This window comes from Pelodiscus sinensis, chromosome 7, assembly GCF_049634645.1.
Source record: "Pelodiscus sinensis isolate JC-2024 chromosome 7, ASM4963464v1, whole genome shotgun sequence".
Taxonomy (NCBI): Eukaryota; Metazoa; Chordata; order Testudines; family Trionychidae; genus Pelodiscus; species Pelodiscus sinensis.
In genome coordinates, this window is record NC_134717.1 from 68,432,559 (window position 1) to 68,504,647 (window position 72,089).

General features: G+C 40.7%; 1 long non-coding RNA gene across 1 annotated transcript; it reads right to left on the reverse strand.

Annotated features, from left to right (window-relative positions):
- Positions 1-1,468: 1,468 nt before the first annotated feature.
- Positions 1,469-30,371, reverse strand: LOC142830319 (uncharacterized). The gene is made up of 3 exons (XR_012905487.1): positions 30,266-30,371; positions 3,193-3,259; positions 1,469-3,032 (listed from the first exon to the last, which is right to left on the reverse strand). It is a non-coding gene; the product is annotated as an uncharacterized LOC142830319 (long non-coding RNA).
- Between the last annotated feature and the right edge of the window lie 41,718 nt (positions 30,372-72,089).

Consider the following 72,089-nt stretch of genomic DNA (forward strand, 5'->3'; position numbering starts at 1 on the left):
GGTTGTATGTTCACTTGCAATAATAATAATAGTTCCTATTCAAACTGGGAAAACTAACAATGATGGGTGTGTCTAGACCAGTGTTTCTCAACCTTTTTTTGCTCATGGCCTCCTTCTGAGTCTCATTCATCATACGCCTGGCAGTTAAGTTTGGGTGGCTCCCTCAGAAACTTACTGTAGCCCCCTAATGTTCTGGTTTTTCCCCTAGAAGTAAGACGTGGCCCTTCGAAAGATCCTGTAAACCTGAGGCTTAGAAAAAGGCTTCTGTTTTCTAAAGAACCACGTCTAGACTGCAGTTTCACTTTCAAAACAGCATTTTTTCGAAAAAGCACCATGACGTGATTATGCAAATGAAGCACGGGAAATTCTAATCCTGGCTTCATTTGCAATTTTGAAGTGTCTAATTTACATCCCTCTGTCAAAAGAGGGATGTAGTCTCGACGTACCTGATGAGAACGGCTGTGTTTTAGTTAATGAACTGTCTGAACATGAATAGTACCTTGTTCCATCTTCTCTACTTCATGCTTAGTAGAGAAGATGGGAGCAAGACATCAAGGTTAGATAGACATCTGTCAGGGATGGTGTAGACGGAGCTTGATCCTGCCTTGAGGGCGGGGGGCTGGACTCGATGACCTCTCGAGGTCCCTTCCAGTCCTATTATTCTATGATTCTATGATTCTATGATCCTCTGGCTCTGGCCCATTAGCTCTGAGCTATGCCAGCTGGCAATTCTTTCCAGGGCAAAGTCCATCAGCTGAAAACCAACAGAGCACAGCAGCACTGTGGCTATGTCTTTTTCCACCCATTCACGTGCTGCAATGGCAGAGCTGGAGAAGGGGAGTGGGATACAGCAGATGGGGAGAATTCTCATGTAAGCCAGGTGCACCCCGTATTCCTCCCCTTTGTGCATCCTGAAAAGCACAATGGTGTTAGGGTGGGGGAGAGAATTTTCTCCAAGGTATGAAGAAAGCAGGGGTAGAATTATGAGAATCGCTGAGTGAGTGCAGGTCTGGGTAGCTCAAACACCCATAGAGAGGGGAAGGGAGAATGAAACCATGCCAAGAAACCCCAAACAAACCTCCACAAATCAAAAAGTCTTTAGCACAGACACGCTGAAAAAGCCCTGAAGGGGGGAAAGGCAGCAATTATGAGAATAGTTCTTTTGTTATAAATTTGCAGTAGAATGCCATGGTGAATATTCAGAATGCAAGGCATTGTGCTCAGTTCTAAGGATCAGAACATGAACCCATATAGTTAACTGACTGAGCCTTCAAATGACAAACCTGCTATTACAGAAATGTCATTTCTTTCCTTATAAGGGCAGTGAAAATGTGAGTGGAAATGGCATGCTTTCCCTAGATGAGAAACTTTCCCAGAACTTCTCATCCAAAATATATTGTGTATTATGATGATTAAAGACTGATTTGAAAAAAGACAAAGACAAGTGGAAACATATGTTTAAATATGCCAGACAAGTATATAATACTCCCTGAGAATCCTGTTTTTCACATACATCATATATGCTGTTTCATTTTAAGAAAAGATAATTAACATACTAATGCTCCCAAAACACTAGTCACACAGGATGAAACAGTATCAAACTCAACACTAGCATAACACAACTTACTTCAGAGAAAGGTGAATTTGGCTCCTCATAAGCTAAAAACATCTATGCAAGGAATGGCCGACTGAGAATTGAAAGGGAAATTGCCCAGTAAAAACAAGTGAAGGTTCTGTCTGCCCCATGCCATACATCCTGCCTCCCCAGGAAACCAAGTTTGTGTGTCCCTGGCTACCTAGATGTTTTAAGCTAAGAACCTGAATGGAGTCCAGCCACTTCCCTAGCCTTGGACTCCTTCAGCACATGCTCGGGGTTCAGACCTTCTATATGGCAATTCCTTCTGAAAGCTAGAATCCACTATCCTAGCTGCAGGACTGACCCTTCAAAACACACTCCTCTCACAAAATACCCATCCCAAAAGTGTGAAGCTTCTTGTTTAACTCCAGTAGTTACACTTCAGTTGACATGCATAGAGTGTTCAGCATAGTTGCTCTTTTACTTAATTACATAGAGCACAAAAAAGTACAGAACACACAAATCAGTAAACACCAAACTGCCTTGTCCTACATTAGCTCAACCTTGTCAGGCCTTGGATGAACATTTGTGTTGCTCTGCCTACTTCGCCCTGCCTTGCGTGCAGGGGACTGGACTAGAAGACTTCTTGAGGCCCCTTGCAATCTTATGATTCTATGCTATAGTCCTTCAATACTGAATGAAGAAGAAGACTATCTCACCTTCCTGTCCCAGGAGGTCCGCTACTTGAGCTTTAAATAAATAGTCCAGAAAGTCCAAGGTCAAGCTCTCAGTTTCTGATCCTCAAGGAAATATTTTCCCTTTTCCGCTTCTATTGCTAATTTCCCCAGTAATTATGAGAGGCGCCATTTTAAATGGGGCCACTATTCTCCCCTTTTTGATGCTGAAGGTCAAAGGAAGCCAGAGCTGCAGGTTCCAGTCTTTAGCCCAAGAACATTTCAGGAAGGAAAATTATGGGGTTGCTTAGAATTAAAGATTCCTTCCTTTCACAAAGGCTGCTTCCTCTCCCATGAAGGCAGCAATACCTTAGTGCTATCTGTCAGAATAAGGTACCTTATAGATGCATTGAAGCAACATCACATTAGGAGGTTACTCACTGAAACAAGCGACTAAAAAATGTAACATTGAAGAATAAACTAATCACACACCTGTGTCACAAGCAGAGATGTGCTCAAGAGATTTGAACCTGTATCAAATACTCAGACTCAGGGAAAGGAGGCTGATTCAGATTTATCTGCAACAACAACATAGACTGGATTTCCAAAATATAAGCACTTACATTCTGAAGATATGGTTTTTCAGAAAGGTATAATTTCCTTCCACAACTGCTTTGTCTTATGTTTTGCATATTTCCAGTGAATCGATGGAATCAGATCATTATGACCAAAGCTCTCTTCAGTTGCCGCTCACATCTGTCAGATCAATCCATGTCTTTTCTCTGAAATTCATGTTGTCTTTAAATCAATACAGCAAGATAAAGAGCCTTTTTCTCCCAGCCAGCATTAGATACTAAACTCGATTTACATATTTTTTCCAATTGAATAAAATTAGGTCTTGACATTTTTCTCTACTCAGTAGGTCTTGAACATCATACAGACCTGGAGAACGCCAACAGAAGGTGCTGTAGTGTAGCTGAGGGTGAATGCAGGTAAATCCACTTCTGATCTGGGGAATATTGAGATTAATTTGGTTAGTTTACCCAAGGCTTTTTTTTATCAATACACAAGTGATGCAGTCTCCATATTGGAAAGCAATTCCAAGGCAAAGTAATATAGAGCTTTAACTGGGAAAAATAGCTCTCTATTGAAATTGCTCTAGACAATAGACTAGCTCCTATCCAAGGGAACTGGATTGTCAGGGGAGAGGCTGGATTTGTAATGAAGTAATCTGCAAGGAGTATGGGCTCACATAAGAAATTTCCAAAGGTACCAGCTGACAAAGGGAGATAAAAATTATAGATAGGGAGAAGCAGATTTTTCTGGATCTTTGGAAATTTCCTTCGGTCTATGAGAGCGAAGCAATGTATCATGTAGCACCTCCTGAGGCAAGGGAGCCTTTCTTCCCAGCTCATGCACACTCTAAACCAGTGGCTTGCAACTTTTCCGGAGTACTGTACCCTTTCAGGAATTTGATCTCATCTGTGTACAGAGTTTCACCTCACATTAACAAACAAGCTTGCATACACAGTCATAAAAATACAGCACACTATTACTGCACATTGCTAACTTTCTCATTTTATTACATAACTAGGGGACTGTGTGCTATACTTACATGCTATACTTACCAACCACCCTGCATGCTATACTTACCAACCACCCTCCTATTTGGGCATAGGTGTCTGACCAGAAGGGAGGAGGAAGGAGTGGGCTAGGGGTAGGTGTCTGGCAAGGGGGAAGATGCAGGAGTAAGCTGGAGGTGTGAGGTCTCAGTGGAAGGGGTAAGTCAGGGGGCTGGGGGTGCAGGGTTTTAGTGGAAGGTGTGTGTGTGGGAGAGTGAGGGTGCAGGGTCTTGGCAGGAGAGTCAGTAAGTGGGCAGGGGGGTGGGGTCAAAGTGGAGGAGGTGTGTGGGGTCTCAGCAAGATGGCAATTGAGGGGGTGGAGGTGTGGGGTCTCAGCAGAGAAGTGAGTGAGTGGGCTGGAGGTACAGAGTCTCGGAGGGCACTCCAACCTCACTCCCCAAGATGAGACCCTGGAGCCCCACCACCCTCACTCACTGCCTTGCTGAGACCCCTCACCCCCAGCCCTTTCACTCATCAGCTCCAGCTTAGCCTCTCTGCTCCTGGCACAGCCAGGAGCCCGCACTAGCACTCCAGCCTTGTCCCCGCCCTTCCTCCCCTGTGAGGTTGAAGCACCAGCACTGGTTTCCTGTGGGGGGGGGGGAGGAGGGAAAAAGCCCCGTGGCTCCCTGATTACTGTCACTTCCCTTCCCCCTTCCTAGACTGGGGGAACAGTGGGACAAAGCACCCTTGAAGCATATCCCTGCACTGCTGAACCCCAGCCAGGGGAGGAGGAAGGGCAGCAGCAGTGTACAGGGAGACTTAGAACTTTCTCCAACCTCCCACCCCGCAGGAAGCCTGTGCTGGCACTTCAAACTTGTGGGGGGATGAGGCAGGAGCTGTTGGTGGCAGCAGGAAACCTTTTTTATGTATATATAGAGCGATTATAAAATAAATCAATTGGAATATAAATAATGTACAAATTGAAGCTCTTTAATTCAGCACCTTCCAGGACCTGACTGGTCCCAAACCTGAGAATTTGCTAAACCACACAAGGTCCATATTGTCTAGCAGCATTCCAACACTTCCATGGCTTACTGGGCTCTTACAAGTCATTTAGAGGTAAATTTGAGTTAAATAACAACACAGAACTGAGAGCCAGCACTGGGGACTGTAAATGAACTTTTGGGGACCATGGAAAGTTTGGCTAGTCCCATAAGTGGACATCTCACCAACTAAGGGTATGTCTACACAGCAAAGTTACTTCAAAATAACTTTTCTAGCATCTCCACAGCCAAACTGCTATTTTGAAATAAATTTGAAATAGCACATCACTTATTTCGAATTTTGTAAACCTTATTCTACGAGGAATAACAGCAAATTTGAAATAGCTATATTGAAATAAGTGCTGCGTAGACACTTATTTTGAAATAGGGGGCCTCCAGCCTTCCCAGGATGCCCTAGTGTCCACTCCAGCCTCAACCAAGAACACTCCTCTCCCTCCCCCACTCCACGGAGCCCTTAAAGGGGTAGACTCTGGCCACATGCTTGTGCCAGCTCCAAGCCTGCCAGCCCAGAGCCAGCAGTCACTGCCCCTGACCCAGTGGCCTCAAAACATGAGTCAGCAAGCCACTGGCAGCCAGCCCTCCACCGCTCCCCAAGAGCAGTCTGCCAGCTCCCAGTAGCCTGTCAGGGCCCGGAGAAGGTCCATGCCTTCCTAGTGCAGGGTGGAGATCATGGACCTTATTCAGGTTTGGGGGGGATGCCCCCAACATCCATGATCTCCACACTAGACAGAGGAACACAGCCGTGTATGGCAGGATATCTGCCAGCCTGGCCACCGAAGGCTACAAGTGAACCCAGGAGCAGGTTTGCATGACAATCAAGTTGGTCCGGCGAGACCCCCAACCCCTTTTTTCCCCCTTGCTTCCCCCTTCCAGCTTCCTCCTCCCAGTTCCCCCCCCCCTCTCCCACCCTTTCTTTTCCCCAGTCTCGCCAGAGTTTCATTCCCTCCCACCCCCGGTTTTGTTAAATAAAGAGAGTTTGTGTTCATGAAAATACGTCTATTTTATTTGACATTAGGAAGTGGGGTTAGGGAGGGTTAAGTGGTAGGACGTTAGGGAGGAATGAGGCACAAGCCCCCAGTGGGGCAGACCAGAGAGGCTCTTAGTGCTCCTCAGGGTGGAAGCTCTAACGCAGGGCCTCCTGGATATTGACAGCCCCTTGATGGGCCTCCAGGATGGCAGCCTGCAGAAAGTGCAGCCAGGATCACAGCAACACATCCAAGAGAAGCACTAGAGTGGCCAGGACTTGCTCTGACTCCATGTTGCAGAGTGCTGTGGTGTCCTGAGCGAGGGCAATCAGAGCACGCAGAGACAAAATGCTTTGCTGTCCCTCATCGAGGTAGGCAAGCAAGCAAGGAAACCTGAGAACTGGCTGTCCAGGGGGGTCCCTTTAAGCACAGGCCTCAGATAGCCTCAGGCAGCAGCCCCACACAGTAAGTCCTGACCTGGTGCCCTTCTGGAACTGGTTCTGGCCAGCCTTAAATGCGATTCAGAGTCCACTCAGTGTGGATGCACTATTTTGAAATAGCAAAAGGGACAGTTTAGACAGCTGAGATTTGTTTTCTGCAAAAAAGCCACGTTCGCGAAAATGGCGATCGGGGCTTTTTTGCGCAAAAGCGCATCGAGATTGGCCATGGACGCTTTTCTGCAAAAAGTGCTTTTGCGGAAAAACATCTGTGCCAATCTAGATGCGCTTTTCAGAAAATGCTTTCAACAGAAAACTTTTCCGTTAAAAGCATTTTCAGAAAATCCTGCCAGTCTAGACGTAGCCTATTTGTTTTAGGATTGTCTTGGTTACTTTTGTAGGAATCAAACTCTGTACAGCATGCTATGTGCTTGCACTGTCCATGTTTCACGTATTCTTTACCTCATATGTATGTACCCAGCTTGTTTTGCCTGTTGTTATCTTGTTTATAAATGGTTCCCTCCTCTTATCTGAGGAAGTTCAGATATTTGGTCATTTAGTTCACTGATCCTAGTGCCTATCTTAGAATCATAGGGTTGTAAGAGACCTCAGGAGGTCATCAAGTTCAGCCCCCTGCCCAAAGCAGGACCAACCCCAACTAAATCATCCCAGCCAGGGGTTTGTCAAGCTGGGATGTAAAAACCTCTAGGGATGGAGATTCCACCACCTCCCTAGGTAACCCATTCCAGTGCTTCACCCTCCTAATGAAATACTTTTTGCTAATATCCAACCTAGACCTCCTCCTCTGCAACTTGAGACCATTGCTCCTTGTTCTATCATTTGTCACCACCGAGAACAGCCTCTCTCCATCTTCTTTAGAACCCCTCTTCAAGTAGTTAAATGCTGCTATCAAAGCCCCCCACTCTTCTCTTCTGGAGAAAAAATATGCCCCAAATCGCTCAGCCTTGCCTCGTAAGTCATATGCTCTAACCCCATAATCATTTTCATTGCCCTCTGCTGGACTTTTTCTAATTCATCCACATCCTTTCTGTAATGGGGGTCCCAGAATTGTATGCAATAGTCCAGATGTGGCCTCACCACTGCCAAATAAAGGGGAATAATCACTTCTCTAGATCTTCTTGGCTACAAGGGCACCCTGTTGACTCATATCCAGCTTCTCATCTACTGTAATCCCCAGATCTCTACATTGTATATTCATGTTTTAAGGATACTTTTGTTTATTAATGGATAGCAATCATAATTGGCACTGACTTGCACATGCTTCAGCAGCCTGCATTACAGTGGACCACTTTGTGGTATACTGAAAACTCTTAAAATTGTGATCAATTACTTCACATGCTGAGGGAATTTCCTGTTTCTGCTTGCAGTCGGGGGCTCTGTAGAGAAGTGCGCATGCAGAATCAGTCTGCAGCCAGCTCTGGTTCTGGGACTCACCCTGTGTTCTCTGTGTACGTTTGGGTTCTTCTCTGTTGTTTATTCTCATAGTGCAATGTACCGTGAGTTACATCACAATGAACACAGTACATGGGAGGAATCTTTCCCTTTTTTGTGGTGTTCACATAGCCTAGAGAAGCATGCCCCACCACATTCAGTTCAGATGCATCACTGAAATGCACAAGCTCCTAACCCTAGCAGTTGGGGCTCGTATTTGCAAAACTCATTTCAACACTCTTGTTCTGCTTATCTGCCACAATCGCCCCACAAGCTCAAGTTCTCCTCCTCCAATCATCTGGATGGTATCGAGTATCACTCTGATTATGTTGAAAATTGGGGTGAATACCTCATTTTTAGTAATGTGCAAGGTATAGCTAAACACAGCAATTGGCCAGCTCATTTCAATTAAAAGGCAGAAATCCTCTTGAGGGATATTATTCTTAATAGGAAGAAATAAAGTATTATTATGTTGCAACGTTCTCGAAAGAATATTTTAGTTTTTATCTAACTTCTGTGGTGCTGTGAAGCATCAAACAAGAGGATTTTTTGTCATTTCTAAAAAGTCTATAGAAGTCTTTGTTAGTTTGCAATGTATTCCACTATTTACTGGAGGATATAAATACATTTAAGTTCAAGGAAGTTCTCTGTATCTGGAAACTTTAGTTCTTTTCGGTCTTACTTTGCCAAGGAACCAGGATTTCAAACATGGTTGATGCAATGTCACGACTTAAAGAAAAAAATTGAAACTTCAGGTCCAAAGCCAAATCCCCCTTTTCTGCTATAGATTGAATTGAAATCTAAATGAGCAACCTCTGATGGAGATATTAACAATAAATGTAACTGCACCAAGTTGTTCATCAGAGATTCAGATTCCCATAGAGCAGAAAATCACTCTCTCACTGCACCATCCATTCATTAGCCTCTCTTTCGATTTGTTATACATTACTATTATTCTGCACTGCACTGGCTCTCTCCCTGACACTGCAACTAGCCTTAGATCCCACATCAATGCTGTGCTGAATGATTTTGCTTTCTTCGAAAACAGATTCAGAGACTTAGATGAACATGCTCAGCCTGAATCGAGTGCTGCTTAATACATTCTCCATGTTCTTCCTCTTTATAAACTACTGTATAAAGCAACTTAGATTAGCTAATTCCTTTGATTCAGGTGGTAGCAGTGCTGTAAAACTGATCCAAGTTCAGATTGGGATTTGTACCCATAGGAATTGGCATAAGAAGATCCAAGATTTTGTTTGATCCCACTTCTGTGAACCTGATCCAAAGCACGCTGAAAGACTCCCATTGTATTCACTGGGCTTTGGGTTAAATCCTTAAAACTGACACTCTCAAAAATAATTTAACATATTTAAGGGCCCGATTCACATCCCATTAACATCTCTAGGCTCTGGATTAGTCCCTTCATTCTGGAGAGCAATTTCAGAGAGCATATTAGTTACTACCTTTGCGTGTATCATCCTCCTAATGTCAGCATCACCCAAATGACTTTATAAACTGCTTTGCAAGTCCACAAGGATGAAAGCTGATCTACAAAACCAAATTATGTTCCAAATGTCCAGCCAGAAAATCATTCAGATAAAACATATGAATGATAATCTGAGCATTTCATCTGTTTATTTTTTTTACAAAGCCGCTCAATTTAGCTGATGGCAATTTAAAATCTGGTTCAGTACGCAAGATTCTACACACATACTTGCCATTTTTATTATACCCATCAAGGCTGCGAACATACATAGACATAAATATGGTGGTAGAAAAAAATCTGCTGATACAAATAAGGTATATTTCTAAAAAGATATGTATCTATGACTTGAAAAGATTTGATTTCTCCCTTCCCCTTCACCTCCAAAAGGGACAAAAAATTATGCTAGAACACTAGCTAGTGCTTAACGTATCTGATTAGATTAAATATAGTGTACTATTCCAAGGCTGAAAGAATCAGAAATCAATTTAATAATTTCTAATTTTACAAATCTTTTCAACTAAACTTGTTTTTTTTTCAGAGTGCAATCTGCTATCCTAATTAATGGACATCTGAGGTAAACAATAATTCTGTCCTTTAACTAACTTGCTCTTACAGATTGTGATGACAAAGTAATACTTCTGTCGGAGAGCCAAGTAACTAGTGAGGCTGGCAACTCCATTATAATGCATTTGATTTGAATCACCTGTATGAAGACAGTACATCTAGCATATGGAGGCAATACATTTTATTGAAGTATGGCTGAATATGAAACAGATTGAATGCTTTTCTTGCATCATTGTTTTCCTGTGCACTTTAGAATAGAATGTTTTTCTTTTACCCTGCACATTATGTGCGGTATTTATATATAATTCAATTAGCAGCTGTAAACCTACTTCATCCTAACTGTTACAGTGACTAAATACAAATAATGAAATAAAATGAGATCCAGATTTAATCTTTCTGTTGAATTTTAATCTGTGCTGGCACATATCACTGGCATATTAGAAAATTCTCTGGTATATTAGAAAAACTCATGTCTGTGTTTATGATTAATATAAGCAAAATATCTGATAGTCCTTGCCATACTGACACGGGAATCCTCACACCTAAAATTAAACCTTCTTGCTAGAAGGCAACTGCTATTCCCACCACTGTTCAGAGTTGTACACAGTTTGAATGTACAGCTGACGTTTCAAAGCATTCAATTATTATTACACAGTTAGTAGCACAATAATCTAACAACTGATCTTAGATTGGATTAACTGGATTTGTGCTAAAATTTGGTCAATTATATTTTGCTTTAAAATACGTCTGCTCTAGGTCTTTTGTTTTCATTTGTAATCTTTAATATTTCATCTCAATGCTTTCCACTCTCCAAACTTGGGTCTGCATTAAGACATTTGAGCTTTCTGAAATGTGCTTGTGGCAAGTAAATGTGATACATCTAGAGAACAATGTTTCAGATTTAAGAATAAAATACCGTAAGAACAGCCATACTGGGCCATAGCAAAGGTCCATCTAGCCTTGTATCCTGTCGTCCAATGTCAGATGCCCAGAAGGAGGAAACACAACAGGTAATCATCACATGATCCCTCTCCTGGCATCCATTTCCAGCCTCTGACAAACAGAGGCTAGGGACATCATTCCTACAGATCCTGGCTAATAGCCATTGATGGACTTAACCTCCAAGAATTTATCTAGTTCTTTTTTAACCCTGTTAAAGTCCTGGTCTTCACAACATCCTCTGGCAAGGAGTTCTAGAGGTTGATTGCGCTGCGTGAAGAAAAACTTCCTTTCATTTATTTTAAACCTGTTGCCTATTCATTTCATTTGGTGACCCCGAGTTCTTATACTGTGGGAATAAGTAAATAACTTTTCCTTATTTACTTTTTCCACATCAGTCATGATTTTAAGGACCTCTATCATATCTCCTCCTTTAGTCTCCTCTTTTCTAAGCTGAAAAGTCCAAGTCTTTTCAGTCTTTTTTTATTTGGAACCCTCTCTAAACCCCTAATAATTTTTGTTGCCCGTTTCTGAACCTTTTCAGAAAAGGGCCAATGTATCTTTTTCGAGAGAAGGCAACCACATCTGTACGCATGAACAAGAAAGGAAATGGAAAAGTCAGACAAATTTTACCATTTTAGTTTTACAGATCATTGATGTGATGTTTCTTAAGACTAATGTTATGTTGTTCTATAGCTCTTTGCATAAATGAAAAGGTCTGATTTCCAAAGGCACTAAAGTACCTTCTATACCATTGGCTTTACTGGGAATGAGGAGTGCTAAGAAACTCTGTTCATCAGGCCTCGTTCATTTTCTTGCCTAGAAATAGATTTAGATGCCTGTTTTCAATCCCCTGGATGGGATTTTGAAAGTCACTTTTCATTGCCTTAATTCTGCTCCTGAGGAATACAAAGGGAATTTTACTATTTATGTCAATAGGACCAGTTAGGCAAACAAATAGTGCTATTAAGAACATAAGAACAGCCATACTGGGTCAGACCAACGGTCCATCTAGCCTTGTATCCTGCCTTCTGACAGTGGCCAATCCCAGATGCCCTAGAGGGAGGGAACACAACAGGTAATCCTCACATGATCCCTTCCTTGTCACCCACCTCCAGAAAAACAGAAGCTAGGGACACCATTCCTACCCATCCTGGCTAATAGCCACTGATGGACCTAACCTCTATAAATCTAGCTAGCTCCTTTTTTTAACCCTGTTAAAGTCCTACTATTCACATCATCCTCTGGCAAGGAGTTCCAGAGGTTGACTATGCTCTGAGTTTAAACCTGCTGCCTATTAATTTCATTTGGTGACCCCTAGTTCTTATATTGTGGGAATAAGTGAATAACTTTTCCTTATTCACTTTTTTCCTACACCAGTTATGATTTCATAGACCTCTATCATATCCCCCCCCCCCCTGAATCTCCTCTTTTCTAAGGTGAGAAGTCCAAATCTTTTTCATCTCTCTTCCTATGGGACCTGTTCCAAACCCCTAGTCATTTTTGTTGCCCTTTTCTGAACCTTTTTGAGATGAGGCAACCACATCTCGATGCAGTGTTCAAGACGTGGGCGTACCATGGTTTTATATAGAGGGAATAAGATATTCTCAGTCTTGTTTTCTATCCCCTTTTTAATGATTCCTAACATTCTATTTGCTTTTTTGACCGCTGCTGCACACTGAGGCTATGTCTAGACTGCAGGCTTCTTTCGAAAGAGAAATCCGCTTTTTCGAAAGAGAGCACCCAGCGAGTCTGGATGCTCTCTTTCGAAGACGGCCTCTTTACATTGAAGAACACCTTCTTTCGAAAGAGGAACTTTCGAAAGAAGGCATTCTTCCTCGTGAAATGAGGTTTACCGCCATCGAAAGAAAAGCCGCGTTCTTTCGAAATAATTTTGAAAAAACGCGGCTTGAGTCTGGACGCAGGGGAAGATTTTTCGGGAAAAGGCTACTTTTCCCAAAAAAACCCCTGAGTCTGGACACGGCCTGAGTGGATGTTTTCAGAGAACTATTCACAGAAACTCCAAGATCTCTCTCTTGAGTAGTTGTAGCCAAATTAGTCCCCATCATATTATATATTTAGTTGGGATTATTTTTTTCCAATGTGCATTACTTTACCTTTATCAACATTAAATTTTATTTGCCACTTGGTTGCCCAATCACTTAGTTTGGCGAGATCTTTTTGAAGCTCTCCACAGGCTGCTTTGGTCTTAACTATCTTGAGCAGTTTGGGATCATCTGCAAATTTTGATACCTCACTACTTACCCCTATCTCTCAATCATTCATAAATAAGTTGAAGGGCTGGTCCCAGGACAGACCCTTGGGGGACCCTGCTAGTTAACCTTCTCCATTCTGAAAACTTACTATTTATTCCTACCCTTTGTGTCCTGTCTTTTAACCAGTTATCAATCCATGCAAGGACCTTCCCTCTTATCCCATGACAACTTACTTTACTTAAGAGCCTTTGGTGAGAGACCTTGTCAAAAGCTTTTTGGAAATCAAAGTATACTATATCCACTGGATCCCGCTTGTCCACATGTTTGTTTCCTCCTCAAAGGAAACTCTGATTAGCAAATTATGATTTCCCTTTACAGAAACCATGTTCACTTTCCCCCAACAAATTATGTTATCTGTGTGTCTGACAATTTTATTCTTTATTATAGTTTCAACGAATATGCCTGGTATTGATGTTAGACTTACCGGTCTGTAAATGCCAGCATCACCTCTACAGCCCTTTTTAAATATTGGTGTTACGTTAGCTATCTACCAGTCATTAGGTATGGCTGATTTAAAGGATAGGTTATAAACCACAGTTTATAGTTTCACAATTTCACATTTGCCTTTTCAGAACTCTTGAGTGAGAACCATCTGGTTCTGGCGACTTGTTACTGTTAAGTTTATCAATTTGTTCCAAAACCTCCTCTAAAGACAGCTGAATCTGGGACAATTCCTCAAATTTGTCACCTAAAAAGAACGGCTCAGATTTGAGAATCTCCCCTATATCCTCAGCCATGAAGACTGAAGCAAAGAATTCATTTAGCTTCTCTGCAATGACTATAGTTTTTGAGTGCTTCTTTAGCATCTTGATCATCCAAGGGCCCCACTGGTTGTTTAGCCAGCTTCCTGCTTCTGGTGTACTTAAAAATTTTTTGCTATTACTTTTGGAGGTTTTGGCTAGTTGTTCTTCAGGCTCCTTTTTGGCTTTTCTTATATTTTTACACTTACTTTTATGCTCCTTTCTATTTTCCTCACTAGGATTCAACTTCCACTTTTTAAAAGATGTCTTTCTATCTGTCTCTGCTTCTTTTACTTGGTGAAGCCACGAGGGAACTTTTTTGTTCTCTTACTGTATTTTTAATTTGGGATATACATTTAAGTTGGGCCTCTATTAAAGAAGATTCAACTCATAAACCTGAGCATTTTGGGCTAAGTTAATTGTCTAAAATCCAGATCCTCGAAGGTATTTAAGTGCCTAGCTGTCAGACTTTTATGAGCATTAGTCATCTAAATGTCTTTGCATATCTGAGCCTGGTATCTGATCTAAGGAGATCCAGGAATAACTTAAATCTCTTGACTCTATGTCCTATGCTTTATCTAACTACGGCTGTGTCCAGACTCAGGGTTTTTTTCCGAAAAAGTAGCCTTTTTCCGAAAAAACTTCACCTGCGTCTAGACTGCAGCCGCGTTCTTTCGAAATTAAATCGAAAGAACACGGATTTTCTTTCGACGGTGGTAAACCTCATTTTACGAGGAAGAACGACTTTTTTCGAAAGTCCTCTTTCGAAAAAAGGCGTTCTTGAATGCAAACAGGGGTTTTTCAAAAGAGAGCATCCAGACTGCCTTTCGAAAAAGCGGCTTGCTTTTTCGAAAGTTCCGCTTGCAGTCTAGACGCTCTTTTTCGAAAGAGGCTTTTTCAAAAGTATCTTTCGAAAAAGCCTCTTTCGAAAGAGGCTTGCAGTCTAGACATAGCCTACATCATCATCCTTTGTCTCCTTGACTTGATTATTTATTGCCAAATCTGTCCATTGAAGTTGACTGGCTAAAATAATCACTACCAACTTTGGTGGATTTGCACAAAGAGTAAATTTAGGCTAATGATCTCAGTTGGCTAGTTCCAGTGGAATAGAGGGCATAATTTGGCTCATCGGCTGTGATCGTTTGAGAAACAAAAGTTTCTGAACATAAACTATTGCCCTTTTGTATAATTGTATATAAATGTTTTATGTTAGCGAAAAAAGGGATTAAAAAAAAATCTCTTCCCGGAAGTCTATACGTTGTTCAGCCAAATTTTAAAGAGAAGATGAATGAGACAGATGATGTGAAATCTATAAGAGCAAATGAGATATCACCTGGAAAACATTAAGCTATTTGATACTGCAGAGCCAAAGCAAACACTTTGTATATTTTTTATTTTGACAGAGAGAATTGGCCAGGATTACAAAGTCTAATGAAAATAACAGAAAGGATAGTGGATAAGCCTACTTATTTCCCCTAGACAGCTGGAAAATTTCTGAGTACTTACTAGGTAAAAACAGCTGTATTAAAGCTTGAATTAAAATTTGTATCAAACATAAAATGTAATGACAATACTAAATATTACAATCTGATGACATTTGGGGTCAGCTAATTGTAATATTCATGGTAGTCTATACTGAAAGGAATTCAATGAGAGTTTTGACATTGACTTCAGTGGGACCCAGATTTTACCCCGAAACTCTAAAAATGAAAATTACTGTAACATTATAAAACCTTTGATAAGTTTCCCTGGGTCAGCAGGGATGGGTGTTTATCCATAGTAGGCAGTATTGAGCTTCTCATTCAATTTCATCCATTCTTGAGAGCTATTAAGATGTATTCTACCCATGTTTATGAAAAACAATATTTTCTCCATTTAAGGTTTGATTAAAAGGACAAAGTCTGATCCAGAATTCTCATAAGTTTAATGGAAATATCACTGTCGACTTCAGTTGACGTTGGATTAGGCCCACTATACACAATTAGAAAAAAAAATTGCCGTTGCAGTAGGCAATTCAACTCATTATATTCAGATACCAGACACCCAGACACATTTAGTACCAGAAAGGGGTGTGGGTACAATATTCTCTGGGGCTACGTCGACATTAGCCCCTTTTCCGGAAGGGGCATGTTAATTTCAGAGGTCGTAATAGGGAAATCCGCGGGGGATTTAAATATCCCCCGCGGCATTTAAATAAAAATGTCCGCCATTTTTTTCCAGCTTTTAGAAAAGCCGGAAAAGAGCGTCTACACTGGCCCCGATCCTCCGGAAAAAAAGCCCTTTTCCTTCAAAGTAGGAATAAGATCCTCCGTAAAAGGGCTTTTTTTCCGGAGGATCGGGGCCAGTGTAGACGCTCTTTTCTAAAAGCCGGAAAAAGGCGGCAGACATTTTTATTTAAATGCCGCGGGGGATATTTAAATCCCCCGCGGATTTCCCTATTACGACCTCTGAAATTAACATGCCCCTTCCGGAAAAGGGGCCAATGTAGACGAGCCCTGGCTGTGTCTAGACTGGCCAGTTTTTCCAGAAAATCAGCCGCTTTTCCGGAAAAACTTGCCAGCTGTCTATACTGGCCGCTTGAATTTCCACAAAAGCACTGACTTCCTACTGTAAGAAATCAGTGCTTCTTGTGGAAATACTATTCTGCTTAGGTTCAGGCAAAAGTCCCTTTTGTGCAAAGCTTTTGTGCAAAAGGGCCAGTGTAGACAGCTCAGATTTGTTTTCCGCAAAAAAGCCCCGATCGCGAAAATGGCGATCGGGACTTTTTTGCAGAAAAGCGCATGTAGATTGGCACGGATGCAATTCCGCAAAAAGTGCTTTTGCGGAAAAGCGTCCGTGCCAATCTAGACGCTTTGTTCTGAAAATGCTTTTAATGGAAAACTTTTCCGTTTAAAGCATTTCCGGAAAATCATGCCAATCTAGACGCAGCCTCTGTTTCCAAATGGCTGCTGTATGCAATAGCACACCTTGGGAATGATTCTCGTCTCACAGATAAAACACCCCTGTATCTCCTTTGATTTCAGTGAATGGCACCTGGTGTAAAGCAGCATCAGTAAGAGAAGGAACAGACTTCTGTTAGTATTATTCTTAATATTATTGCTGCCATGATATAAAAAAAAACACCCACAGTAAAGCGATGGATATGAGATGCTATTAATGAGAGGTAAAATAATAACAGTCCTATTTTCTATGTTGTTTTTCATTTCCTACCTTCTGTCTTTTACTTGATTAAATCCAATCAGCTTATTAATATGGCTAGTCACACACATATCAGCAAAGCACATTTTGTAAACAGGAAATACAGGAAAAGCAGCGAGGCAATTTATTCTCTGCTGCAAGCTTTTGGTGCTAGAGTTAGATAGAGCATTTCTGGGCCATTATTTGTGCACATGTTGTATGGGGTAAGTTTTCATCTAGGTCACATATGACTACACCTTCCAGTGTTGTGGCCTCTCTTTTTCTGGTCTTTTTCCTGAAATAAATAATAGCTATTTCAAGGAAGGATGAGGTTTGTAGAGTATTTGTGTAGACTCAAAATTTGACTTGACTATAGAATGCAACTGATATGTTTGGGTGCTTACACCCAATTTCTGGCTGGTTATCCTAGCTGTTCCTCTGAACGAGGAATGATTGAATATTGCCAAATAGTGTTTGTAAACGTTCTTTTGCATTTTGAACAGCTGTTCAGTTCATTCATGTTTTGCTGCTTCTTTTTATTTACTATTCGTGCACATCTGGACTATCATCATTCTGTTTGCATGACTGTTTGGGGTATTGCTGTAGTATATCCAAATCCCTATATGCACTTGCTAAAGAGATGTACATTTGTAAACAAAATTTGTTATTTGTTCTCTGGTTTGAAATGTTTTATTTATCCAATCAGAAATAACATGTAATTCGGATAAAGAACACACAATTTTCTTTCAAATTACAGGCAGTCCCCGGGTTACGTACAAGATAGGGACTGAAGGTTTGTTATTAAGTTGAATTTGTATGTAAGTCAGAACTGGTACATATTGTACCCCAGGTGTCCCCGATTCAGCCGCTGCTGAAACTGACCAGCGGCTGACTACAGGAAGCCCGAGGCAGAGCTGCTTTGCCCCAGGCTTCCTGGAATCAGCCGCTGATCAGTTTCAACAGCAGCTGACTTGGGGACACCTGAGGTAGAGCAGCCGGGGTGCTGCCAGGTTGGTCCCCGCAGCGCCGAGGTGCGGCGCTGAGGGGACCAACCCAGCAGTGCCCCAGCTGCTCTGTCCCAGGCATCCAGATTCAGCCGCTGTTGAAACTGACCAGCAGCGGCTGAATCAGACATACCTGGGGCAGAGCAGCTGGAGTGCTGCTGGGTTGGTCTGGTAGTGCCGACCCTTGGTGCGTTGGGACCAACCCAGCAGCACCCCAGCTGCTCTTGGGGATGCCTGGGGCAGAGCAGCTAGGGTGCTGCTGGGTTGGTCCCGCAGCGCCGCTCCTCGGCGCTACTGGACCAACCCGGCAGCACACCAGCTGCTCTTCCCCAGGTGTCCCCAAGTCAGCTGCTGCTGAAACTGACCAGCGGCTGACTACAGGAAGCCCGAGGCAGAGCTGCTCTGTCCCGGGCTTCCTGGAATCAGCCGCTGATCAGTTTCAACAGCGGCTGAATCTGGACGCCTGGGACAGAACAGCTGGGGCACTGCCGGGTAGGTCCCCGCAGCGCCGCACCTCAGCGCTGCAGGGACCAACCCGGCAGCACCCCAGCTGCTCTGCCCCAGGTGTCCCCAAGTCAGCCGCTGCTGAAACTGACCAGCTATGCCCCCCCCAGCAGACCAGGCTTTTCTCACCGCGGGCGGCAGGACCACCGAGACGCATCTCGGTGGTCTGCTGGGGGGGCACAGCTAGTTCGGGGTTCCCTCACCCCGTTCTTAAGTAGGGATCCGATGTAAGTCAGATCCACGTAACCCGGAGACTGCCTGTAAAAGGCTCAGGAGTGACTCACAGGCTAAATATATTTGCATAAATCTTTCACCAAAATATATTTTTACAAATGTATTCTCTGACAGAAAAGAATGGGACTAAATTATTGGATAATTATTCTCACAAAATAATTCTAATATTTCTACTCTGAAACTTATGAAGGGCTGCCTTCCACTATCTAAAAATATGAACTTTGGGTCTCTTTGAAGTGCTGGGTATCTTCTCCCAGGATTTATTTAATTTTATTTTAAATGTCTTGCCAAGGTTTATGTCCTGGCTGGTGGCAGATGACAAACTCCTCCGCATATGGTAGGTACTTTGAGAATCTGTTGTCTCTTACTACGTCCTCCTTTATTTTCTATTCCAATCATCATTTTTCATCCCTAGTTCTAAGCAGCTGTCACATTTCGCAAATAGTAAGCTTGAATGTGGGTGATTTTATCATAACGTTCAGGTTCTCCCACTAACACCTGCAATTTCCTAGTACTTTTTAAACTTTCCTTTGACAACAGCTTTTGCACTTTCTCCAGGTTGTAGGAAGAAGAGGAACAAAAATAGATTTTAGGTGTAGGACTTTCAGTTTGAAATTATGCATGCTCTATGTCGGAAACTCCTACTATATTCAGTGCAAGCTTATCTAGGTTTCAAGGAAAAAAGGTGGTCGGACTCCAAGTACTGAAAAAGAGTACCAAAAGGAAACCTACATCAAGTTCAGTTATTTCCCCACTGAAATTTGTTTGCCTGGTCCATGGTCTACATGGGGCCCTTTGCTTCCATCTTGCTGCTGCAACTAACTGAGTCAGACATTGATACTTTCAGTGTTTCCATCTTTGATGCTTTTATCATGAATAACATAGTATTTGGTATTGTACTTTAATGATCGGCTGCCGGAATTCTGTGATTATAGGAGAATTTCAAATTTTATTTTGAGTTTTGTGATTGCAAAGAAAAACTTGAGAGTGTGAACCTGAAAGGCTAAAACCCCAGAAGATACAGAAAAATAACCCAACTATTATTAAAGATAACTTTTTAGGTCAACATTATTTTCTTGTGCTTGGAGTTAACAATATTGCCATATCATAGGACAAAGAGTTACAACCATAGGCCTTTCTGTGGTAGGAGTGGGCACATGGAATTCTCCCCTCACACACGAACACACTTAACCCCACTGGCCTGAATAAAGCTGCCCCCGTCCTCCTAAATATAGGAGTCAAATACAGTGCAGGGTCTTGATCTGTAGAATAACTGAGTGAATTTGACGGATCTCTAGGGGTATGTCTATACAGCAAAGTTATTTGCAAATAACAGCCCTTATTTTGAAATAACTTTCCTAGGGTCTACGCAGCCAAACGTCTATTTTGAAATAGCGGAACACTTATTTTGAATTTGGTAAACCTCATTCTACGAGGAATAACACCAAATTTGAAATAGCTATTTCGAAATAAGTGCTGTGTAGACACTTATTTCAAAATAGGGGGCCTCCAGCCTTCCCAGAGTGCCCTGGTGACCACTCCAGCCTCAACCAAGAACACTCCTCTCCCTCCCCATTCCCCGGAGCCCTTAAAGGGGTAAACTCTGGCCACAGTGCCTGTGCCAGCTCCAAGCCTGCCAGCCCAGAACCAGCAGTCACTACCCCTGACCCAGTGACCCCAAAACATGGGCCAGCAAACCACTGGCAGCCAGTCCTCCACTGCTCCCCAGGCGCAGTCTGCCAGCTCCCAGGAGCCTGCCAGGGCCCCGAGAAGGCAGGCACCTTTCTGGTCCAGGGTGGAGATCATGGACCTTATTAAGGTTTGGGGGGGATGCCCTCAATGTCCATGATCTCCACACTAGAAGGAGGAACGTGGCCATCTATAGCAGGATAGCTGGCAGCCTGGCCACTGAAGGCCACATGCGAACCCAGGAGCAGCTTTGCATGACATTCAAGTTGGTCCAGAGATACCCCCAACCCTGAGCCCTGAGATTCCCCTCCCCCTTCTTCCCCATGCTTCCCCCTTCCAGATCCCTCCTCCCAGGTTTCCCCCTCTCTTCTCCCACCCTCTCTCCTCCCCTCTTCCACTTCTTTCCCCAGTCTTACCAGAGTTTCATTTCCTCCCCCCCAGTTTTGTTAAATAGAGAGAGTTTGTGTTCATGAAAATACGTGTATTTTATTTGACATCAGGAAGGGGGGTTAGGGAGGGGTAAGTGGAAGGACGTGAGGGAGGAATGAGGCACAAGTCCCCAGTGGGGCAGACCAGGGAGGCTCTTAGTGCTCCTCAGGGTAGAAGCTCTCCTGCAGGGCCTCCTGGATACTGACAGCCCCCCGATGGACCTCCCAGATTGCAGGTGCAGAAAGTGCAGCCAGGCTTGCAGCAACGCGTCCAAGAGAAGCACCAGAGTGTCCAGGGGCAGCTCTGATTCCATGCTGCAGAGTGCTATGGTGTCCTGAGTGAGGGCAACCAGAGCATGCAGAGACAAAATGTTTTGCTATCCCTCATCAAGGTAGGCAAGCAAGCAGGGAAACCTGAGAACTGACTTTCCCTTTAAGCACAGACCTCAGTTAGCTTCAGGCAGCAGCCCCACACAGTAAGTCCTGCTGGAACTGGTTCCAGACAGCCTTAAATGTGATTCAGAGTCCATTCAGTGTGGACGTGCTATTTCAAAATAGCAAAATGCTATTTTGAAATGTATTGCGTGTAGATGCGTTATTTCAAAATAAGCTATTTTGAAATAACCATTTCAAAATAAGATATTTTTAAATAACACTGTAGTGTAGACATACCCTAGGAGATCACAATAGGACCTTCCGTTGAACTGTCACATATTGGCTACATCTAAATTACAGGCTTTTTGTGCAAGAACTGTTTTACATAAGAGTTCTTATGCAAAAGGTCTTGCACAAGGGCGTGTCCACACTGCCATGTGCTTTTCCACAAGAGATGTGCTTTTGTGCAAGAGCGTCCATGGCAGTGTGGACACTCTCTTGCGCTAAAAAGCTCTGATGGCCATTTTAGCCATAGGGGTTTCTTGTGCAAGAAACTCCTGTTGCCTGTCCACACTATCTTCTTGCGCAAGAGCTCTTATTCCTCATGGGGAAAGGAATAACTCTTGCACAAGAAGCCCCTATTCCGATGCCTTGCTATAAATATACTTGCATAAGAATGCACGCGCAGTGTAGATGATCCGCAAGTTTTTGCGCAACAGCCGTTCTTGAGCAAAAAGCCTGCAGTGTAGATGTAGCCTTAGGGTGCATCTATACAACGGCGCTATTTTGGGAGACTTCCAGTATCCCGAAATATCATTTTCCACATCTTGACAGTGCACTGTTATTTTGAAATAGCTTTAAAAATAAGGGGTGCACTATTCCAATGTCCTTGTAAACCTCTTTCCATGAGGATGAAGGGATGTTTCGGAATAGCGCTCTATTTTGAAGTACACTCACAGCTCAAATACATGCGTAGTTCAAATTGCATAGCTTAGTTCAAGCTACAGGTGCAGTGTAGATGCATCCTTATTGTCTCATATGCTGAAGTTGTACTTGGGTATCCAGGGAGGCTCAACCAAAACTGGTGTTTGTACAGTCTGCCAATTCCACATATAGGATACCTTCTGATAAGTCACATTCTCTTGCAGAAATAGATCCAGGAGGCACTTACAGCTCCAGAACTTCCTGATAATATCTGCACATACAGACCATCCAGGCTTACAAGCAGCAGCGGGTCCACAAGAAATTAGGGCTAGTGTTTCTTGCTGTTGTGTTAGTTACCAAGGTTAAAAATTTAATGAAGATATTGCTAGAATCATTTCCAATATAATACATAGCATTAGAGCTGGTTGTATCGGTAGAGACTGATGCTATTTTTGCAGTTTGGATTCTGTCTGGAGCTCAGTGATGTGCCATATCATTTGAACTAATTACTCTGAAAAACATGTAGGTGCTGAGCTGTAGATAATAATAGTAATGATAAAAATAAAGAAATGTTAAATATGTATTTTAATACTCTAATCTTCTAAGAGCCTGGTAAATTATAAGTTTTTTACGCCAAAAAATGCAAAGTCCTTAGAACTTTTTAAACCTTCTTTTGACATTTTATCTGAGCTGAAATTATTAACACATTGTGTTGGCTTATATATTTATTTTATCTGGTTACTGTATTGCAATCTCTACAAGAAATTAACACATATTTACATAGGTGAGATACTGTAGAAAAACACTGAGTCAAAGCATTCAGTATAGATTGGGGCTAAATAGCTAATATTCAGTTGTTTTGAGACTTATTTTCAGTAGAATATATATCTTAGAAGGAAGAGCTGAGAGTTATCATCGATAAAAAGTAATTGGTGGTGTGATAAAACTTAAATAGTTGCCACAATGCAAGCTAAAACATCTTCATTTCAAAAATCTAACAAGTCACTTTTAAAACCTATTAATTACATCATTATACTTATTTGTCACTTCACTTGCAGCATTTGCTTTGAAATGAGTTGTAGGTATGTGACAGAGGCTAGATAATATCTTACTGATCTGTTTTATTCCACCTGTCTGCTAAATAAATATATATTAATTGCCTAACATGACATTTCTTACACTTTCCTTATACTTAAATATAGTTCTTTCAAGACTGTTCAATGTGTTTCAAAAGGCTCTAACAAGATGTTATCGTGTTGTCTAATTAGTCCTGTTTTGTTACTGAGAAACATGAAATAGGCCAAAGAGACAGAAATAACTAATACTTTTATTTTCATCTAATGTGTGTCAGCTCTTTTGTAATTAAAATGCTTCTTGTTATTTTTACTATGTTAGCTTGCAAGATAAAGTTTAAACTCATTGTTGGCATTATTTTGCTGTCTATTCAAAGCTAATGAAATTGCTAATCAAATCCATTTCTAAACATGCATCATTAATATTTATAATGCTCGTGAGTTTAGAAAGCAAATACTGTCTTCAGAAGTGGGCCTACCTGCAAAGCACAACAATAAAAACAAAGATGAAAGAAACTTGTAATCCAGGATATCATTTTTAAAAGTACGGTGCACATTTTACATGCTTAGTGTACTGTGTACACTGAAATACAAGTTGAATTCAGCAACTGAGCACTGTGGGGGGAAAAAAACACTAAGGGTACGTCTAGACTACCGCGTTTTGTCGACGGAAGTTTTGTCGACAGATACTGTCGACAAAACTTCAGTCGATAATTTGCGTCCAGACACATGGAGTTCTGTCGACAAAGCAAGCCGCTTTGTCAACAGAACTCCGTAGTCTGGACGCAGTGTTACAGGCAATAACACCTTCTGTCGACAGAGTTCTGTCGACAGAAAGTGTTATGCCTCGTAAAATGAGGTATACCAGCGTCGACAAAACCGCGGAGTTCTGTCGACGTTATGTCGACAGAACTCCGCGGTAGTGTAGACGCTGGTATTGTTTTGTCGACAAAAGTCCACTTTTGTCGACAAAACTAGGTAGTCTAGACACACCCTAAGACAGAGAACCCTGGTCTACACTAGGGAGTTATTTCAAAACAATAAGAAAAGCATCCACATTGCCAAGCCTGTTATTTTGAAATAAAGGGCTGGTGATTTCGATATAACCTCTGATTTTCATGAAGAAAAATGCTTATTTCAAAATTGGTATTTTGAAATAGCATGAGTGTGGACATTTGGCTGCTGCTATTTCAAATTAATTGGCCTCCAGAGGCCTCTTACAGTTACACTTGTGGCCACTCTGACCACACTCCATCAACTCCACTGCTCCCTTCTCCCTGTTCTGCCTCCTTCCACATTTCAGTTTCTTCCCTCAGTCACTCCCCTGTTGTATATCCCCCAAATTAAAAATCAGAGTGGTTTGTACAAACAGAAAGGCTTCTGTAGGGAGATGGTGGGCCGTGTGTGGGTGTCCTGTCACCTGAAGGCAGGGGCAAGCCATTCACAGAGCTCCAGGAAGGTGTCCTTCCACATGCAGAATTCTGGAGCCACTTCTGGTCATTCTATCACTACAGGAAAATGTGCTCCCACCAGTCGGAATTGGTCTCCCTCCACTAGAACTGGTGTTCCATAGCGTGCAGGGGATTGAGGGTCATTTGCTGCAGCAGGAGCACCAGGGCCTAGGAGAAGATGTCCCCCAGTCCAGGCTGGTCATTATCATCCTGAAGCAGCATGTGGGCAGTGTGGATAAACTACACTATGAGGAGCAGCATGAGGCCCATGAGCCTGGCACTGCTTTGCAGAAGCTCTGGCTCCATGTCGGAAGTGCTGTGGTGGCTGCCAGGGCAACCACAGCATATGGTGGGAGCTTGGTATCCCGCAAGGGGGGAGCCAGTGGAGAAGTGACGTGTGAGACGTAGCTGTAGAGAGGAGCCCCTTGAAGCACATGTCCAAGCTAGCTTCAGCAAGCAGCCACAGGAAATCTCTGCATTCTTATCACCCTTCCCAGAGTGCTTCTGGGGACTTTAAATGCGATTCAGGCTCCAATCAGTGTGGACACGGTATTTTAAAATAATTCTGTGCTATTTTGATGCTGCCTTGTGGAGAGGGCATGCTATTCCAAAATAGTTATTTGTGGAGTTAGTATTTTGAAATAAGTTATTTCAAAAGAATTTCCTAGTGTAGATGTGCCTTAAGTGACCAAATAGAGAAGACTCATGGGATTATGAGAACCGGGGAGCTGCATCACACTAGATGAAGAAACAGTTTGAAACCCCTTTGTCTGAGCATAGTATATTTTCCAGTTTTGTTAAAGCTCAAAACTTCTGCCACATAAGTCAATGGCAAAATTCCCATTGACCTGATGAGGGAAAAATCTTTCTACAGCATTAGAACGGCATTCTTCATTAAGGCTATGTCCCAAGGCTCTTACTCAGGTTGTTCATTCTCTACTCAGGCAACTCCCATTAAAGCCATTAGAGCAAAAATGTCTGCAGATGTAAGGCAGTTCTGTTTAATTTCATTTCTGAAGTAGTGGAAGAAACATTCTGTAATACTATCCATGTGCCATAATTTGCGACTCCATTAGCTTCAATGTGATTTCACAAGAATAAGCGAGGAGAAAATCTGGTTTCATGCCTTTCCTTTTATCCCCAGTATCTTCTAACGTTATCAAGTCTAAAATCAAAAGTGTGTGTGTGTATGTGTGTGTGTGTGTGTGTGTGTGTGTGTGTGTGTGTGTGGGTGGAGGGGCGATACTCCTCTAACTAGAAATATTTCTCTTAAGAACATTTGTGTTTTGAATTATTTGTTTTTGGCCATGCAATGCTATGCTATGATCCCACACATTAAACATACATTTACAGAAACTAGAGATGGAAAAGAGCTATCATGTGTCACATATCCATCTGCCCCCTAATGCAGGATTATTCCTTGTAATGCACTTGCTATGACTTTAGCCAGACTATTTTTAAAGAGGAAAACAGCCATTTAAATATCTTCTGTTACTTGATTTGCAAGATTCTTTCAGAGTCTAATAGCTTCCATGGTTAGAAAGTTTTTTCTGCTACCCACACTAGATTTCACTTTCTTAATTCCATCCAATTCACCATCAGCAGCATTTCAAATCTCAAAGAGGTGCAGATGAAACACCACCTACATCATATTCTCCATTTGCGTTCTTAAGAGGGTCAGGTAATTTTGGGTGCATTTACACTGCACTGTTATTTCAAGATAACTAGCATTATTTCGAAATAACCATGCAAGTGTCTACACAGCTTTGAATTAGGGTTGAATTTGAAATAATTTTGACATAACAGATGGCTTATTCCAAAATCTGTAAACCTCATTCTATGAGGAATAACATCTATTCTGAAATAGCTATTTTGAAATAAGGCATATGTCGATGCTCCATTGCTGCTATTTCGAAATATCCCCTCACCAAGGCCATTCTAAGTGCCTCCTCTCCAGTGCCTCTTGGGGCTCTAAATTGAGATAGCACATCTGCATTAGGGAAACCTGCCTCGGACTAATTTGAGGCTTCCCTGCAGTGTAGAGGCCACATCTGGAGTATTGTGTCCAGTTCTGGGCTCCTCACTACAAAAAGGATGCGGACGCATTGGAGAGGGTCCAGCGGAGGGCAACCAAAATGATTAGGGGGCTGGAGCATATGACCTACGAGGAGAGGCTGAGGGACTTGGGTCTGTTTAGTCTGCAGAAGCGAAGAGTGAGGGGGGATTTGATAGCAGCCTTCAACTTCCTGAAGGGAGGTTCCAAAGAGGATGGGGAAAGGCTGTTCTCAGTAGTGACAGATGGCAGAACAAGGAGCAATGGTCTCAAGTTGTGGTGGAAGAGGTCCAGATTGGATATTAGGAAAAACTATTTTACTAGGAGGGTAGTGAAGCACTGGAATGGGTTACCTGGGGAAGTAGTGGAGTCTCCATCCCTAGAGGTATTTAAATCTCAGCTTGACAAAGCCCTGGCCGGGTTGATTTAGATGGGATTGGTCCTGCCTAGAGCGGGGGGCTGGACTTGATGACCTTCTGGGGTCTCTTCCAGTTCTATGATTCTATGATAAGGGGATGGTTGGATGAAATAACATGATCTTGGTAACTAATTGACCATTCATTATCAGTTGGAAATAGGTCAATGGAGGGATGATAGGAGTTGCTATAGGGAACTTTCTGGGTGTCTGGCTGGTGAGTCTTGCCCACATGCTCAGGGTTTAGCTGATCGCCATATTTGGGGTTGGGAAGGAATTTTCCTCCAGGGTAGATTGGCAGAGGCCCTGGAGGTTTTTCGCCTTCCTCTGTAGCATTGGGCACAGATCACAGCTAGAGGACTCTCTGCATGTTGGGGCCTTCGAAGTATTTGAAGGCTTCAATATCTGAGATATAGGTGAGAGGATTATTCTAGGAGGGGTGGGTGAGATTCTGTGGCCTGCACTGTGCAGGGGGTCAGACTAGATGATCATAATTGTCCCTTCTGACCTTAAAAGTCTATGAGTCTATGAGTAGACATGCTATTTCGAACTAATCATGCAGTGTAGATGTATCTTCTGTGTCATAAGTGATTACATCACACCATGAAACTTCTGGTCACACCACATAGTCACTGACCATGTAATAGCATTCTTTAGTAAGTACAATTTGTAATTTGTTTGTTATCTTTTATGCCGTTCAGGCTTTATTTTAGCATGAACCTCAGAATTTGGCCCACTGCCTTTTTTAGAAATGACCAAGAAGAAAAAATGTGAGTGCAGTTAAAATGTCCATATAAACAGAATTTCATTCAGAGTAAGATTTGGTTAGAGTTTAGAATTATTCTTTGTTCCTATCTGTGTCTTACCTGAATATAGCATGTTTGATTCACAGGTATATCTATATTTCAAATATATCCAAACCATATGTGTTTATTAGAAGCCCTGTTTTACCCTAATAAAGGTAGATAACGGGGGGGGGGGGGGAGGATTCTGAAATTTGCAAATTCCTTCTTCAACTGAGTTGAATTTGGATAACAAAATCAGATTAAATTTCTCTTACCCCTCATTCATTAAATACTTCTCTACTGTTGGTTAATAAAACTAGAGCTTGGCAAGGACCAGGTGACTAATTGGTTCTACAGTCTCATTGGCTTAAAAACAGAAGAAAACTAATGATGCACTCAGTAGACACTTCTCAGTTTGCACATGTTCACCCAAGGCAGTGGACATCTGTTTATGACAGATCATGCTGAGAAATAGCCTAGATAGTGTCATCTTTCATCTTAACAAGTATTGGAAATAGTCATTAACAATCTTGATTTATGAATTTTGTCCTTGCTTTTCTTTGAATATTTTGTCAGCTATTATTTACTTTATTTGTTAAATAGAATTAATGTCATTTATCTGTTTATTATTGTGCTTTTAAGACATATCCATTTTCCACAGAAAAAGCAATGAGTAGGGAATGTAACAATCACTTTAGTAGGTCCTTTTGCAGGGCTGGCTGAAACTGATGAACACTTTTCTGCACAATTTTCCTGTAACATTCTTCTCTTTGGTTCTCTCTCACACTTCCACTTTAAAAGCCTTAATATTTCTCCAGAAATTGGCTTGTGGAATCCACTAATGTTTGAGTTTCACAAATGTGAAATTTCTTTGGTAATTATAGCTGGACGTGAGAGAATAGGAGTGATAGAGCAAAACGCTGAGGCTACGTCTAAACTGCAGGCTGCTTGTGCAGGAAGCTTTTTGCAGAAGAGATCCTCCATAAAAACTTCTTGCGCAAGAGCACGTCCGCACTGCAAAAGTACATTAGATGCTCTCTTGCAAGAAAGCTCTACTTGCTATTAACAGAATGGGCACCAGGACACTTGTGCTTCTTCCGATAGGCTGTAATGTAGATGTAGCCTGAGAGTTCTATTGTTGGAAACTGTGTGTTCTATTGTTGGGAATTGTGTGTTTGTTGAAGTAGAAGCAGTAACACTTTTCAAGCTGCTAGGAAGCCCTCATTGGCATTTTCTTGATGATTCATTGACCAGCATCATTCCTCCTTTTAAAGATGGACAAACAATTGTCATTAAACAACATATATAGGTATCCTGCCCTGGTCCAGTCCTGGAATCAGCCATGATCAAACTGCAATTGTCATGAATGTGTTCAATTTGTAAGATGTTATTTTGGTGAAGATATTTCAGACTGAGTGGCTCATGAACTGTTTACTGCTTTTCCTTTGAACACACGATATCAGATCTGTGTGACCAGTCACCTAAGCAACAAGGGATTGCTTCTATTCCTTGAAGTGATAGAATCACATTTATAAACTACACAATTCTGAAGGGACTTGTTTCCTTCACAAAGGAAACTTTGGAGATTAAAGTAACTATATCAATGGGACCCAAATTCACCATCCACCATCGTTATAATACAAAGTTTGCTGTCATGTATGTTCATAAAAATTAATAAAAGGGGGTGTGAATACATTCAAAATGGCTAAAAATTTTATTTTTGTACTATTCTTCTTGCTTGAGCTCTCCCTAACTTTCTGCAGCTTCCCTTATTTCCATGAGCTTTCCCTTAGGAGTAAATAGCACATGACTTTAATGGCTAAAGTAACGATGAAAAAAATCATGTTTTGTGTCAAAAGTCATCCTAACTATCCTGGATATATGACATTGCTATCAAACATTTTTGGTGAATGAAAAGAAAATGATCGTTTTAGTATGAAATGTTATGTACGACTAAACTGAAGATGCATTATTTGTTTTGATTTCCTTTTTATACATGAGTATAGCCAAGTAGAAGACAGTCTGTATGCAAAATGCCACACACTGTGTACTGAGGATTTGACTCTATACAACTGTAGTAGCTCAATTACTTCAGTAGAAAACTAAGTTATTAATGTTATTCACTAAACTTAGTTCAAGAGCCAAAATTTATTATTATTATTATTGATATCCTGTCTTCTTTTTTGGAATTAGTGAATGAAAAACTTTCTATTTACTCTCAAGAGTCTTTGGTTAATCACTATGAAATCTCACAAGAAGTGACATTAAGAACAGGAACTGAAGTACCTATGGAAGCCTAGTATACTTGCAAATTGACATAATGAAGAAAACTCATAGAATTAGGTCTATATGTTCATAGGGAAGGTACTCTGGGTGAAATCCTAGCCGCATTCAATTTAACAGCAAAACTGTCACTACCTTGAATAGATCCAGGATTCCACCTTTTGTTTGCTTAGTTGCATCACAATTCATCTTTTTTGTTCACTCTTCTTTATATTGTCAATGAAGATGTACAACAGAATTGAAAATAATTTAAATAATAAAAATCAGATGCTGCAAGTGCTAGAGTTTCAACAACATCAACAAACAGATCCCATTTTCATTAAGAAAAATATTTTACATTTCCCATGTAAAGTGACAAATTCTCTTTGGAGAATTGAGCGAGTCTAGAAAAATCAAGGATGTTGACACATGGGAAAGAGTGCTCAGCTAAGGGTACGTCTAGACTACCGCGTTTTGTCGAAGGAAGTTTTGTCGACAGATACTGTCGACAAAACTTCCGTCGACAATTTGCGTCCAGACACATGGAGTTCTGTCGACAAAGCAAGCCGCTTTGTCGACAGAACTCCGTAGTCTGGATGCAACGTTACAGGCAATAACACCTTTTGTCGACAGAAGTCTGTCGACAGAAGGTGTTTTGCCTCGTAAAATGAGGTATACCAGCGTCGACAAAACCGCGGAATTCTGTCAACGTTATGTCGACAGAACTCCGCGGTAGTGTAGACGCTGGTATTGTTTTGTCGACAAAAGTCCACTTTTGTCGATAAAACTAGGTAGTCTAGACACACCCTAATATACAGTGTATCAGGTTCATAATCTAAAAAGGTCAAAACACCTTACTGCTAACTTTAGCTATGTAGGTTTTTTTTTAATGGTTAGATATCAAACATTTATTTTAAATATTAGAATTTGAATAATTGAAGTTTGGCACATTACAAACATGATTACACTTTACCTTGAGTACAAAACTATAACTATTTACATGTGGCAATGAGATTTTTCAAATGTGTGAAGGTGCTGATTTGGGGCTCTCTGTAGTTTCACAATCATAAGAAAAACGTTAAAAATGAGGTTACATTGGTTTTTTCCCCACATACATACTTTTGGAAGTATATGTTTCCAGTAAATCTTATATGTATGCAATATCCTCTTAGTAAAAAGACTACACATCCAAACCTTAAAGGTTGTATTTGAAAGGATTACAGTGATTCTGAATATTGCCACAGATTCCTACGTGGTATGGAAAGCACTGGGCATTGGCAGCATGCCAATGAACACTTGAGCAAAAAGCCATGTGAAGCTTTCTTTCCCCCCTCCCGCACACATATATATAGAAGCAGAACCATAGTTAATATAATTTTGATTTTACTGGGCAAGTTTACAAGATCAATGCTGTTGACACATGGGAAAGAGTTTTTAGAGGCAGGCTGACAAAACTCTTGCAATGGAATGATTTTCAACTGAAACACAGGATTTTTATGCTGGACTGAATTCCGCTAACAAGCACTTATGGACTCTGGCTCTGACAGCTGTGTAACCCTCCATGCCAATACATTTTTGTTCTGTGATGGCTGTGCCTAAGAGAGATATGAACATTCTTCTGTGTTCTTATCTTTGCTTATGCACTGCTCAGTGAGAGGTGGTATACAGACAGATATATTATTTTCACAGTCTATTTCTTTTGCCTTTTTTCCATGAGAAAAAGACATTGCACACCCCATAGTGGTCCAGGTGTGCTTCCGCTCCATTGGCACGTTGTTACCTAACTTTGGGCAAAGCTTAATCATTGTCTGAGGAGGAATTGTCTTCACACAGGCTGTGTCTAGACTCAGGGGTTTTTTCGAAAAAAGTAGCTTTTCGAAAAAACCTCACCTGCGTCTAGACTGCAGCCACGTTCTTTCGAAATTAAATCGAAAGAACGCGGCTTTTCTTTCGAGGGCGGTAAACCTCAATTTACGAGGAAGAACGCCTTCTTTCGAAAGTTCCTCTTTCGAAAGAAGGCGTTCTTGAATGTAAATAGGGCTTCTTCGAAAGAGGGCATCCAGACTCACTGGATGCTTTCTTTCGAAAAAGCAAGCCGCTTTTTCGAAAGTTCAACGTGCAGTCTAGACGCTCTCTTTCGAAAGAGGCTTGCAGTCTAGACATAGCCTCAGAGTACCCCCGTAGGCAGCTCTTTCCCTTAAGACATAGTTCAACATCCTTGTGTCCAGGATACCTGCTGGAATAAAACCTGTCTTGCTCGAAAGCAGAATTCATGTAGAAAAAAACAGATACAAAACAGGCGTTCTTGTGACACAAGCCACGGCTCTTCATTGAGAGCACTTATAGCTGCTCTGCTTCATCACCCAAGCTTATTACCACTTCTCCCAACTACCTGTAACCTTTTCCCCAAGACAAAGGATGTTTTCACGCTGGTAGATAAAAACAGAAAACCCAGATAGATTTTAAGAAGTGAACCACAAAGCATGTGCTATGGGACTCCCTGTACATATTTATTTCACAAATACAAAGGAGCACGCATGGTCCTGCATTTTGGTTTGTAAAACTTAACAAATGAGTCCCCAGGCTGCTAACCAGTTAGGATCACATACTTTTATATATACTTTTAGGTACTACAGTGCCTCGCCTCTTACAGCATTCCAACCCAGCTGATCCAAAAGCGTAAATCTCCATTTGGCAGGGGCTGAGTTACCTGGACAGAAGCGAAGTCTCATAAAATGGCAGAATTCCAGTGTCAACCATTTGGTCTTCCAAGAGTTCACTTTTGTCCACTATTCCTCTACTTCGTTCCATTTTTATCTCTTTTGGAGCTACCCTGATTGATCCAGTTGACAATCAGATGCTTGGTCTTTAAACATAAATTATTTCCAAATAAACTTAAAATTGAAATTTGAGGCTATGACCCTGTAGTATAATACTACGGTTTCTCCATTACTTTAGTGCTACACAATGGAAACCTTTCTATGTGATTGAATAATTACACTGCACCTGTGGGCATCAATCTGGAAAGCATTGACACGTAGCAGCACTGAACTTAATGAGATTACTCATGTGCCTAAGTATTTGCAGAAGCCTGAAAGACTTCAGTTGAAAGCAGAAAAGTAGTGTGTGTTAGCTAAAAAGTGTCTATGGTACAGAAGGAAATTATACCAAATTACTAAACTTTTGCAACATGAAGCCCAAATATAATATCTGAATTCAAAAGCAGCGTAAATAGAAAGACACTCGTGTGTTCCTGAAAGTGGAGTATATAAACCTACCAATATTCGGAGGATATTTTTTCAAAGTCTTAGGGCAGATATTGTAGAAATTTTAAATGATCTTCAAAATTTGAGTTTATCATTCCTTTAAGATGCTAAATGTTCCACAGCGATTGAGAATGAAAATGCCTTCTAGCATCAACAACTTCAAAAGAAGCAAAACTACCCAGGATGGAAGGTTAAAAATAGAAAATTTTGTAAAGACTTATATTAAAGAGAGTCTAGTTTAGGCTTTCAATTTGCTGTTAAATGGTGGGCTTCCAACTAAATATTTTAATTTTGCAGCTTTTTCTAAACAGCTGTGATTACAAATCACTGTGTCCAATTTCATTTGTTAATCATGTTTATGTAAATGTGGTTAAAGATATAAAAAAATGAAGAAAGTAACGTTACATGGGATAAATCCAGCTGAAACAGACACTTTTGCTTTGAGGTATTTAAGCATTATATAAAATCATGGTTCTTGGATAAATCAAGAAAACTCTATGTTGGCCAAACATTGATTTCAATGGGAGCTGTGTTGGGAGCATGTTAAGAGATTTTGAAAATCTCATGTCTCAGGTGTGAGGGCCAAATCCTGCCACATGTAAACAGCGCTCCTCACACAAATTGGTGTTGGGATTGATCCTGACATGGGCTGGGGCTGGACTTGATGACCTCCTGAGGGCTCTTCCAGCTCTATGATTCTAAATGGAACCATTGGGTTCAAGATGACAGCTCTTTACAACATATTTAGTGTATTGGTCTTGAAGATAATTTTTTGTAAAATTTGATCTATATACAATAATATGATGTTAATATATTGACTATGGAGCACTAGGCTTGAAGAAGTGAGGGCTGATCAGGTGACATACCTGTCAGGGGGTATGTCTACACTACCACCCTAGTTCGAAATAGGGTGGTTAATGTAGGCAACCGGAGTTGCAACCGGGATTTGAATTTGCATGTTCCACGAGGAGTAACAGTTGTTCGGAATAGGAAGCCTAATCCAAACTACCTAGTTCATGCCGCGTGTAGCCATGGGCACGGAGTCCGAACTAGCGGACATTTAAAAATGGCGGCGCCCGGCAACATGCAAATGAAGCCCGGGAAATTCAAATCCCGGGCTTCATTTGCAACTCTGGTTGCCTACATTAACCACCCTAGTTCGAACTAGGGTGGTAGTGTCGACATACCCAGGTATATTTGTCACTTAATATCAATATATAAAAGATATTACCACGTTCTCTTAGACCCCCCCCAACAATGTACATACATATGCATGAGCACAACTTTACTCACGTGAATAGTCCTGCTGAATTTAGGATCCAGACAGGTTAATAGATTCCAAAACCAAAAGGGACCACAGCAATTATTTAATCTGCTCGCCTGCATAACACAGGTCATAGAAATCGCTCCATCCCTCCAAAAAGTTGTTTTACAATTATATATATATTTGTCGGATTGCAACCTCCATTTGAAGTAGATATTCTCTCATCATTTGCAAGTATCCCTGATCAAATTGAATATAATGTTTCCTTTTACCCTGATTTGTATGCGCCACTATAATTGCAGAACTGGTGGACACTTCTTCCAAAAGTAGACAGCGTTGCCTCCATTCCTCTTTATTTCTCTACTGTCCCAGCACCATTCCCCCTACCCCTGCCACAAAAAAGTGGTGGTGGTGGGGATCTTGTGCTTGCAAATACCTGCACATTTCTCTGTGGGCTCTGGCTCAGGAATTTTGCTGTGGCAGGACTAATTAAACATAGACCAAACATTTTTTTGTCCAACCTGTTCTGAAAAGCAACTAAAGATTCCACCACCTCCGTTGGAAATCTATTACCTATACTTATAGTGAGAAAGTTTTTCCTAATATCTCACCAAAATCCCTTGCTGTAGATTAAACCCATTACTTCTTGACAGGGGCAATGGGTATGTGCAGGGGAAGGGAGGGAACAAAAGGGCACATGCCCCCCAAATACCATGGCGGGGGGCTAATGCTGGCCATAGGAATCCTCCCTCCCCCATGCACTCACTGGCAGCAGCAAGAGGAAGTGTAGTGATGTGGCCCTAGCTTGCCCAGTTCTCCAGGTGTGTCACTCAGGGAATGGATTGGCTGGAAGAGGCCCTTGTTTCTTGACCTGCCTTCAGTGGCCCTGGAGAACAGTTGATTAGTATCTTTTATAAAACACATTTAACATATTTGAAAACTTATTAGATCCTCCCTCAGTCTTATTTTCTTCAGTCTAAACAGTACGTGGTTTCTTTTAAACCTTATGAAGTTTTCTAAACCTGTTATCATTTTTGAGGATGACCTCTAGACTCGCTCCAGTATGTCCATATCATGGGCCATACAGAATTGGACACAGTACTCTTGCTGAGGCTCAGTCAGTACTAAGCAGTGTGGAATAATTACCTTCCATGTCTAACATGCAATACTCCTGTTAATATACTATAGAATAGTAGCTTTTTTTCACAACTCCACCACTTCTATTTTTTGATGCCCGTTCAGCTTCTGTTCCAACTTATTTTCCCCATTTTCAGCAGTTCTATCACCTAGGCAGATACACCCTATTTTGAAGTTGTGCATTTAATTTTTTCTTCCTAAGGGAAGTATTTTGCATTGGCCTTCACTGAATTTCATGTTGTTGATTTCAAATCAGTTCTCCAATTGGTCACGGTCATTTGGAATTGTAATTCTGTCCTCCAGAGTACTTGCAACCCCTCCCAACCAGCTGGGTGTCATTTGCAAATTTTATAATCATACTCTCCTCACCATTATTTAAGTTGTTTCATGAGATAATGAAGATAATGAAGAGTGTCCTAACCGGGACACAGTTTGACAGTGAACCATTGATAACTATATTTTGAGTAGGGCCTTTCAAGCAGTTTGCACTGATCATATAGTACAGTACTTTCACCTAATTTACATTTCCCTAGTTTTCTTATGAGAAAGCCATATGGGACTCTCATCAAAAGATTTACTAAAATCAAGATATATACCATATATGGCTTCTCCTTCATCCATTAGGCCAGTGACCCTGTCAAAGAAGGACATTATGTTGGTTCGGCATGATTTGTTTTATATAATCCTATTATTCTCTGGGTGATTACAGACTGATTGTTTAACAGTTTGTATAGTATCTTTGCAGGTCTTGGAGTTAGAGTAGCTGGTCTGTAATTCCTCAGATTTTCTTTGTTTCCCTTTTAAACATAGATATTGTTTGTCTTTCTCCAGTCCTTTGCGACCTCACCTCTCCTTCATGTGTTCTTAAATATAATTACTAATGGTTCCAGCTTTGCTTCAGCTAGTTCTTTAAGTACTCTACGGGTATGTCTAGACTACCGCGTTTTGTCGACGGAAGTTTTGTCGACAGATACTGTCGACAAAACTTCCATAGACAAAGAGCGTCCAGACACATTGAGTTCTGTCGACAAAACAAGCTGCTTTGTCGACAGAACTCCGTAGTCTGGATGCAGTGTTACAGGCAATAACACCTTCTGTCAACGGAGTTCTGTCGACAGAAGGTGTTATGCCTCGTAAAATGAGGTATACCAGCGTCGACAAAACTGCTGAGTTCTGTTGACGTTATGTCGACAGAACTCAGCGGTAGTGTAGACGCTGATGTAGTTTTGTCGACAAAAGTCCACTTTTGTCAACAAAACTAGGTAGTCTAGACACACCCTAAGATAATTTTTGCAGGTCCCATACACATGGATACATTTAAATAATCTTTACTTTGTTCTTTCCCTATTTCTGCTTGCATCTCTTCCTCATTGTTAATATTAATTGTGTTGAATATCTGTTCACTATTACACTTTTTAAGAGAAGTCTGAAGCAAAATAAGCATTAAAACCTTCAGCCTTGTTGATGACATCAGTTATTAGCTCTCCTTCCTCTCCAAGAACAGGACCTACACTTTCCTTTATCTTTCTCTTGCACCTAATATATTTAAAGAACCTCTTTTTAATGCCATATATGTCCTGTGCTAAGTACAACTTATTTCATGCCTTAGCTAGTTTGATTTTGTTCCTACATGCCTGTGCTATTCTTTTCAACTCTTCCTTAGAAATCAGTCCATGTTTCCACTTTTTGTAGGATTCCTCTTCGATTTTCAGGTCTTTAAATAAGAATTTGTATCAGCCTTGTACTATTCTTCCTATCTTTCCTTTGCACTGTGACAGTTTGCTGTTGTGTCTTCAGTATTGAGTCATGGAGAAACTGCCAGCTCTCCTGAACTCTTTTTTTCCCTTAGATTTTCTCCCCAGGGGATCTTACCTCTCAGTTCTCTGAGATTGTTAAAGTCAGATTTCTGCTTCTTACTCCTTACTTTCCTTAAATCTATCATTTCATGATCATTTTCACACAAATTGCCTTCTACCTTCAGATTCGCTACCAATTCCATAGAATCAAAATAACTGCCTCTCTGGGTATTTCCATTACTTTCTGAAACAAAAAAAGTGCTCTCAACTCCTTCTATGAATACAACGAACATTTTGCATTTCTTATGTTATTTTCCAAAAAGATAACTGGGTAGTTAATGTCCCCCATGGCCACAAGGTCTTGTATTTTAGATACTTATTATGTGTTCTAATACATCATCTACCTCCTGGACCCCACCATCATGTCACCCTTATTTTCACCCAGAGTCTTTCACCTCGTCTCTCATCTCCTTCTGAATCACAGAACAAATGTAAATATTCTTGATGTAGAGTGCAGCATCTCTTCTTTTTTCACCTGGTCTTTGATGAACAAGTTATACTAAGCTATACCATCTTTACCAATAGTCTAGTTATGAGAATCTGTGATGCCAATTAGTTTATCACCCAGTGATTTCCTTCACGTTGCTCCTATGACCCTATTGTAATTTCCCATGTCCTCGACAAATATCTATCTCTAAATATCACTTTTTTAATGCTGACCTTCGGACTTTTTTCACTTGATCCCCTTGAATGTATAGAAGCATAGAACAATAGAACTGGAAGGGACCTCGAGAGGCCATCGAGTCGAGTCCCCTGCCCTCAATGGCAGGACCCATTACTGTCTACCATCCCTGATAGATGTCTATCTAACCTGCTCCTAAATATCTCCAAGGGGATGTCTACACTACCACCCTAGTTCGAACTAGGGTGGTTAATATAGGCAACCGGAGTTGCAAATGAAGCCCGGGATTTGAAATTCCCGGACTTCATTTGCATATTGCCGGGCGCCGCCATTTTTAAATGTCCACTAGTTGACTCCGTGCCCGTGGCTACACGCGGCACGAACTAGGTAGATCGGATGAGGCTTCCTATTCTGAACTACCGTTACTCCTCGTGGAACGAGGTGTACCGGTAGTTCGGAATAGGAAGCCTAATCCAAACTACCTAGTTCATGCCGCGTGTAGCCGCGGGCATGGAGTCCGAACTAGCCGGCATTTAAAAATGGCGGCGCCCGGCAATATGCAAATGAAGCCCGGGAAATTCAAATCCCGGGCTTCATTTGCAACTCCGGTTGCCTACATTAACCACCCTAGTTCAAACTAGGGTGGTAGTGTAGACATACCCCAAGAGATGTAGATTCCATAGCCTCCCTAGGCAACTTATTCCAGTGTTTAACCACTCTGACAGGAAGTTTTTTCCTATTGTCCAATCTAAACCTCCCTTGCTGCAGTTTAAGCCCATTCCTCCTTGTCCTATCCTCGGAGGCCAAGGAGAACCATTTTTCTCCCTCCTCCTTGAGACACCCTTTTAGATACCTGACAACTGCTATCATATCCCCTCTCAGTCTTCTCCTTTCCAAACTAAACAAACCCAATTCTTTCAGTCTTCCCTCATAGGTCATATTCTCTAGACCTTTAATCATTCTTGTTGTTCTTCTCTGGACCTTCTCCAGTTTCTCCACATCTTCCTTGAAATGTGGCGCCCAGAATTGGATAAAATACTCCAACTGAGGCCTACCCAGCACAGAATAGAGTAGAAGAATGACTTCTCATGTCTTGCTCACAACACTCCTGTTAATGCATCCCAGAATCATGTTTGTTTTTTTTGCAACAGCGTCACACTGTTGACTCATACTTAACTTGTGGTCCACTATGACCTCTAGATCCCTTTCTGCAGTACTCCTTCCTAAACAGTCACTTCCCATTGTGTATGTGTGAGACTGATTTTTCCTTTGCAAGTGGAGCACTTTGCATTTGTCCTTATTAAACTTCATCCTATTTACCTCAGATCATTTCTCCAGTTTGTAATCTAAAGCCTTTCTCACTGGACTGGCAATCTGGTGCATGAAGATGCTCTTCCCATTCTAGATCAGGTGCCCCATCTCTTCTGAGCAGAACTATTTTCTAAGACAGCATCCCACAGCCCAAGAAAAGAAAGCCCTCCTGTCATACCAATTGTTCAGCCACACAGGATTCACATGCCTCTGCCTGAGCCCTGAACATGGATGAGAACAGAATGTATGCCCTCTCTCCTTGACCCTCTGGACCTTTCTGTCAGAGATACTGTCAGGTAATATATCCAGACTGTGCCCTTATTTCACTGGTGATGTGGATTTGTCCAGAGAAATTTTGGACAAGTCCAGCTTATTATTTTAGGACACCATGTCCCAGTTTCAGAACTTTGAACAGGAAACAACAAGTATTTCAGATTGTGTGGTGTAGTAATAATAGTTCTATATTTTCTGTTGTATTAGTCACCTAAGCTCTGACTTCTCAGATACCAATAACCTATTGGGAGATAACAACTACCTTTGACACCATTTGGACTTTAAAGGAATTTGAGTGTCTCCAGTATCTTGCAAAAGGCTAATTTAGAATCTCATAGGACTTCCTCTGTGCTGATCATATCTGCTCAAAGTCTTTTACAGTCTCATTTAAACCCAAAGCTGCTTCCCCTCCGAAAACTTACTAGCTCTCAACACAATTTACTATTCTGTCTTATAGCCAAGTCCAATTTTTAGTATAATGCTTTTACTATTTGCAGTGCCTCCCAAAAGGATTTTCCCCACAGTGCTCTGTTTAAGTTTACAAGAGCCTTCATATCCCCCAATATTAGACTTTTTTGCCTCCTTAAGTATGTCGGAGGCCACAGGGGTCATCTTTAATTTATTTGATATTTCTCCCCAAATGGAATACATGTTAGGGTCATGGCCATAACACAGAATTTATTTTCCACTTCCTTTCACGTAAGCCCAGCATGTCTTATTGTGTATTTCGGTTTTCTGCAATGTAGCAAAAATCCAGTAAGCATTAAAGAGTTCTCCTGCTGCATATGTATAGTTAACCTTTCATCTCACTTTGATGTACTTCATATTTTGTGCTATCCCTTTCACTTGCTGTGATGTCCCTATAATTAAAACCCTGGCTACAAAGCTTTCTTTAGTTAGAACTTGATACTGTAGGGTAGAGATGAGGAACATCAGGCCCAGGGGCCAGATACAGCCCCCGGCTTGCCTAGATCCGACCCCCAAGACTCAGCATCCTCCCAGCATTGGGGAGCCCACACTGTTGCTCCAGCCTCCTCCCCTCCCCCTCCCATTGTCCCCTGTGGGACTGGAGCACACAAAATTTACTAGCCCGTGGCAGCCTAGGCTCCAGTATGCCAGGGGAATGTGGGGAGCATCATTCTCCTTCTTCAGTCAGGGGCCACGTCAGTGAAGTTTTTTTTGTAACAAAAAAAAAAAAAACCCCACTTCTCCTTTGTGTGCAGCCCCTGACTGACTTTTTTGTTGGTCAGTGGCCCCTGATCCAAAAAGGTCCGCTACCCCTGCTGTAGGGTACAGAATGATTTTCTGGCCCAGGGAATCTCGGGGAACCTTAACTATGTTGCATATGTTGTATATCAATATAGAAAGATACAGTACATAACATCCAAAGATAATACATTTTGTATAGAATCATAGAATCATAGGACTGGAAGGGACCTCGAGAGATCATCGAGTCCAGCCCCCCGCCCTCAAGGCAGGACCAAGCTCTGTCTACACCATCCCTGACAGATGTCTATCTAACCTGTTCTTAAATATCTCCAGAGAGGGAGATTCCACCACCTCCCTTGGCAATTTATTCCAATATTTGACCACTCTGACAGTTAGGATTTTTTTCCCAATGTCCAATCTAAACCTCCCCTGCTGCACTTTAAGCACTCCTTGTCCTGTCCTCAGAAACCAAGAGGAACAAATTTTCTCCTTCCTCCTTGTGACACCCTTTTAGATATTTGAAAACCGCTATCATGTCCCCCCTTAATCTTCTTTTTAACAAACTAAACAAGCCCAGTTCATGAAGCCTGGCTTCATAGGTCATGTTCTCTAGACCTTTAATCATTCTTGTCGCTCTTCTCTGTACCCTTTCCAATTTCTCCACATCTTTCTTGAAATGTGGCGCTCAGAACAGGACACAGTACTCCAGCTGAGGCCTAACTAGTGCAGAGTAGAGCGGCAGAATGACTTCACGAGTTTTGCTTACAACACACCTGTTGATACAACCTAGAATCATATTTGCTTTTTTTGCAACAGCATCACACTGTTGACTCATATTCAACTTGGGGTCCACTATGACCCCTAGATCCCTTTCCGCCATGCTCCTTCCTAGACAGTCGCTTCCCATCTTGTATGTATGGAACTGATTGTTCCTTCCTAAGTGGAGCACTTTGCATTTCTCTTTATTAAACTTCATCCTGTTTACCTCTGACCATTTCTCTAACTTGCTAAGGTCAGTTTGAATTATGTCCCTATCCTCCAAAGAAGTTGCAACCCCACCCAGTTTGGAATCATCTGCAAACTTAATAAGCGTACTCTCTATCCCAATATCTACATCATTGATGAAGATATTGAACAGTACGGGTCCCAAAACAGACCCTTGCGGAACTCCACTTGTTATCCCTTTCCAGCAGGAATTAGCACCGTTAACAACAACTCTCTGACTACGGTTATCCAGCCAATTATGCACCCACCTTATCATGGCCCTATCTAAGTTATATTTGCCTAGTTTATCAATAAGAATATCATGCGAGACCGTATCAAATGCCTTACTAAAGTCTAGGTATATGACATCCACCACTTCTCCCTTATCCACAAGGCTCGTTATCCTATCAAAGAAAGCTATCAGATTAGTTTGGCATGACTTGTTCTTCACAAACCCATGCTGGCTATTTCCTATCGCTTTATTACCTTCCAGGTGTTTGCATATGATTTCCTTAATTACCTGCTCCATTATCTTCCCTGGGACAGACGTTAAACTGACCGGTCTGTAGTTTCCTGGGTTGTTCTTATTCCCCTTTTTATAGATGGGCACAATATTTGCCCTTTTCCAGTCTTCTGGAATCTCCCGTCTTCCATGATTTTTCAAAGATCATAGCTAAAGGCTCAGATACCTCCTCTATCAGCTCCTTGAGTATCCTGGGATGCATTTCATCAGGACCTGGTGACTTGCTGACATCTAACTTTCCTAAGTGATTTTTAACTTGTTCTTTGTGTATCCTATCTTCTAAACTTACCCTCTCTCTGCTTGTATTCACTACGTTAGGCACACCTCCAGACTTCTCGGTGAAGACCGAAACAAAGAAGTCATTGAGCATCTCTGCCATTTCCAAGTTTCCTGTTACTGCTTCTCCCTCCTCACTGAGCAGTGGGCCTACCCTGTCCTTGGTCTTCCTCTTGCTTCTAATGTATTTATAAAAGGTCTTCTTGTTTCCCTTTATGCCTGTAGCTAGTTTGATCTCATTTTGTGCCTTTGCCTTTCTAATCTTGCCCCTGCATTCCCGTGTTGCTTGCCTATATTCTTCCTTTGTTATTTGTCCTAGTTTCCATTTTTTATAGGACTCCTTTTTTATTTTGAGATCATGCAAGATCTCCTTGTTAAGCCAAGCTGGTCTTTTGCCATATTTTCTATCTTTCCTACACAGCGGAATTGTTTGCTTTTGGGCCCTTAACAACGTCCCTTTGAAATACTTCCAACTCTCCTCAGTTGTTTTTCCCTTCAGTCTTGCTTCCCATGGGACCTTACCTACAAGTTCTTTGAGCTAATCAAAATCTGCCTTCCTGAAATCCATTACCTCAATTGTGCTGGTCTCCCTTCTACCTTTCCTTAAGATCATGAGCTCTATTATTTCATGATCACTGTCCCCCATACTGTCTTCCACTTTCAAGTTCTCAACTAGTTCCTCCCTATTTGTTAAAATCAAATCCAGAACAGCTTCTCCTCTGGTAGCTTTTTCAACCTTCTGAAACAGAAAGTTGTCTCCAATGCAGTCCAGAAACTTATTGGATAGCCTGTGCCCTGCTGTGTTAGTTTCCCAACATATGTCTGGATAGTTGAAGTCCCCCATCACCAAGTATGATAATACTCTTTTTAAGTATGATAATACTTAAAAAGATCTAGTACTGAGGACTAGGAGAGAGGACTGTACTTATCTTCAAAAACAGCAAGGAGACCTGTTCCACCTTAAAACAGATCGATTTGGGCATTAGCTTTCGTAAGCAAAAATCCACTTTGTCAGATGCATCCTGCATTTACATTGCCATTGTATATTGAACTCACAATAAAGGCCATTTGGGTGTGGATTAATGGATAAATCCAGGCTGCCATTGGTGCCATAGGCTTTCTTGCTCCCCTATTAATTGTGGGGGGGGAGGTAAAAAAGGGGAGTAATTGGCAATACCCTTTTACAGAGAACACATTATTAGGTTCTTTACAGACCCAGCAGCTTAATTTTGACCCCTGTTTAACAAGCTAGGTTGTCTGAAGTGACTGCGTTCTCTAAAGAATGAGTTGATTAGAATAGTTTGGACATAGAACTGTTCAAATGTTCCTAGCATACCCATGTCTGAAGTGGAGGGTATTGGTATTATTAATTATTAGTATTATTATTGCTATGCTGACTGTTCAGTTTTGGCAGAGAAAGAGGATTAACTTAATATTGGTCATTCTTCACTTTATATTTCAGTTTGTGTTTCACACTAATTTTGTGACAATAATCCAGATACCAGTTTAGGAGAAGAGGAAAAATACACACTCCCACCCCCTCTGATTATTATCATACTATCAAGGTCATGACTGAGATCTGGTTATATCTGAAGCTTATCCAGCTGTTTCTTGATTTAGTCTGCCAGGTTCTTTTCCTTCATGCAACCCTTTATATATTTATTACTTTGTCTCAATCTGTTCTATATGTCTATGACTTTTTCTTTCCTTGGTTCTCTTTTTTTGGCATATTTATTTTATGCTATTTTATCATCTTCCTGATGTTTATCCTCCAAATTTCCTTTCCTGCTCTGGTTATTCTTACATTACATTTTTTTAGCTGCTTGAAATACTGGTTATAAATAAGTTTTCGGGGCGTAGGGGAAAGGAGTCCTATTTTCCCTATTTGTGAATAATCATCCTTGATTTCCATGAACATATCCATTCCTTCTAAGTATTCACAAAGTAAAGCATGTGAACAAATTTCAGACTGTGGATTACTTTAATTCAGTGAGAATTAAGCATATGTTGAAGAGTCTTGCTGAATAGGAACAGATTAAATGCATGCAGAAAGTTAATTGTGTGCTTAATTGCTTTTATATTGAGTAAGAGCCAGTTTTAGCATTTCTGCTCTGTAATGTGTCAGTAAAGCCACAGAGAGAAAATTGCTAGTGGTATCACAGAGGGCCTACTAACCGAAAATCCTTCTTCCAGTGATACAGCTCACCAAACTGTAGCAAAATCTGCAGAGTGCCATATACCTATCCATTAAAATCTAAGGCATATTTAGAAATAAAAATAGCCAACCAATCAAACCCAATAGGTTTACATTACTCAACAGTGGGAGACCTGAATTCACTTCAGAATTCAAAAGGGCTCATTTGATACCAGACAGAATAAATTATACTCAATTATTTAGTTGTACTAAACATCAATAATTACTAAATATATATTTTAGATTAACTTTTGTTATATACTTATATCATCTCTCCTGCCTCATTCACTCTTTCTCTAGAATTTGAAAATGTTGTCACAAGCTGTATGGGTAATATCAATAGTTTATATGAAACAGCAAGTGAAAGCTCTTTACCAGTAAAAAGACAGGCAAGGGAGCCCTTATGTATATAATGAAACAGATATGAAGATACTGAATTAGCAATAGCAAGATCTGGTTGGAAGCTTTGTCTGTGTATGTGCATGCACACAGACTCTTTAAAATCCTCTCCCTTATGTAAACAGCAGCAGAGACCTTTCCTCATTAGTGGCAAGAGAGGAGAAGGAAGGAGTTGTATGGTTTTCTTTGGATTAAATAGGACAAGGATTATGTATAAAATGGAGGCTGTAGTCCTTTAGCAAGTTAGGATATCCAAGAGTTTCTCTTCTGTCCCTGGTGTATGTGTGAGTGATCTATGCAGCTAATGACATTTAGTTTGGGATGGATTAAAACTCTGTGACTGGCTCATTTCAACCCTTATTAAAGTCCATGAAAAGATTCAGTGGGAGTCAGAGCTGGCCCTATTGCAGAAAGCCTTCTTTAACTCGTAGGCCCATTTCTTCCCAGGAACTGTTCTTAGCTCTTGGGATAATAAAAGCCAATAGGCATCACATTCCAGACAAATAATATACCTATATCTCTCTGGTTCCACACACAATTAAATACCCTATGTTTATCATTGCATGGTAAAAGAAACAGGGAAGAATTCAGGCTGGCATGGAAAGCAGAGAGGTACTACTGATGGCTAATTAGATTGAATCCAAGGATTTATGGGAAACTCCATTTCTCAAGGAATCAGTTCAAGGGCCCTGATTTTGAAATAATGTACTGCTCTGCATTCCTCTCTGGCAGCATTGACCCCTTGGTCCACAGCTGTGCCTTACATACTCCAAGACAATCAAAACCGTGGAACCTTCAGTGGTCCAAAGAACATTATCAAGACACAATATTTTCTGCCCTAATATACACATATTTGGTATAGAAGTAAACATCCTAGACTGGTTGTTTGCCCAACTTCCCTATGCATGGCTTACCCCCAGAAATGGACCAGGCCACCAATTGTATATATTTCACACGGCAGGGCTACCAGTGATTCAGATGACAGGCAAGTTTGCTTCTTAACTGCTTCCCACTCATCTCCCATTTTAGATTTAAAAGGGAAAAAGGTAGGTGACATTTGGCCATTGGTTTAATGTAATAATTATGAGAAAATTCCCAGATTGAAGCAGAAAGAATTTGAATGGGGTTCCAGGGTGACTTTTTTGAAGCTCAGCACATTGTGATACCTTTACCCACAAACCAAATATTTCATATACACATTCTATTAACTCATCCTAGGAGGAAAGTATTGTTTGAGTTGCCATCCTGCTTGTCAAGAGGCACTGCAATTCTCACAATGCATTTAATGAATTCTCCAGTGCTGCACATCCAATTTCCATTCTCTGTGTTTAAGCTACAGTGATTCTACCAGAATGTCCGGGGAACCATTTGGGTACAAAAACTCTAATGAGGAAAAAGCACTCTTTTTAGTAGGGTGATGTTTAATTAACAGTAGTTAAATAGCCAAATCCTGGCTATTTATGAAACAGCTCAGAATGGAAATAAGTCGAGGACAATTAGATATATTTCCTTGGCTAAAAACTAAACACATTTGCAGCATACTAAAAACAAACAAAAATGTGCTATTCCTTAATAAAAATAAATATTTTCATACATGTAAAAATGACTTTAAGATCTTAAACAGCTCCCATTTATATTTTTAGAATATCTATACTCATAGAAATGAGAGATGGAAAAGACCAATATTAAGTCCACCAGGCCCTGGAAATTCATGAATTTTCCTTCTAACTGTATATTTGTAGTTTCTGGCCCAGTTTAATTTTATGAACCTGCCTGAAAGTATGATGGTCACAAATGGTAAAGATGAAGCATGAATGCTTTATTGCTTTTAATTTTTCCTCCGTTGTTTACTACTTTTAACATTCTACTACATAAAAGAGGTAATACATCCTCTAGTTTAATCTCAGCCTCTGAATCTTTACATTTTTTTAGCTCTGTAAAGCTACATCTACACTGCACAGTTATTTCAGAAAAAGCTATTCTGGAATAGTTATTTCAAAATGGCTTATTCCAAAATAGCACAACTATACTCCAGGGAAGTTTCAAAATTAGCAGGTCTACATTAGAGAAGCCTACATTAGAGAAGACTATCTCGATTTAGAGCCCCAAGAAACTCTGGGGAGGAGTGGCTCTGGTGAGGGGCTATTTCGAAATAGCAGAGGTGGAGCATTTACACACACCTTATTTCAAAATAGATATTTCGGAATAGGTGTTATTCTTTGTAGAATGAGGTTTACAGAAGTCTGAATAAGACATCCATTATTTTGAAATTATTTTGACATAACAGAATTTCTGTGTAGACACTTGCATAGTTATTTTGGAATAATGTCCATTATTCCAAAATAACTTTGCTGTGTAAACACACTCTTGTTGAGCACTAACTGAATTTAAGTTCAACTTATTGTAAATTATGATAAAACCGTAATAAAAACATGACATGTGTGGAACTATAAGAATAGTAACAAATGATGTTAATTGCAGTTTAATATGTATATTAAGTTCTTATAAGACAAAATTTACAAAGAATTATACGCGGAATCTATTCATGCCAAATTGCTTGTTGGATATATTCTGGTAAATCAGATTATTCAGTTGCCCTTGAGTGTGCTTGAAACACATGACTGTGCAGAGAGACAATGGATGACATGGTGGTCCATTCTTATTACATTCCATGTGTACTTAAAAACACACTCACACACAGAGGCTTTCTAGGCAGTTGCTTCAGGTGCTGGGAGAAGAGCACACTCTCGGAGTCACTGTTGCTCCATGCACGTGATGTGAGAGTGGCTGAACACAATTGATCTAGGCCAGGTCTACACTGGGGGGAGGCATCTGTCATCATAGTTGGCAGATACGTAACTCAAACTATGAGACTAGCATAGTTGAAGTCAACATACCTTAAATTGAATTTTGCAGCAGCCCCACTGTGGGAGGGCATTGTGAAAAACTCCTTACTCATGACCACGTGGAGTACTAGGCTTTACGGGGGCACTATCAACTTTCAGTTGACAAGGGTGCTATCAACTTTTGATTTAGCAGCTTCTTACTAGACCTGCTTAATCAAACCCCAGAAGATCAATCTCTGGAGCACTGATCTCTAGGTAAGTAAAGACAAGGCCTCAGGATGGGAAAGAATTTGCTACTACAGCCGGTCCCCGAGTTGCGAATGGTCGAGTTACGACCAAAGCGGTTGTAAATGCGGTCCCCAAGTTACGAACGTGATCTGCACTTCTGAGCAGCGCAGTCGCCATGTAACTCAATGGGGTCCGAGTTACGAACACTTTGAGTTACGGCCAAGTGTTTGGTCTGTAACTCATTCGTAACTCAGGGAGAGGCTGTAGTAAGAAGCTGCATCAGATTACAGTGATGTGCTGGTTTCCTCCTGAGGAGAGACAGTTATGTGCTATGCTTCCATGGGCCTGTGCTAAAAACTCAATCGAGCCCTAAATAAGAGATAACTTATAAATTGTTTAACCATGATTCTCTGTAAGGTAACGTATGGCCTCATTCAAATCCCACTGAAATCAATGGGAATTTCCGCTGTCTTCAATAGATTTTGTATTAGAGTCATTGAGAAGTCATCCCGTTGCTACTGTTTTGACAGTTTTCTCATAAAGGTACATTTTAAAAAATGTCTAGGGTAATCATCCATTGTTTAATATAATGATACAATATTTGGGTTATTTCTGTGAAAGGCCTCTGCTTTTCTAATAAATCCAGTAAAAATAATCAGATATGCTGCAAAATGTTTGTCTTCAACTAACACAATTTTAAATGTGGAGTAGTCTCAGTCTGAAATCAGAATGTTTTTCATATTGTGCTCAATACGACTCTCAACAGAAATATTTATTTGAAAAATAGTGGAATTGCAAATGCTCAGAGAAGTTCACAAATGAGTTTTTGAAATTAATTAATAACATTTTATTTATGTAACATCTTTCATCCTGAAAGAAGCATTTTACAATTTGATGTATAAACTACTGTATATTCACAAAATTCTATTAGATAGATTTGAGATGTAAAATGTTTTCTTTCCAATTAAACCATATAGCAGTTTGGTAGAAATTTTCTAAAGACTATATTCGATAACTGGAGCACATTCTAGAGTATCATCAAAATTCTTTTTATACCTACAGTAAATCACAATGTTTAAATTTTAGTACTGATTTTCTTAGTCTATTTTGAAATTCCAAAGGGTTTCCATTCTTCTGGACCAATAAATTGGAAGGAGCAATGATCTTAATTATCATTAAATAATTTGCTCCCGTTTCATACCTAATGTACACTAGTTAAAATGAATGGAGTAAACCATGTCATGCAATGTGGCTGTTTGTTTTACTCTGGCCCACAGATTTAGGCAATTTTATTAAATCCCTTATTTAAGAATGAGATTGGGCTGCTATATTTAACCTGGAACTTAATGGTAGTCATGTATTGCTATCCATTTCTGTGCAAAAACCTGCAATGGAATTAGAACCCTGACATCCCTATTGTTGCTTTCCATAATAATCAGTGTTTTAAAGTCAGAATCCAAAATCACTGCTTTTTTAAAAGAATCTTAAGTCACCCATATCTAATTCAGGCTTTTGAGAGAAATAAGTATTAACCCGCTTCTTCTGAATTACCAATCACTAAGTAACTGAATACCATTTAGGAACTACATCTCTTGGGCCCATCAAAGTGTTCAAAATCCCTTTGATGGTTTCTTTAACTGACACCTTATTAGCAAAGTTTTCATTGGGCATAAAGTCTAATATAGTGTCAAATGTATTAGCCCACTGCTACATTCTTAACCAGTTAATTACATTGGCTTAAGGCAACCTCTGAGTTATCCTATCTGAGCTAAATTTAGTAAACTTCGGGATGTGAATATATTTTAGTTTTGTTCTGTTTATCTGACTAACTCTGAGTGATCCCTTAGAGACTTAACCGAGAAACTTTCCATCCTTCCCTTTGCCTTTGATCTAAGACTGTCAGAATTGCACTTCATTTACATTTCAGACCCACTGATTAAAACCACGTCCTTTGGGTTATGAAGTAATGTTAGATGACAGAACTAAGACACACTGCTCTGTCTTCCTAATTCTATTGTATTACCACAAGAACCATATAAATACTTTTTTATACTGTTTGCGGGACTGTTGGGAAGGTGATTTCTTGCTACAGAAGTACTCAAAACTTCTGTTTTGGGATAAAAAATGTCAGGTTGTAGGAATATCATTATAATTAAATATATATGCCTAGGGATGAAAGTGTCCTGCTAGCTGCTGGGAGTGCTATTCTTCTTCAAATGTTCTTCTGTATGTAGACAGCACGTGTTTTTGTGAAAGCCTGTGTGAAGTACAGTCACTCCTGACAATGTTGTCGTGGTGAACGTTGTTTCATTGCTAATCTTTCAGAGAATGTGTTCATTTAAAGTTGTGCAGTGCTCCCTTCTAACATCATTTCGCCTCCTACTTTTTCCACTACTTGTAGGATATTACGGACAAGCAGCCTTTCCTCATGGAGGCTTGGAACCAGGGGCCAGCACATCAGCTCCCCTAAGTTCCATGTGAAGCACTGTATGCTGCCCCTAACCCGCTATGCTCATAGACCACTACCTTAGAGCTGTTCCCAGCAGCCCCCTGCTTGCTATGCAGGGACTGGTGGAAGGTAGTGGGAGAGGGAAGATGATGTCAGTATGTCTCCTTTTCCCCCTGTTGAGCCCCCTACTCTGTACCCCATCTCCACAAATCTGGTCTATTTTGTTTCCTCCCTCCTACCTCAGTCTACGCTGCCTTGTAGACTGAGGCTACATTAATAAGGGGTTAACCCAAAAGAGCTGCGCTGAGTGCTAGTTCATCATCTAGTAATAGTCTACCCTCAGATGCCATGACCTCACCTGAGCTTCACATAATTGTTGTAAAATATTAAAATTATTTAAAATTATTTAAAAAATATACTGTCTATGAATATACTGTCTTTTGTCTACTGAAAAAATTACCCGGGTACCTAACGCTTCCCATTTGCATTAATTCTTATGGGGAAATTGGATTCGTTTAACATCGTTTTGCTTAAATTAGCATTTTTCAGGAATGTAACTACAATGTTAAGAGAGGAGTTATTGTCTGTGACATTCATGCATGCTTTAATTCAGAAAAAGGCAGCTCGCTTCAGCTGCTACAGACAACCTTTTCCCTTCTCAATAAAACTGGATAGTGAAGAGAGTTTATTTATTTTTCCTGATGATGAGGCTCATTAGCCGAGTGTGTTAGCAGTTGATACCCTCTTGAAATTCTGCTTGAAGCCCAGAATTTCCTTTCCTCTTGTGGAGTTCGGTCTTGTCAAACTTATCTAACATCTCTTTAATTCACTTCTGGATTATTACACAGGCAAAAACACAATGGGCTGTCTTTGGCTTTGTTGGTTTTGTTTTTTTCTTGTAATGGAACAAGAGTTTTTCCACAAGAATCTTACAATTTCTCCAGCTTTGACAACAGATGCAGCTAAGTGATAAGCACTAAGATGGATAAAACACATAACTGCAGTTGTTCTGGCAGATCAATTGTATAGGCAGGTTGTTGAACAACATTTAATAGAATTGCTTAAAGCTTTTTCTGCCATTACCTATATGATATGCATTGTGATTTTGCTTTTAAAACTATTACACCTTTTAGAGGTCACTGAGACCTATGTACATAAATCCTGTTTTCCTTCTGCTCTCTATCACTTTTAGAGCTATTGTTACCAGTAAAACTACATATTCTCTCTCAACTTTCATGAAAATCTGATCAAGGGTAAAAGTTTTCTGAAACCAAATGAAAAATCAGACATCACTAGTATTACAGTACTTGGTGGTTCTCCTTTTGTTTGGACCGATCAATATATTTCTTTTAAATTTCTCAGTAAAATTTGCTATCTTCTTGCTAGTTTTTCTATAACGATATCCAACATGATGCAATTGAAATTTGATTTTCACTTAGGTCTTAGGAAACAAGTATTGTAGCTGTATCAGGTATATTTGAAATATTTCTGATTATATATTTTCACTTTAACATTCCAGACATGATGGTGGATAATTCTAAAACTTTTATTGGTTTAAGGTTTCTGATTTTTGCATGTGATGGCCATTATTTAGAGATAGAATAATAAGGCTTCCTAGAATACACAGGAATTACTTAACTTCATAATCTTAAAAAGTCTCAGAGGGGTAGCCATGTCAGTCTGTAACTTTAAAACCAACCAAATAGTCCTGTAGCATCTTAGTGCACATCTACACTGTAGCATTATTTCAAAATAATTTTGACATGGCGGACTTCTTACTCCAACTCCTGTAACTCTCATTTCACAAGGAGTAAGGGAAGTCAAAGGAAAAGTGTTCTTCCTTTGACTTCCTGCTGTGTAGACAGCGCCAAAAGCCGAATTAAGCTATTTCAACTTCAGCAACACAATTGACATAGCTGAAGCTGCGAATCTTAATTAGACCTTTGCTCTGCTGTATAGATGTGCCCTAAGAGACACTATATATATATATATATATATATATATATATATATATATATATATATATATATATATATATATATAAATAAAATCATGCGCTTTCATGGGCAAAAGCAACTTCTTCAGATGAGCTAAAGGGGAATAACTGAAACCCAGAATTTTACAACAGAAAAAAAAGTACATGTCAATTGTAGGACTAGTGCTAATGAGACTAATTAAGTGAGCTGGAACTGTCCCATAATTAGCTTTTGATGTAAAAATGAGGTGTTAAATGCAGGGATGGTTGGCTTTATAATGTGACATCCAGTTAATGTGTTTGTAATCATAATCTTAGTTATTCTTTGCATTACAGTCAATAAATCTTTCCTATGCCATTGTCTTTGGGAATACGTGGGTACTGATGATAGATTTCCCTCTTATTTTATAAGTGGAATTATTATCAACTTAAATACTTTTGTTTATTTGTCCTGGGCCAAGTAAAAGAAATTGAACTTGCATGAGCTGGAAGTTTTCAGTACTTCTTGAGAGAGAAATTCATGCATCACCCCTCAGCCAGAATGGGCCTTGGTTTAGGCTCAATCCAGGGAACAGCGACTGAGCAGTAAAGAGAGACAAAGAACCAGATCATAGGTCCTGGTCACTGTAAAGCTGGAGGATTTTCCCCCTTTGAGGTTTCTTTGGTACAGACAGATGGGGTAGAGCTACCATAGGGTTCCTGCTTCACCCTCTTTCTTTGCCTCTGTTTAGGGGACACAGCTAAGAAAACTGACTATGGCATAGGCATCCCTGGCTACTAGTAATCAACTGAGAATGCATTAGACTGCTTTAATTTACACCAGAGATCAGCCCAAACCCTAGCAATCTCCAGAATTGGGGGGAGTAGAATAGTAGTTTAAGAGACATTTTCCTCTCCTCCTCCTCCACTTCTATCAGTCTCACAGTAAGCACTGCTCAGCTGGACTAGAGTATCTTTCACAGCAGATGCTCCTTCAGAAGCTTCAAAGCTCTTCTCAGCCCCAGGAGTGTTGATGGACGGATAGCAGCAGCTTTCAGAAATTTACAGTTATGCCTCATACTTGACGCAGAAAACAATTATGCAGAAAATAATAATTGCAGATACATCACAATACACTAAGCATTTGAAAGGGAGGTAAGGACACTTTTTCTAGGGCAATGGACAGAGAACAAAAATGCATGTGCTGAGATTACATTGAGCCACCAATTTTCTAAAATGTGCACATGCAACTAGTTATACATATACTGAAGTCTCATTTGTGGACACAATTACCATTATGGCATATTCCATTACTGTGCCAGCAAGGTGAGGAAATTTGGTGCCTGGGTACAATGGTATGGTTCAATAATTCAGGCTTCAAACAGGTAATTTTGTTCCTAAACTACTCTGCAGTGAAGCCAAGGATTGAATATGCTTGAAGGCTGTCCACTCACTCTGCCCTAACCCTCGAGGGCTGTCTCTACACTAGGAAATTATTTCAAAATGACTAAATTCGAGTTATGAACTCCCAATTTAACAAAATCAAACTTACACGTCCTCACTACGGGGAAGCATCAAAGTTAGTCCAAAATTGTGCATCCACATTTAATGAAGCCTGCCTCAGACCTAGTGCTCCCACAAGCACTCTGGGGAGAGTGCCAGGAGGGTGGATACTTCCTGTGGTTACCATGACAGGTGCTTACGGGATCCTCTCAATGCCTGTCTCTCACAAAGCATGCCTCCAGTCCCTTCACCCTTGCAGGACAGAAAAGGGACAAAAGGGGCACACACCTTCTCATGCTCTGGTTGCCCGCACAGATGCCATAGCACTGTCACCATGGAGTCAGAGCTGCTGCAAAGTAGTGCCATGCTCATGGTTCTCATGCTGTGCCTCGTGGTGCAGTGCATCAATAGTGCTTGCATGTTGCTCCAGCAGGAACAGGAGGAAGACATGGAGCACAAACCCTGGCATGGCCCATAGGCCCTGCTCAGCCAAATCCCAGCACTCCTGCTGCTGCAGAACTTCCACATGTGCAACACCACCTTCCTCAAACTCTGCGAGTGGCTCACCCCTACCCTCAGGCAACAGGACACCTGACTGAGACCTGCCACCCTCATGCAGAAGCAGTAAATGCCACTTGTTGGAGAGAATGCTAATGGGTTCCCTTTCCTCTTCCTCCTCCCAGCAGGTTCCTATGAACAGGATCAGTCTCGTCTGATCAAGCGTGGTGATGCAGGAGCGAATGCTAAACGAGTGTGGGCATGACTCTGGACCATATGCAGCACTGCTGTGTAATTCCATGACCCCAGATTACTTAGTGGTGGCTTGTCATCGGAAGGTGTCCCACCACAGAGGCCAAAATAAGGCAGACCTCTCCAGGAACCTTGCGAGATGGAGCGAGGGGTTCCTGTGGGAGAACATCACGAAGCTGAGTGCCCTAGCCTGGTGCTCCATTGCAGACACATGAACAAGCTGTTGTGCAACCCCTCCCCAAGCCGAGTAGGCCAAAAGAGGAGCATGCAGCCCCTGGCAGCTGATTGCCTGACCCCACTTGTAGATAGAGAAATGTCAAGAACTCAACACAAGTGCCCTTCCCGGGGTCCTCAGAAGCCTAGGAGACATCCTTGGATGGGCGGGACCAGTTCCAAAGTAATGAGCAGCTCCTGACTCTTGAGCATCATTGCCTGGCTGGTCTCCTTCTACTCACTGTAGGGGAGGTTATTGCCCCTCCTCCCCCGCCCCCGACAGCATTCAGCTGTTCATATTAGGGGCAAATGTGGGGTGTCATCACAGAGTGTCTGCTCTTCTCCCTGGCCTTCTGGTAGGTCTGGTGCAGCTCTTAGTTTGAGCCTGCACTGCTCCAGGTTCCTGCTGGGGCCTCTCTCTCTGCCAGGCTGATGGAGATCTTGCCATAGATGTTGGCATTTCTCATCTTGGTGCAGAGATTCTGGAGGTTGAACTCCTTCGCCACACACCTCAATGAGTTCTAGGATTTCTGTAGCAGTTGAGGCCGGAGCTCTCCTGAGTCTCTGGGTAGTGGAGGCCATGGGAGGAGCAGAAGTGCTGGCAGCTATTGGAGGGTCTGAAGAAGTATGGAGGGTATTCATGTCTCCTGGGGTGCTTGTTCACACAGGGCTCATGAAGCTGATCACATGAAGCTGACCACATGGGACCACATAGACCTTCTCCTTTCCCCTGGACTTTTACAGTGCGGTGGGAGGAGGAGAGCAGTGAAGATGCTAAGTGTGGTCAAAGTGGTCAGAGATGACAGCTGCAGAAGGCCTCTGGAGGCCAATTAAATTCAAATTAGCAGCACTGAAGCATCCACACTAATGTAAGTCTGTAATAAGTTCAGAATTAACATTATTCCTGATGAAAACCAGGAGTACAGTTATTCCTTTGCCTGTTATTTTGAAATAATCGGCTTAATACTGTGGACGTGCTGCTTACAAATTCAAACTTGGGGTTTTTATTTTCTACTAAGGTCCTAGTGTAGACCTGACCTGGGTGCCCTAGAACTATATGGAAGGAAGGTACTGCCCTCTCTATGTGATACAGTTATGTTGCTCAATAAACTATGTTCATGTCAGAGTTTTGAGTCTGACACTTTTGAATGTTAACTTCATATTAAATATATTTTGAAAGACTTATTTAGCACCCCTTAATTATCATTAAGAGTTGTTTGGTTTTAATTGTTGTAAGAGGCATATATTAGGTAGGAAAGGTGATTCATTACCTCTATGGCTGCAGAACAGTGAATTTATTCACAGAGTGCTACAATACATGGAAGCTGTTAAGTACTGTACTGCACTGAGAAACTTTATTCATTGGAATGTATGAATTAGACCCTTACATGAATCTGAAGTAAATATTTCTCCATTAGGCGCTTGCATTGTGTTGTGATATTTACAAACCTCGAGTAGGTGCAACACTTCTTTGGCCAATTACAATTAAAATGTGTTACACCCATGAATGCATATTGCAATTAATACACTAATGTTATGAGTTGCTATGCTGTACAATGATGTAGATATTGGGATAGAGAGTACGCTTATTAAGTTTGCAGATGATACCAAACTGGGTGGGGTTGCAACTTCTTTGGAGAATAGGGACATAATTCAAAATGACCTTAGCAAGTTAGAGAAATGGTCAGAGGTAAACAGGATGAAGTTTAATAAAGAGAAATGCAAAGTGCTCCACTTAGGAAGGAACAATCAGTTCCATACATACAAGATGGGAAGCGACTGTCTAGGAAGGAGCATGGCGGAAAGGGATCTAGGGGTCATAGTGGACCCCAAGTTGAATATGAGTCAACAGTGTGATGCTGTTGCCAAAAAAGCAAATATGATTCTAGGTTGTATCAACAGGTGTGTTGTAAGCAAAACTCGTGAAGTCATTCTGCCGTTCTACTCTGCACTAGTTAGGCCTCAGCTGGAGTACTGTGTCCAGTTCTGGGCGCCACATTTCAAGAAAGATGTGGAGAAATTGGAAAGGGTACAGAGAAGAGCAACAAGAATGATTAAAGGTCTAGAGAACATGACCTATGAAGCCAGGCTTCATGAACTGGGCTTGTTTAGCTTGTTAAAAAGAAGATTAAGGAGGGATATGATAGCGGTTTTCAAATATCTAAAAGGGTGTCACAAGGAGGAAGGAGAAAATTTGTTCCTCTTGGTTTCTGAGGACAGGACAAGGAGTAATGGACTTAAAGTGCAGCAAGGGAGGTTTAGATTGGACATTAGGAAAAAATTCCTAACTGTCAGGGTGGTCAAATATTGGAATAAATTGCCAAGGGAGGTGGTGGAATCTCCCTCTCTGGAGATATTTAAGAACAGGTTAGATAGACATCTGTCAGGGATGGTGTAGACAGAGCTTAGTCCTGCCTTGAGGGCGGGGGGCTGGACTCGATGACCTCTCGAGGTTCCTTCCAGTCCTATGATTCTATGTTACTCTGCTTCACTTCTGACCCTTGTTTTGCTTTTCTAAGATATCATTTCAAGAGTAGAACCATTGAAATCTAGAGGAAGTCAGCTGAAGCCACTTATTTGGCAATACAGATGTAAAAGGTAGCAGTTGAAAAGGGCAATGGACCCCTAAGACATACTGGAAAAATCCCTTAGTACATACTTTTTAAAAGAATGAACTTCCGAAGCTTTTGATGCTGTACAAGTTTTATTTTTGCTTCAAAATAGTCAATTTAAGGTACCAGATGAACAGTAAAAGTCTCAGGTAGTCTCAGTACAAATGTTATTAATGGCAGACTATGGTCACATAGACTTTTCCACACTGAACCATAACTTTTATGGTTTTAAAGGTACTTGAAAGGAATTAGTATACTCAGCCATCCTTTATTCCCTATATCTGAGAAAAATGCCCATTTTTCTTTTTCAATTCTTAAAATTTCATTTTACTATCATTTCAAAGGTCGATCTCTGCAGTAATTAAACTACAAAACACATTATAAAACAATAGAAAAACTTTGGAATGAACTCAAACCATTTTTCCATACTCTCAGTTATGTTTTTATTCGATACAGTGACCATAGGCAGAATAATCGTCTCTCACATTTGGACATTTTACGTGTTGTTACTGATTGCAGAAAATGTGAACAGACCTCAAGACAATGGTTTAAGACAACTATTGATCAATGAAGCAAATTCTTTTACTTCTGGTTTCCTTACTCTATAGCAATGTGTCACACTTTACATGGAAGTTTGTGACTTTAATAGTCTCTGCTTTCATTGGCAACATCTGAGGAGTTTGGGTCTATTTAATCTTCAAGGAATGGGTTGGGTAGATTATATATCACAAACAAATATGGTTGTTGGTTGATCTTTATGTAATTCTATATAATTGGTTTGTCTTACTTTCTTGATTGGTCTTTTGTGTTCAAGAATAAATTGCCTTGTTATGGCAGCACTATAAACTACAATGAAGAAAATATAATGTTGCCACATATCTACATTGTTTGGTGTAAAACTGTGGGATTTCAAAATAACATTTAAACTCCAGGCAAGTTGCAATGAAAATTAATGGATAACTCATTTTGAAGATGCTGTTGTAAAGTTTATGAATATAAAACTACATATTAGCATTTGAAAACATATTTAGGTATTTTAATAAGACCTGAATTTTTAAATTTTGCAAAAGTCACATTCCATTGTATTATCTATTTTTTTTTTGTTCTTTGTTTTCCGCTGTAATTCTGTCTTTATGAAGAGACTGTGATTTTTACATAAGTCTCCACCAGTAACAAGGAAATAAATAAAATGATATTTTATTTACTGAGCCTAGCAAAAAAAATAAATAAAGCAGCAGCTTGAAATAGCTTTAAAGATGAACAGTAATGCAAGAGCTACCATTTATTTACAAATACAGGAATACAATATCACCCTGACTTTTCCTGAGGGAATATGAAAATGCGACCCCTCTCTAGCCGATTCAATTTACTACACAGCTTGCCCTGCTTTTTGCTCTGTGGGATAGAAACATAACCCTGTTAGGCTAGGTACTCAGCTCTTCAGTCTACTGATTAGAGAAGTTTGGAATTTTGCTTTTGCACTCAGCAAATCTAAGTTTAACCTCTCATTCATTCTTCTCCAGAGAGCTCCTAGAAACTGAATCTGAAGTTTCCAGTTTCCTTGGTAACAAGCAGGATCATGTTCAATGGCACCTATTCCTTTAATTTTACTAAAGTAAAGAGAATGAATGATACCACAATTGAAAATGGGAAATTAAAAAAAAATATGTATTATGGATACATCAAGCCAGTCTTTTCTGGGCATAAACTAATGCTTTGTTACATGACGGTGATGGTTCACCTCTCCATGCTTTATGAAATGGACTTAGAATCATAGAATAATAGGACTGGAAGGGACCTCGAGAGGTCATCGAGTCCAGCCCCCCGCCCTCAAGGCAGGATCAAGCTCCATCTACACCATTCCTGACAGATGACTATCTAACCTGTTCTTAAATATCTCCAGAGAGGGAGATTCCACCACCTCCCTTGGCAATTTATTCCAATATTTGACCACCCTGACAGTTAGGAATTTTTTCCTAATGTCCAATCTAAACCTCCCCTGCTGCACTTTAAGCCCATTACTCCTTGTCCTGTCCTCAGAAACCAAGAGGAACAAATTTTCTCCTTCCTCCTTGTGACACCCTTTTAGATATTTGAAAACCGCTATCATGTCCCCCCTTAATCTTCTTTTTTCCAAACTAAACAAGCCCAGTTCATGAAGCCTGGCTTCATAGGTCATGTTCTCTAAACCTTTAATCATTCTTGTCGCTCTTCTCTGTACCCTTTCCAATTTCTCCACATCTTTCTTGAAATGTGGTGCCCAGAACTGGACACAGTACTCCAGCTGAGGCCTAACTAGTGCAGAGTAGAGCATAAATGTCCATAACTCAATGGTGCTTTGAGCAAATTACTTCACGTAACCTATCAATCTTCATGTCTCAATCTGCTGGTTCTGTTTATCTTATTTTGGTGTATGTATCATTCTTGTGTGTAAAATTAGACATATGAAGTAGAGAATGCTTTATGGGTTTTTAATGTGTGAATGAAAGTCATCAAGGGAGGCCTCAATGTCTGGGCAATGGTATGCCAATAGCCTTTTGTCCTTGGCTGTGTCTAGACTGGCAAGTTTTTCCGCAAAAGCACTTGAATTTCCGCAAAAGCACTGACGATCTCATGTAAGATTGTCAGTGCTTTTGCGGAAATACTATGCTGCTCCCGTTCGGACAAAAGTCTTTTTCCGAAAGACTTTTGTGCAAAAGGGCAAGTGTAGACAGCACAGTACTGTTTTCTGCAAAAAAGCCCCGATTGCGAAAATGGCGATCGGGGCTTTTTCGCGGAAAACTGCGTCTAGATTGGCCACGGATGCTTTTCCGCAAAAAGTGCTTTTGCAGAAAAGCATCCTGCCAATCTAGACGTGCTTTTCCGAAAATGCTTTTAACGGAAAACTTTTCCGTTAAAAGCATTTCCGGAAAATCCTGCCAGTGTAGACGTAGTCCCCAAGTCTTAGCAGTGGTTGGTAGGGATGGGCTAGGTGACTCCCCATGCAATAAGGGAATCTTTAAAAACAATAGGAAAGTAGGAGTCTGGTCAGCACACCCAGAAGAGGAAACCAGAGATCCCAGGGGAAGTGGAGATTTCCTTGGTTTGAAGGTGCAGCTGGACCAGAAACAGTTTTAAGGTGAGTTTGTAATAAGTTTGTACTAAGGATTTAGTGTTAAAATTAGCTAAGTGTTTTCTGTTACTTTTAACTTGTAATCTTGTTTCCTCTGCATGTACTCACTTAAATCCTATTGCTTGTACTAAATAAAGTCACTTGTATTTACTATCAAGCCCAATGTAAATAATTATTACCAGGAGGAGCAACGAGGATGTACATTCCCCCTTTCATTGCTAACGGGGGCTTACCCAAATAATTCATTGGGGGATTTGATCCCATTTGGGGAGTGGTATCCCAGGAAGCTGGGTCCAAAACTGCACTCTCCTTGAACCTGAAGAGGTTCAGTGTCTGTACAACTTCTGAAGGGGGACAGGGGGCAGTGATCTCAGATTGTTGCTTTGGCCAGGGGAAACCAGGGAGCTGGGCCAGCAGGACCGAGTGGTGAGAAGTCCCAGGGAGCAGGAAGGCAAGTGACAGTGGTTGTGTCAGCACCCCAGGAATCACCCCCCTCATCCCCATAGGTCATCTGTGACCTCACCTTGATAACATGTAAATACTTCACTAATAAACTTCAATATAGAACACGATTAATATGGAATGGAAACAGCTAATACAGGACTACTCAACACATGGCCCACAGCCCATTTGTTTGCAGTCCAGAGTGTAGTTTGGGTTTACATGGGGCTCAACGTGCGGCCTGCGGGTGGGATCCTTTGAACATAGCCTCCACTGGGAACACGGTCCACAATGGCAGGTCAATATAATGGCCATCTGTTGCTATGCATTTTAGTAGATAAATTCCTAGACTGTCATTGCTCATGAAAAGTGCTGTTATATGGGTGGAAATCGGGTAAATATTGCATTTTATTAATATCAGCAGAACTGACTTAAATGGAGCCTGTGTGTTGTGTAGTCTTGCCTTAATCTTTGCATTCATGCTCCTATTTCCATTTAGATTTGCATGTACATCCAACCACACTTAAGTTGCAGCCCTCAGCATGTTCTGCGAGTATCATTATGGCCCCTGGGGCTTCCAAAGTTGAGTAGCCCTGACCTAATAGTTTGGTGAGATAAAAGTTAATATAACAGTTACACGCAGGTCTGTGGGTGGGGTGGGGTGGGGTGGGGTGGGGAGAAAAGGAAGGAGGGACACAGAAGGTAACTGCCCTGAGGACTGGTGGGTCAAAGGGGCCTGAGGCTCTGGCAGTATTGTTGGCCGGAGTCCTGGGCTCTTAAAATCGTTGCTGCATCCCCGCAGAACAGGTTCTAGGAGGCACTGAAGGGCCGGCGAGGGAAGGCTAGCCCCAACCCATCCCCTTCTGCACAAGATACCACCCCTTCTAGGAATGCAGAGCAACCGCCTATTCTCCCCCGCCTGGCCCAGAGATCCAGCAAGTCTGTTAGTCTCCTGGTTGTACTTCTCTTCTCTCTGCACAAATAACTGATGCTTGTTTATAGAAAGTTGAGTCAAATGAAAGTCTAGGATGAGAAAAGCTAGGACTTCTAAAATCTGTCTTAGCAAATTCTTTGACCAGCAAAGAGTGTTTACATAGTGAAAGACAATGAAACAAACAGGGATAAAAGGATTGTTTCCAACTCTGTTTATGAAGGGTTTCATATTACTGATTATTCTTATTAAGTATTTGTATTGTGGTAGATTTCAGAAATTCTAGTGAGGACTGGGTGCTGCAAAAATAAGTCTTAGAAAATGAGAATCTTACCCTGCTAACTTCAAAATCCCAAAGCAGAGTCCCTATTTATTGCAATGGTTTAGTTTGTGACTGCTTCATTCACTTCAAATTGGACTAGATCAGTGTAACAAGGATTCATGACCTGATATCAGAGACAGCAGTTGGTAGAAAATGGAAATTGCTTCGCTTCAAGTGAAGGAGGTCATGATCTACCATTCTGAGAAGAACTAGAAAAGTATTTATAGCTTCCATGGATATCTGAAAATTGTATAAATGTGTTTAATATTAATGTTTTCATCCTACCTTTAGCATTCACCAGAGTGCTTAATAATAGAAGTTAGCTTCTTTGGCTTCCTAATGAAACATGGTCTTGTTAAATGTTCTGTAAAACTAAAGGGTTTTGTTTTATTTTTGCTTCCATTCCTGCAGTAAGAAAGCAGCACACAGCTTATCTTGGAGAACTGAACAAACCTCATCTGACCCTAATTCTCTGAGATTCTTTTTTTAAAATCAAGCACACGAAAAAATAAACACACCACCTAAAAACAAAGCAGGGTGTGTCTCCATACTTTTATCAGGCAGCCTGTACTAAAGTTCAAAGGGATTAGTTTACTGCTAATTAGTTTGAGTGTTAAGGACTGAATTATTTGCTGGTGCAAATGAGTGCATGTTCAGGTTCTAATTCAGAGTATTCTAAAGATTTAGGCCCTTAACCTGAAATGAGATACCAATAGGCAGATGCCTGTACTTTCCCAAAGCCATAATGAAGTCAAATTACATGCATTATTGCAGGGCTGAGACCTTAAATATTGCAAGAAAGTTGATTCACATTAAATAAATCTTTATATTCCCATTTATTTACAAAGTTGAAAAAGTATGTTAGGAAATAAATCCCTGACATTTTTGCCAAGTAGGAAGAAAGTGATCATCAGTAAGAAATTTATTGTTAAAGCAGACTGTCTTATTTGAGAGATGTCAATTGCTACTCTTCAATTTGTGCCACTGTCATATTTAAATGCTCAGATATCTATGAGCAAATCTGATTTTCTGCAGAATTTAATCTTTTTTTTAAACACATTCATAACTCATGGTATGGCCCATGATATATTCAGCTTTGAACAACCAACAGCAATTTTTCTTCATTACTGACCCCGTTTTCCTTTCCCATGCAGTTTCTGAAGATACAGAATAACATTACTTTCCTTTCAATGCCATTCTTAACTATGAAGACTGAATGCATAAACTGATTAATGCCAGGATACTTCCTTCAAGAATGAATTTTTCCCAAAATATATAAATACAGCATGTATGCCCCAAAAGTAATTAGAAAGCAAAACGACATGAGGTACTCAGGTTACATTGGCACAGTAAGCCTTATGATCTATTCATACAAATAATATTCGTATTACAATGATATTCTTCATACAAAAATGAGCTTATAAATTGTGTCCTTTTTGCATGATACATACAAGTAGAATTTACTGACCAAACACCCAATACAAATTCTTTACAGGTTACAAAAATATATTGGTGAGTACACTGCAGGTGAGGTTCTAAAAGTGCACACTTTTCTGTGAGCATGATTCTGAATAGCACGGAACACTGACAAGTTAAGGGGAATATTCATGTGCTTAATGTGAAGCATGTTATTTAAGTGCCTGGCTGACCTGGGGCTATAATTACATGTGCTGTCATTGTAGCCATTTGATGAAGTAGCTTTTATCACACCATCCTCACTATGTTCACTAATCCATGACTCCGGGGACTTTCTAATATTCCAAAGCTCACAGCAGCTTCAAATAAACCTTCTTATTCCCTCCTCTTGGTTATCATTCTTTGTATTACAGTAACAATTAGAGGGACCAGCATAGATCAAGCCTCAGTGTGCTAACTACATTACAAATACAACTGCTGCAACTCCACCCTTCCCTTGCACCTTCTGGTCTGGTTGGTCACACTCATGCTTCTATTGATACACCCTATTCATTTTTCCCCCTGTGTTGTAGATATATACTTTCATTTTCAAATGGAACATAGTAAATGAAAAGTTTTAGTCTAAATTTGATTTAAATTACTTGATTTAATCTGGGCAGAAATAGGAAATCAGTATTGATTATTACAGTCCAATACATAGTTTGCAAAGATTGGTATTTTATGTTCTCCTGTACTATATTTTTCAAAGTTGTGTGTAAGAATGGTGTCTGTATAAAGGTTTTTACTGTGTTGATATCTACACATGAGCTACCGTATTTTCCGGCGTATAAGACGACTTTTGATGCTAAAAACATCCCCCAAAAATCGGGGGTCGTCTTATACGCCGGGTATACGCACCTGGACTGCCCCGCCGCCCGAGCCCCTCCGCGGCTTTGCAAAGACGGTCCCCAGCAGACCAGAGGCACCGGGAGCAAAGCCTCTGAGGACGCCCTGGCAGCAGGACAGCCCCGGCGCGCCTGGGCTGCCCCGCCGCCAGAGCCCCTCCGCGGCTTTGCAAAGCCTCGGGGGAAGCCAGCAAAGCTTTGCTCCTGGTGCCTCTGGTCTGCTGGGGACCATCTCCAGCAGACCAGGGACACCGAGAGCAAAGCCGGGGAGGCGGAGGGGTGCTGGGGTATAACTAAAAAATTAGGGGGTCGTCTTATACACCCAGTATCCTTATACGCCGGAAAATACGGTAGTTAATGACTGATACTCCTGCTTATCACCAATATACTGGAAGGCTATTGCTCTTCCCTTCACCCTGTTATTGTAAAATATAAAATGAAAAACCCAGAAATCAATGCATGTCCTGTTGCAAATGTCTTAGATTCAGATTTTTTCCTCTAAGTGCCACAGGTTCAAACCAAACCTTAAATATTGCATTAACTTTAGTTACTTTGTATACTTATATTTTATAAATCTCTGGAATAGTTATATATTTTAATGTCTTATTTCATGGGCATACGAGTAAAAGAGTTGTTTTATACAATAAGCTCAAAAAGTGCACTAAAAATAAAAAACCTCACCAGAACAGAGAAACACATGTAAGTCACTATATTATGTTAGTTAAAACCCCAGTCATGGTACTGTTTATTAAACAGATTACATATGTTCCCTATCCCAAATGAGAAAATCAGTTGTTTAAGAATTCAGTATATTCTAAATCTAGGTTTGTTTTATACATTTAGAAATCATGATCAGAATCATTAGTTTTGTCAAATGTTTGCTTTATATCACCTTATAAATTTCATCATTTACATAGGTTCTTGGTGATTTTTAAAATGATAAGTAAAACAGTGAGGGGCTTATTTCGTGTACTATAAATGACAGTCCATTTCTGATAACTTGCAGTGATAGGATAAGGTAACTTCACAAAGATAACGTATTTTATCTCTTCAGCTGAACTAATTACTAACTTCTAGATCTCATTTACTTAACGTTGTTCAGTTAAAAGCAGCTTTGATAACCCCTCCAGTCCTTCAACTCTGACATCAAGATGTAGTATACTAGCAACAACAACAACAACAACAAAAATCAAACCTTCTGCACATGAAAATACTTATTACTTATCTCAATGTCTGATTATACCATTCACCATAGTATTTGACTCAGAAATATGCAAATAAGTGAGAATACAATAAGAAAAAATATGAATCTTTCCCTAAGACTAACTGAATAAAACAAAAGGTATACACAACATCTGAGATTCAATAAGACACACGCCACATCTTGCTCCATATCATTATTCATTTTCACATGCTTCGTTATGCTTGGACTGGAAAAAGAAGCAGCACCAAAATATTACAAAGGGTGTTTTCATCAACTCAAACAAAAGTTTGAAAATATTAGAACTTGAGATACTCTCAATAAGATTCAGATAATGCCTCCCAATATAGTCTGCTTTTGAGACAAAAATGACTGATTCTGAGGTTTGCCCACTGTAAATGTGAACTCTTGCAATATGGAACAGTTGAGAACTATCGCTATCTCTAACATTTGTTGGTCCTGCGATGGTACATTGGAACATTCGTATATCTGTTTTGTGAATACACAGCTGTCCATAACTTCTGAACTGAAATAGAGTCATGTTTTATGCATATCTGTAGCACTGTGTGATGGGGTACACAACCCTCTTGAGAGTGAGCTCCTCTTTGCTGGATGCAATCCTGTACTAGATTGGCTCCCAGTGCCCGCAGACAGCTGTTGCTATCATTAGGTGGGTCTTCTGTGGTTCAGTGGCTGAGTCATATATCCTCTAAATTGGATGAATGGGGGAACCCCTTCCAAACTGACAAATGTCCAGCAAGGACTATGACCCTGCCCTTGTTATCTGTAGCTCTTCCTCTGGGCTCAGTTCTCAGCACTTTCTGTACTAGCTTCAAGTCTCTCCCTGGCCTGTTAGGACATGTCTACCCTGGGGAGTTATTTCAAAATAACAAGGCGAGCATCCACACTACCAAGCCTGCTATTTTGAAATAATGGGCTTGTTATTTCGAAATAACAGCTCTTGCTTGTGAAGAGGGATACGCTTATTTTGGTATTTGGTATTCTATGAAATAGTAATTTTGGGAGTTATTATTTCAAAATAACCGGGTAGTGTAGACATAGCCTAGGAAGCACTGTCCTCAGGTTTTTCCTCCCTGGAAACCATTTGTCCTCAACAGTTCTCTGTGTTCCAGGTCTCCAACATGGTTATTCCTTAACTTTAATCCCCTTTTGGGGGCAACACATTCTAGCAAATGACTGGCCCTTCCCAGGATCTTCAGCCCTAAGGGCCTATATAAATTCCATCTCTTTGCTTGGGCTCCAAATCTTAACTTGCCCTTTTCTCAGGACATTGGCCACTTCATCAGTGACAAGTAGGCCTCCCAGCTCATCAATTACTGCTTCCATTGACAGCTGCTGCTGCATTCCATGGGCTGCTCCCCATATAGCCACTTGGTCTTCACTGTTAACACCGGGCTAAAATTCTGAACCCCTCTTCTACTTTACTGAATCCCTTTGCCACCAGAATCCATCTTTTGGTGCTCCCTTGAGCTCCAGTGTCCAAAGAGTGACCTATCTTTCTCCTCTGGTCCCAGCCAGGAACTGAACATTCCAGATAAAAAGAATTTCACAGCCCCAGTGCCTGGGCACAGATTGGTTGTTTCCTTGAAGCCTTTCTAGTCAGGCCTGAAGGACCACCGTCACTGCTCCGTTCCTGAAGTGAGGTGTGGTAGGACCATGAGGCCTCCAGCAAGACCTCCATCACTCACAAGGTTGCCCACCCTCCAGGATTGTCATGGAATCTTCTAGAATTAAAGATTAATCTTTCATTCAACATCACATGAGGAGCTATCCAGGAATACATCCAACCAAAACCGGCAACCCTAATCGCACAACACCTTTAAAGGGATCATACATCCATTTCATTAGGGACATCTGAAGTATACCTTCATTTCATTTCTCCAGTGGGGGAAAAAAATGTAATAACATCAACATTTCCATTGAAATGGAAATGAACCTTCAAATGAACATGTAAAGTATTTTCTTAGATTAGTGAGTTTGCAGGAACCATGCCTTTAGCACAGACGTGGGCAAAAGGGCTTCCATGGGCCAGCTCCAGCCCACCAAGTAGGTTGATATGGCCCACTGAGGCCTTGCTGCTCCCTTCCCCCCAGGCCAATCAGGGCCTAGGGAGCTCATGGTGCTTAGTCAACCTTGGTGGTTAACTTTAAGTGCCATGTGCCCAAGAGGGGGAGCACACGAAGTCTCTTGCTCCCTGCGGTCCCCAGGCCAGTCTGGGATTGGGGGTGGAGAACGTGTGCAAAGTCTCCTCCCGTGCTGCTCTTGTCCTGTGCGCTGTGCACTTAGATGCGCTGTGCACTCCTTGCAGGAAGGGGGCAGGGTGGGTGGAGACTTTGCATGCTCCCCCCTACCCCAAGCCCTGATTTGCCAGGGGACAGGTCAAGTCTCCTTTCATCCCAGGGTCATGGTCACCTAGAGGGAACTGCCAGCTGTTCAGAGCAGCTACTGATTGCCTCTGGGAGGGGAGGGGGCAAAGATTTCACACATTCCCCCACCCCCAGACCAATCAGGATCTGTGGGTGGGGAAACATGGAAGTGCCCTGGCCCTACCCCTTCTGCCTGAGGCCCCCACCCTATCTGGGGCCCTTTCAGACATTTCTGAAGTGGCCCAGGGTCAAAAATTATTGCCCACTCCTGCTTTAGCACAATGTTGAGATGACAACCTGAGTGATTTCCCTGTCTCTGTTTTTCCCCATAAAACGTATTTCTCTTATTTACTTTTTCTATAGTTAATTATGTGTTAATGAAATTGTACTACTAATTTTTCAAACATGCAAATGTATTGTACATCAATTATTTGTTTTTCTTATGTATTTTCTATTTTTATTGGGATCTTTTAATCAACAAACATCTTAAAATATTAAGATTTTTTTTAATTCTATATAGAGAAAATTTCATTAGTAGCCACTGGGCATTTGGGGACTGATACGGCTACTATTTAACAGTAGTGCAATTCCATTGACTTAGTGAAGCTATTCTTAATGCCTAGTAGTGTGACAGGAAAAAAAGTCAGACCCTTTCTCCATTATCTCAGTGCCTCTGATTTAACATTCAGGTTAGATACATAAAGTGTTTAATGTATTGCAACACATCCCTTTTATTTCATTGACTATAAAGCCCATGCAATACAGAAGTTCATGGGCTATGAAATAAAGGCCTATAAAATTGCCATGAAAAGGGTAATTATCTATCATGGTGGCCTTCCAAACATCCCCAGGGTGAACAGAACTGGGATATTTTGTCAATTTCCAATGAAATCAAAAGTCTTCACAGATCATATTGATGGTGCATAAAGATGAAAAGACACATGCCCCGCAGAAATCTTTGAATTTAGCAAAACAACCAACTGCTCATAAAATACCATGCAACTAGTCTGAGAAAAGTAGCTGTCTTAGAGCTTTCTAATGGCTGAGTGCCAATGACTCCATAAACAATAGGTTTAATTAAGAAGAATTACTGCCACCAAACATCTGATAATGGATACTCGTCACTTCTCGCACTCATTTTTTCTCTCCAAAATGAAAATATTGTTTGGAAAATGTGAATAGATCACACAGTGAACTATAAGATGAGTCCCCCACAACATAGATTTATTATCAGTGCACTCAAAGGTGGGAGGGGAGTAATTTGCTTATTTCATGCCACCCATCCATCTAATTTTAAGAGTGTGTGTAGGGGGGGAGGGTTGGCATTACCATTTAATTACAAGTTGGACAGAACCTAGCGAAGTGGTAGTTTAATGACTTCAGCTTTTGAACAAAATTTCTCTTTCTTATACTCTGCTCACTTGCATGTACTTATAACTCCCTCTGCCTTAACTGTCAATTGACTATTTCCCTGAAGATATAACCGTCTGGAAGTACATCTTCTTTTATCTATCACTGTAGAGCTGTCTGTCAGCATCTGTCTTCACACTTTGCTGGTTTCTACATTTCTTTTAAAAAATATGGTCTAGCCAAATTTCTCTGGCATTGTGTTCTTCTCTTAACATTTCACCTGACTCTGTGCCGTCTTGCATCAAGGAAATTTGCAATTCAGCCAACAGCAGTAGATGAATGTTTCATGGATTTTTAACAAAGTTTTCATCTTTCATCGTAGTTTCACAGCTTTACGTTCAGCTTCATTTAATTATATTAATATAAAATAGTACTGATAAAAAGTTTGTCGCCCAATTTGAATTATATTTGACTGGTAGTAGTCAAAAGGCTGTTCCACGGATCAAATGAGATTTTTTTCAGATGAATAAGTCATTTTTCTTTGACTGAAAGGGGCTTTAGAAGGCTAAAAGACATTGCTAGAAACTGTTTCAAATGAACACAAAAGTGTTCTTAATTTTAGAGGTGAGCAACAGTAAAGTGTATCAGTAAGGAAATGTTTAGATTTTGGAAGCATTACTCACATTGGTAAATACTAAATTATAAGAATAGTGTTGCAAATTAATACTACCATTCAGGTAAGTGCTCATCCTCTTAAAGTTTGCACAATCAAGTCCAAAATCTTCAGCATTTTGTGCATATAGATATAGTGTAATTCACAATATATATATATATTTAAAATAATTGTTTAATGATGCAAATGTCAGCTTTGGTAGCTAGCCTCAATATTGTTTAACTCATCAGCAAGCTTTATTAGCTTTATTTTAAAGCAAGAGATAGTAGATTGAGATAAAACATCATTAGTGTCCTGTTCCAAAGCCTATTATAATTATCGGAAATTTTCCATTGATAGGGTAATTGCATTACAAAGTTGTGTCCTATCAAGAATCCCTTGCCTCTAACATTAAAATTTCACCCCAATGTGATGAAATGGAAGGAACTGGAATCCAAAAGCAGCCGGCATTGCACAAAGGTTAAATTGTACAGGGGAGTGGACATGAGGTAATCAGCTCCCAGCGCTGCCTGGTTAGCACAGCCTCCCTCCCACCCGCGCGCCGCGCCCCCCCAACAGCCCTCACAACCAGTGGGAGTGTGGTGCTCCAGCTGCAATTCTAAAAGGGCCCAGGGCTCCACCATTGTCTCAGTAGGTGGGGTGGCAACTGGGAGCCCCCGGCCCGCTAAAAATCATTGGGCCCCAGAACAGTGACTCCCTGTCGGTGAGCGGGACGTTGTACAGTGCTGATATTTAGATTCATGCTGGTTCCCTAGTGAAAACTCTGCTAGATAACTGTAGAGCTCTATTTTAACACACACATGTAATGCATACATGCATAGAAACAAATAATCTCAGCCTAACTCCTTCCTCTGGCAAGCAAAAGCATACTCTTGATTAGTGGCAGTCATGGTTTTAGAGTAAGATAACCTTGCACATCACGTAGTTTCAATTCTATTGAATGGGTTTGCCATATGATTTGCATTATTTTAAACTACATCCTGATTGGATTACCAACAAAGGCTGGCAAAATAGAGGAGTTTACCAACAGCTAAAGGTTTCAGTGAACCATCTGGGCAGCTTTACATTTTAGTTGTAAAATATATTTACAGCAAAACATCTACTACAAATATGGGCCAGGTGGTTCCACAGATCCTGGAAAATGGAAGTTGCATTCACTAATCATCTAAGAAACCAGAAAACTTTCAGTCGATGGTGCAGTCTTATTTTTTTTTTTAAGTATAAAGTTCTATTTTGTTTATTTTAACTACACTTTTTGGCATAGCCTATTTATATTTTTAGTGTGATGCATAATTTTAGAACATTAGAGAGATTTGTATCTGACACATTGGTGATAGTCTATAATATTCAAAGCTGAATAGTTACCAAATAAATAGTATTAATTTCCTGCTAAC